Source organism: Squalius cephalus (genome assembly GCF_949319135.1).
Source record: "Squalius cephalus genome assembly, chromosome: 9".
NCBI lineage: Eukaryota > Metazoa > Chordata > Actinopteri > Cypriniformes > Leuciscidae > Squalius > Squalius cephalus.
In genome coordinates this window covers 27,490,130-27,562,218 of record NC_137130.1, presented here as the reverse complement: position 1 = coordinate 27,562,218, position 72,089 = coordinate 27,490,130, and the positions used below count along the sequence as shown (strand labels likewise).

Here is a 72,089-nt window from a genome sequence, read left to right as displayed (position 1 = left end):
GTAATTATGACTGTCAAGGAAGGAGGCAGATGATGACTCTTTCTTTGATTTAATAACGAAAACAATAATGAACAGAGGTTCAAGTACACAAGTGCTTCTCAGCGAGCTAACGTTATATATGTTTTTTTCCTTAAAAGGGCTTCCTTTAAAGTCACATACACAATACTCTGACATCTCCCCCTTTTAAGAACTTTCTTTTTTTCTTTTTAACAGAAGAACTGGTATCCCAAATTACAATGAACATAGTATATTATCTCTACATTAATTAGCACAAGGCTGTGTTTTAAAGATTCAATTTATGCTCTCCTGAACAACCAACTATTCCCTAAATTAGAATTGAACTGTATGCATGACTTACAAACATAGTATTAATGCTTCTCACATTTATCAACATTTTACTTCTCTTCACTTTTCCTATTCTTAACTTCAACCACTAAAATTGACATTAGAACAGTTTGTTAACCTCAATTCTTACACTACTTGTAAGACATACAGTATTACAAATTCAGCTTCTGAACTGGTTTACTCACTCTACCATACCTTGTTACTCTACATCCTTCACTAGTCTGTGTGAGCAGTGAGTCATTTGTTCGAACTGTGTCATCATCACACTTTGTTTCTGAGTGCCCTGTTGTTTCGGCATCATCACTGCTCTCTGAGGGATGTTGAAGCTGCAAGTGGCAGTGGCACCAATTACGCCTTTTCATTCCCCCTTCTGAGCTACTGATCATGTAAGAGAGCTCCGTTGAACTCTGTCCCATGACTGTCGTTGGAGTCTTCCACTGTTTTTCCCCATCCAGCTTGACAAGGACTGGATATCCTGCCTTTAGCAGAGGCAAGTTTCTCACTCCATGCCGTCTATTAAAATAGAATGCATGTTGTTGCTTAGCAGCATCATCTCGTCTCTGTATCAGTCTCTGATCCGGCCACTTCGGAATGAGGTTGCGGACCAGTGTTGGTAATGTGTTCCTGAGTCTCCGTCCCATCAAAAGTTCTGCCAGGCTCACTCCAGTTGACGCATTTGGGGTTGTTCGGTAGCTCAGCAACGCTAGTACCGGGTCCTTTTGCCGTAGGATGGCTTTTGCTGACTGGACTGCATGTTCTGCATGACCATTACTCGAGGGATGATGTGGACTTGAAGTCACATGCTCAAAATCATACTCACAGCTAAATGACTGGAATGTTTCACTCACAAATTGTGGGCCGTTGTCCGACACGACAACTTCTGAGATTCCGAATCAAGCAAATGTAGCTTTGAGTTTGGTGACTACTTGTTCAGCTGTGGTGCTCGATAAGTGTAGGATTTCTAAGAATCTGGAATAATAGTCTGAGAGTACGATGTAGTTTTTCCCTTTGTACTCACATAAATCTACCCCCAAGCACTGCCATGGTCTTTCTGGTAACGGAGTTGGATTCAGGGGTTCTTTTCTCTGTGTTCTTTTGTGATCGCAGCAGAATGAGCACTTTTCAATTTTCGGTTTTAATTCAGAAGACAGTCCTGGCCACCATACGGATGTCTGTGCTCTTTCCCTACTTTTGGTCAAGCCCATATGTCCTTCATGTATTCGTTCGATAATTTCTCCTCGAAGAGACTCTGGTATGATGATACGGTTTCCTCTAGTAAGCAAGCCGTCAGTCTCAGACAATTCACTTTTGAATGCGTGAAAGTCTCTCACCGAGGGATGTACATCGCGAGCATGTTCAGGCCATCCGATTCCAATTAAGTGCTTCACTCTCTGCAATTTTCCATCTTGTTGCGTCGCATCACGAATTGCACTTATTTTGCCTTTTGAAGCAGGAAGGCTTTCAACGATCGCATTTGTACGGCAACATCCAGTGTGAGGTCTTTAATTAGTTGTAATCTTTTTGACAAATCCTTGTCTCTAATTCCTACAACTAATCTATCTCTGATGTTCTCATTTCTGTTAGCACCAAAGTCACAGTTTTCTGACAACTCGTACAGTGCACGAATAAATGTCTCAGCTTTTTCCCCTGATCTCTGAGATCGCTGGTGAAACTGCGCCCTCTCGTGAATGATGTTGGTCTGTGGTACAAAGTAGTCATCGTATTTCTTCAAAACTGTCTCGAAATCGTCTTCTTTTTCTCTTTCATTGAAAACGAAGGATTTGAAAATATTTTCCGCCTCATTTCCCATCGCGTAAATTAATGTACTCACTTGGACGGTCCCGTCCTCTTCTGTGAACTTGGCAGCCGTTCTGTATCTCACAAAACGCTGTCGCAATGACGGCCATTCTCCCGGCTTGTCGAATATAAAGTTGTCTGGCGACTTGAACACTGGCATTTTCGGGCATGTAGTTCTCTCTTACCTCTCCACTTCTGACACCATGTCAAGGAAGGAGGCAGACGATGACTCTTTCTTTGATTTAATAACGAAAACAATAATGAACAGAGGTTCAAGTACACAAGTGCTTCTTCTCAGCGAGCTAATGTTATATATGTTTTTTTTTCCTTAAAAGGGCTTCCTTTAAAGTCACATACACAATACTCTTAAAGTCGCATACACAATACTCTGACAGTGACAACTTATAAAGAATTACTAATTAATTACTAATCACAACATTATCGTGTCTGAGACGTTAGCAATTATCTTTTTTTGGTCATAAAATTCATCACTACTTACTCAAGTGTTACCTAGTCACTCTTCAAGGACTACTTGTGATCTGGACCATTATTTTAAAGTGAAAAACATGTTTTTCACTTTAAAATAATGGTCCAGATCACTAGTAGTTCCTGCATAGTGACTAGGTAACACTTGAGTAAGTAGTGATGTATTTTATGACTATTTTCATAGTAAAAATGATGACTGATTACGTCTCAGACACACAATAATGTTCTTTATAATTTGTCAGTAATAGTTATTAATGAAGCTAATCTCATCAAGTAATTATTGATTACCTAATAAGGAATAATCTCGTAAATTGTATATTACTTACTGATTAGTTAAGCTTGTTTCTTTATTAGTTAATAGTAGTAGCTGAGGTGTTAACGTAGAACTACTCATTAGTCCTTCATTACTTCCTGCATAGTTACTTATTAATGACGGACCGTTATTATAAAGTGTTACCGAAATAAAAATAAAACTGCCAGAACGTGCATTTATTCCTTCCCACTTAAATGTTATAAATGTCAAAAATATGGTCTGCTATTTTGTGGAAGGGACTTTTAATTAAATTGGACAAAATTAGAGTATTGGAGGAATTAAAAGCAGGTTTTATAATTGAATCATGGATTTCTTGTTTATTCATTCAATATGGATCAGTGTTGGATCCTGCTATTAAAAGATAGTATAACAAGACAGCCAGATTTTCTTTAATATAATGCCTAATGCCCTGTGATGGACTGGCCATCCATTCAGGGTGTCTGTCCCCCACCTGTGGCCTGAAGCACTGGGACAGGCTCCAGCATCCTTGAAGGATGGATGGATGGATAGATAATGATTAACGTCTATTATCTTTTCTAAGCTAGGACAAGGGATAGGTAAATCCTTATATGCAGATGACGGGGCACGGTGGAAAAGATGTAATATTTTTTGGAAAGAAGCATGCAGAAAGCAAAGTCATTTTTTTCTCAAAAAAGAAGAGAAATCCACAAATAAGACTAAATCTGTTACGGTGACAAGGTGTACTGATGGGCGCTTTCGAAACATTGCTTTGTGATCATGCTTTGTGCAATGATCTCTGTGAACAATGTAACAGTGTCTTTATGGTTTTTACCTGAACTTGGATCAATTTTATAAATTTGAAGACATTTAAACAAAACATTTGTATAATAAAAAGGAAGTGTTGCAGTTAAGTCTGTTATTTGACTGTTTGCTCTCCATAAAAAAATTAAAACACACATACATGTATTATAAAGACACTTTTAATGGTATTAATGGTATATGAGCTGTTAATTGCACTTTCAATAAAACATTTGCAATTTGATTGTAAAAAGAGTTCCCTTTCCAAGCACGTGAAATAGAGGAGGGGTGCTGGATGCCATTGCCTCAGAAACGTAACTTTCTATTTCAGCTACAAGAAGCCATGTACAGCTCGCCGTTGAGATACACTCATCAGGCTTAACCTTCCCCTGGCCACAGACTTGAGACTAGCGATTTACTATTCAAGTGGAATTTTCTCACTCAAACCACTGCCTGTTTGAGAAAATGAATTTATGCAGGATTTATTTCAATACACAATTTTTTAAATAAATGAAAGCAATATAATTAATAAATTACAATGTTTTATTAAATTGTGATCACATTAAATACAAATTACAAATTCATTTAAAAAATATTTTATGACACCCCCACCACTCGCTAAAAATGTGGGTTTATGTGTTTATGACGTAAGAACATTTTTCAAGAAAGACTTCATGCAGCAACGATCTGAACACCCTTATCCATCGAATTCCAGTGTGCAAATATCTGAAAAATAGGTATTAACAGATAACGTTACAGCTGGTGGGTCTGGCTGCAGCAGGCCTGAACGGGAAGATCGGTTCGAGTTTGTTACCAATAAAAGAAGCACACCTGTGGATTTGGGCACAAAGGAAACTGGACCATCACAACCCTATTTACCCGAATACCCAAAAATATTGTTCGGAAAGCAAAACCGGTCATTTTTGTCAGATCACTACAAGGCATAAACATTCATTGATTACAGCAAAGAGGCAGATGCGATATTCTGCTTCCCATGTAGATTGTTTCAGTGCAGTTCTAGTGGTGCATACAGAGATTTACATTTACATTTATGCATTTGGCAGACGTTTTTATCTAAAGAGACTTACATTGCATTTCAAGGTACACATTTACAGTCTTACCCATGAACCGAACCCATGAACTTGGCATTGCAGCTGCCAGCAATCTATTTTCTGAGCTGTCCTGCTTTAGAGATCCTGCTTTAATTGCAAATGGAGTACGTGACTGGAAGAATATATTAGCAAAAGTTACAGAAACATGCAGACAGAGTAGCCTACCGCATCGTCAGAATACTGAGCAGTGGCACTGCTTTGAGCAAACCATAACTACTGGTTCCATCGCTGTACAGTTAAGTGAATCTCACAAGACCACAGTGCAGAGCATTGTTGAAATATTGCTCTATATGGGAAAACAAAGAATTGCAATGAGAGGACACGACGAAAGAGAAACTTCTGCAAATCGTGGCAACTTTTTGGAGCTTGCGACTGGTATGCCAGGCATGACGAGGCTTTCTGTACTCGATTAAATGTTAAATGTCAAAGTTATAATGGAGCGGCTGTCATGTCTGAGCACAGACTGATCTCATGAAATAGTGTTTATCAACGCCGTTGATTTACGTTACATTACTGTATATAAATATATATGACCTACCCCAACCGCGTCCCTAAACCTACCCATCACTCGGGTTAATACCATTTATGAGTGTTCCCCTACCATCCTAGGAAAAAAAATATTGCTCCCCAGATGTAGATATACATTTTCCTCCGTTTCGCTCGGACATTTAACGGCGTACACATACACGCGGAATCGCTCGGACGTTTAACGGCGTACACATACACGCGCGTGGACATACACGCGGAAAGCTCAAAATGCGTATAAATAACACGCCACTTGACTTGAAAGTGGCGTGTATGTTTACGCAAAGTCATGATGTCATGTTGCAGAGCACGTAAATGGAGTTCAGTAGAAACTGCGTCAAGACCATCCATCTGCGGTGTACATTCACTGTATGGCCCACAAGTTGAATTTGGTTTTGGTCGATGCCTGCAAAGTAAATCGTACAGCAACTACGTTTTTTCACATCCTCAAGAGTCTGTATGTGTTTTCACACAACCAGGCACACACCATGCATACCAGACGCATCAAAAGGAGATCGGAATTAAAGCTGAACTGACAGCACTGGGCATGTCGATGGAAAAACATAGCAGCTGTAAAGGCTTCAATAAGAGCCCTGCTCTCCACTCTTTCCGAGCTCTCTGTTCCACTTTATCGCAGGTTTGTTGAGGCATTCGGTCTCTTAAAACATCTCAAGAAGGCCACGTTCTGTATGTGTCTTGTGGTGTTTTACCATGTTTTTAGTATGATCTATGTTGCACAGAAGGCACTACAAAAGAAAGACACAACACTATCTTAGGCCTCAGGTGTCATGGAATCTACAATGAAGGACCTTGAAAGCATGAGGACAAATGAAAAGTGGGAAGAATTATGGATCGAGATAGAAGCTTTCTGTAATTCACTTGGTATTCCAGTCATTGAAGATGAACGCGATCGACTGTGAAAAGCGAACTGTGAAAAGAATTGCTACGTTGGATTCCTGTGTTGTCACAAGTTCCCTTGGACAGAGAGAATACCAAGCAAATATCACACAAAGCATGAAAGAGAAATGGGCCCAACAACTCTACTTTCCTGTTTTGGATACTCTGTTGGGTGAGTGTCAGTCCCGGTTTTCCACCCAGACCATGGAAATAGCAAAGAGTGTGGATTCAGTGCTAAAATGTGACCCAGAAGGCACACAGTGTCTTTTAAATAAATATGCGACCACCCCCTCCATCAACCCAAAATTGGCCTGTACTGAGATTAATTTACTGAAACTGAACTCATGTAACACATCTCCCGACTTTGTGAAGGAGACACTCTCGACTGGATTTTATCCAAACTTTGAAAAACATTTCAAGTTGGCACTGACATTACCGGTGGGGACCGCAACATGCGAGAGATCGTTTTCAACATCCTTGAATCTGCTGCATATTGAGAGTGACATAACCACAAAACTAAACAACGAGGACATCATCAACGCATATGATGCCAGGTCTAAATGCAGGATTTAACTGCATTAGGTAAGGCAATGTTTATATATTATTTGTATTGGCTGCCAGGCCATATTTTTTTACTAAAATGAACAGTGGTTTGTGAACATATAGAAGCGTTAATAACAAATAAGTCAACTGAGCATTTATACTGGGAAGTGTAGGTTGTTGTTAGGAGACGAGTTGGTTGAAACTACATGGTTATAGGCGTTAGGAAATCTATTTAAATGCATCAAGGGGAAGCCCTATCTTAGCCTTACCCTGGAGTTGGTTCACCCTCCGCCTATGACCTTAAGTGCACCTGTGATGAGCTCATGTCGACTAAGCGTGTGCAGTCCTCTCACCCAACCCTTCAGAACACAAGCCTGGCTTCTCATGCTCCCCCCTCTGTGGTGGAGCTGTGAGTCGAGCACAGAGACTACAGCTAAGGGTTCTCATGTTGACAAGTCCCACATGGCCCTCACTCTCTAAATGTGCAACCCCCCGCCTCAGAGCAGCAATCTGCCGTGTACAAACTACAAATCTCTCATCTGAAGATACAAGCAGCCCCCTGCCCCTGAGCAGCAGTCTGCAGTGTACAGAAGACACCATTCTCTCATTCACACGATATAAGCAACCAATGTGGGACCAACATTTATAGTATTTATTTCTATGTTCTGGGCTTCTTTTTCTACATTCCATTCAAAATAAATTTGATTTCAGTTCCCTTTGTGGTTATGTTCCTCTCAAAATTCCGTTCGTTTCTGAAAAGTAAATGTTGTGGAGATTTTAATTCTCATAGCACATTATGGTATAATTGCAAAGATGGCAATGGAATGGTGATCAAAGAATAAATGGACATAAACATCTTTAAAGTCACCATTAAATTAAAACAATTCTTATTTGTATTATAAATTATGCTATTTAAAATAAACAGCCACAGAGACAGCTCTTTCATAGTCTCCTTCTCATAGCTTCATCTCCCCCAAGGTTTCTTCCCATGGTGATCTCTGTTGTTGTTTTGTAAGGATAGTGTGCAACAAAAGAAAGCTCTTGCTAAAATCTCCAATGGATCATAAAGTCACTTGTTTAACATTGGGAGATAAGGACTGGATGAGAGGAATACATCCACACTAATATCTCTGTCAATGTATTCAAGAAAAGTATATCAGGAGAAAAAGTGATTGATGCTAAGTAATTGAAGTAGATTGAATAGCCAAGTGATGTTGCATTTCGATTAGAAAAATACGGATCAGGGTTGGATCATGCTATTAAAATATAAAAACAATCTTCTTTTAGAAATTGATCTTAATACCTTAAAGCCCTTCTCCATACCTAGAGATTTGCATGGGGTACTTTCCATAAGATCATCTCTCAATGTAAATCAAACTATTAGGCTAACTGAAATAAAACCATGCCAATCTCTAGGTGAAGGGTATGTGATGATGTGGGGCTATTTTAATTCAAAAGGCTAAGGGAAATTTATCAGGATGCATAGTATCCTGGATCCATGAAATACTCTAACTGCCCTTTAAAAATAAAAATCTGCCTGCCTCTATGGAGATTTAGCAGGGGTGTCCTGACTTATGCACCCTGTATTTTAAGGAAGAACATTTATTTATTTACGATACATTATTCATTAACAAAGAAAATTGGTGTCCTTAAAGGTTGGAGTTTTCCTCACTTTTTTAATTAAGGCATTAAGATCAAGATAGATAAATAGATAGATGCCTCAGAGCAGCAGTCTGCAGTGTACAGAAGACATAGCTCGCGCAGGCTGGCTGGAGAATGCATCACAAGTGTTACTGAGGTTGCTTCATGAATACCAAAACTTTACTGTCCTTCAAATGAGCAAACTCTGAATTCATGAAATGTTTAACGCGGCTCTCTCCCCTCTAAATGAGTGGAGTTTGCGTGATGAATGATTTGGATGACTGACTGATCAAGGTTCATTCAGAGTGTGTTTTAAACGATCACAGGCACATCCTTCTGCTTAAACTCGGTCCTGGAGGGCCACTGTCCTGCACAGTTTAGCTCCAACCCTGATCAAACACACCAGAGCAAGCTAATCAGTGTCTTCAGGATCACTAGAAACTCACAGCTAGGTGTGTTTGACCAGGGTTGGAGCTAAACTGTGCAGGACAGTGGCCCTCCAGGGCCGAGTTTGAGAAACCCTGGCTTAAACCAAAGCCCAAGAATAGAATAGTCAGATAACATGTCAAAGAAATGAAACCACACATCACTGTTGACTTTGCTTACATGATGGAATATCATACATCTCGCAAGTTATTTTGGCAAAAACAACATGTAACCAAATGCAAGGTTATTTTAGATAGAAATACGTTACTCATAGCCGGATTATATTGGGTCTATAGTTAACCAAGACAGTGAAATGACGGCTATTGCTTGCTGGGAACCCACTTTTTATGTGTGTTTAGGAGTGGTGAAGTAGTTGGTAAGCATGACCACCACACTATGGCTATTTGGGCATTATATTGATGAGTCTTGTGATGTGTAAGGCACAGACATTGCTGCGGCTTTCCTGGTATTCAGTCGTCGTGTTCAACTAGGTCCGGTAGCTCAGCATTATGATATAAGGAATAGTGTCAGTGTTGCTGCCTCTTTGCTTTCATTCTCCCATGGTGTTCAGCTAGGTCCGGTAGCTCAGCGCCGTTGTGATGTAAGCAATGAGTAGTTGCTAAGACTAGCTGCACGAGTTGACATGCTTCTATTTCTTCCTTGAGTGTACGCCTATACACTTCATGCACGCATGATTTACTAATTCAGCCGAGTGAGTGACACAGTGTTCATTTCCACTAAGCCGAAGCAGTTTACGGTTGCTGACAGTGTAAGGTAATCTATTGTCCTATGTAATTGTATAGCCTACTATATAAATTTGTGATTGTTGTTTGAGTGTAATTGTTCTTAAAGTCCTAATTGTGAAATTTAATTATTCAAAGGAGTACACTTTACAAGGCAGTATGGGGGGAGCTGCCAGATCCAGATGTACTCAAAGTTGACGAGGTGTATGCCAGACATTGCTCCACTCATCACCACCATGAAGTTAAATACGGACGTCCCACCGGTTGACTCCGCTGCAGAGGGAGGATATTCTCGTACAACACATCAACAGACACTATAACTGGTGGTGGCTATAACTATCAGGGAGAAGGGAGATTATTTTTATTTTTACATGGCAGTTTGACGAGGGTTCTCTACCCCTTTTTGGCATTTAGAGTTCCCTTTGATTGATATGCAACACATTTTCTTTGAACATATACTGATAGCATTGATTCTTTATAAATAATATTATGAATAATGATGCAGTTAAGTATTATAATATATTACCTTAAACGTGCTTCTATGTGTGGCCTCCTCTTAATGCTATCATGCTTTGAGCCAGGTGTGTAAAACAATGCAGAACTCTAAACTTTTCTTAGTTGTAACGTGTAACTGTTCATCTCATCACCAGTTGTGGAGGAGGGGGTTTAAAGAGTTCACGTGTATACATGTTACAAACTGCTCCGAGGCAAGAAGGTTGAGGATCCAAATGCAGTTTATTAGAGTAATCCAAAAACCAGGCAAGGGTTAGTGATGTGACATTTGAAGCGAGGCGTCGGAGCTTGTGTCGAGAAAAAATGGGTGTGCCAGATGAAGCAGCGATTCGAGGCTTGTGTTGTTAACGTGAAACAACACTGGTTCAGAATGAATTAATTTGTCTGCTATATCTTTGCACAGTAGCTAGGTGTCACTAGTGAGCAATGCTGAATGAAGCTTCGAGTAATGAACCTTTGGCTGAAGCAATGGGCTGCGAGGTCTCAGTGGTTCAGGAAGCCTCATTTTGCCATCACTAGCAAGGGTCATACACAGGCAGGCAGGCCATACATACATACAAACAAACAAACAAACAAACCCAGAGGGTAAGACAGGAACGGGAAACCCAGGACACAGGCAGATATCAAGAACCAGGAACAAAGACAACCGTGGAAACGCTCAGAAATGCAGTGTAACAACATACAAAACTTCGCAGTGAGTGATGGGGTGAACCAGGTTTATATGGGGTGAGCTAAACAAGATAGTGAGACACAGGTGAATGTGATAATGAGTGCTGATGAGTACAGGCAGAGAATTATGGGAGATGTAGTAGCAGAGATGTAGTTTGTGAGTGAAACGTGATAGTCTGATGTGGAGTGCCCTCAGGTGGCTCTCAAGGGCACTCCAGCTGATGACCGTTATAATACAGTTATTTTTTTTATTTAAGTAATTACTTTTTTAATAATGTAAAAGCCATGTCAACAAAAGGCTGTTTAATGAATGGCAAGCAAATGTCTAACACAAAACTATATAACATCCATTAGGAACTATACAAGAAACTATTACAATTAGAAATACATTGATTAGAAACTATTAACAAGCACAGAATAAGCGAAAAGTGAAGTCCAGAGTTATTCATCATCGTTGAGTTGCCCATGCCTTTACCAGTCATCTGTTCTGTAGTTGGCCAGGAAGCAAGCCACATTGAATAGCTCCACCTGAAATGAACTATAAAGGGGATGGGAAGAATCTGTCACAATAACGGAGGCTTTCCTTTTTACTGTTACAGTGTAAAGATCAGACAGAGGTACTTCTTTCTCACCAAAAATTTTATCAGCCATGTTTATAATCCTTAAGAATCTGTTTTTGCATTTAACAGAAAGAGAGTTAAACCAGGATACAATGTTAAAAGTGAACACAGGTTCACTGAGTGATTTATACACAACTATCAGAATATTCCGGTTACACTTTATTTCGATAGTCCACTTTAGACATTCTACTCACTATAAGTAACTTTGCAACTACATGTTAACTAACTCTCATTAGAATATTAGTATATATTAGGAATATTATTAGGGTTCGGGTTAGGAGAATAAGTTGACTTGTAGTTGCCAAGTTACTTATAGTCAGTAGAATGTATGTTGGGGAGCAACAAAATAAAGTCTTAGCAAATATTAAGCAGACAGTCTGCTAATACTATAATGACAGTTGACATGTAGCTGCAAAGTTACTTATGGTGCTTTTCCATTACCAGTACCAGCTCAACTCGACTCGACTCGACTCGCCTCGGCTCGGCTCGGCTCGCTTTTCGCTCCGTTTTCCATTGCAGATAGTACCTCCACAATAGCATAGATATCATATAAAGGCTAGATGTCTTAAGGCGGAGTCACTTCCGGCATCACCGGCGGCCATCTTAGGACAGGGCTCTGTGAATTAAGGTGAGTGAGCAGCACGCACACAAATCCTCTTATCTCGCTGAAATCTGGACGGATTTACAAACGGTTTGGTTTCTTACAAACGTTATTAACGTGGCTATAATTCTGAATGCTTAAACATTTTGAACATAATTATTCATATGTATGCAGTATAATAGCTACATCTCTGACGTTTATAACAAACCAAACCATTTGAAAATCGGTAGAAAATTGAGCAAGTTATGGTTATTTAAAAGTACATGCACCATGTTATGAGTGAGCGAGCACCCTGTCGTAAGATGGCCGCCGTGTGCGGATGTCGAGCTCCATTGGCCAGCAGCGCGGACGAGACATCTAGCCTTTATGATATCTATGCACAATAGTACCTGGTCATCATAGCGACGCCGCAGGAAACTGCCATTACTTAATCTTCTACGCGAGGCACCCGCTACCCACACACACAGGACAATGGAGGAAATCGAGTGTATGCTGTTTTTGGATGTTTTTGTTTTTGCTGTTTTTTATTCAGGATACTCCGTCTGGCACGTGCAATGATGACGCAGTGAATAGTGACGATTCTCTCTGACCAATCAGCAGTCTGCCGTGTTTTCACTTCACATTTTAGTATCGCCTCAGCTCGCTTATGACGCTTTTTCATTACCAGTACCAGCTCAACTCGACTCGACTCGGCTCGGCTCGGCACATTTTAGTATCGCCTAAGCTCGCTTAGAACCTCGCCGTAGATGGTACGAAAAAAAGTACCTGGAAGCAGGTACAGGTACAACTTTTACTGGAAAACCAAACAAGTCGAGGCGAGCTGGAACTGTGTAGTGGAAAAGCGCCATTATAGTTAGTAGAATGTCTAAAGTGGACTATTGAAATAAAGTGTTACCGAATATCCTTTTCAATATTAAAACAACTCAATTTCCTCAGAAAGCCAAGTCGTAAGAAAGCCTTTTTAGAAACACATTTTGAATGCTTATTAAATGTAAACAGGGTGTCAATCTATGTACACAGGTATTTAAAAGATCCCACCTGCTCAACTTCCTCTCCATTAAGTAACAAAGGCTTAAAAAGTGTGCATGCATTATTAGCCCCACAACACATCTCTTTAGTTTTGTTAATATTAAGCTGCAAATATTTATCCTTCGTCCAGGCTATTAGAAAATTAACAAAATTAGAAAAAATGTCCAGTGATATCCTTTACACATCCCACCAGTGCCATGTCATCAAATCATCAGTATCACAAGTCATCTCTATTGTATAAATAGAGAAGAGAATTGGGGATAAAATACATCCCTGTGAAAGACCATTGGTAACAAAACTTCTGGAACACTGGAATAGAAGCGTCTTATTTTCAGTCAGTTAAATGCAGGTTATCCACAGCAACTGTCACTCAAATCCACCCTCAAACACACAGCAAGACACACACACAAAACAGAACTAAACCACCACCTGGCGGCAGACAAATCCAATTGAAGGAGCAGGAGACACAGGGTTGTAAAGATGAACAAATACTGTAACAAATGTAGGCTATTGCTCATTGTTAGTTCATGTTAGTTAATACATTAACCAATGTTAACAAATGAAACCTTATTGTAAAGTGTTACCACATAAGAATTTAAGAAGGCTGATCACCCCTTGCTCCTCTACATGATAAACTCGTCCTGAGCACTCTGGTCAATTCTGTGATTTGAATGTTTCCCCAATCACATTGCGAGTTTGCCTTTGCATGAGAATTCTATCTACCTGCTTCATAACTTGATGTAGCCTACAGAATTTGTTTGTAGCCTGCTATGGAAGCCCATTCCCGCCACATAATATGACATCAGGCCTACTTAAGTCATTATTATGAGATAAAAAGGCGACTTGGTATGTCAAAATTTAAAACAAAATTATTTTGCTTCAATAGAAAACACAGTAGGAGTATTAACAATACCAAGTAATGGAAACAGTTGATCATGTTGTTTTTCTGTCCTTGGTATGTACAGGAAAGGAATCAACTAAAAGAGAATAGGCTACAGAACACTTATACCACAGTGACTGCCACCCGGATCAGAAAAGAGGCCCCAAGTTGGAGTATATTGAGTACTGGGCCAATGGCTGAAGCTTCGGCTCAGGATGTCGGCGTAGTGGAAGGAACGCCGCATGTGAAGCAGAAAAGTGATCTAGCTATTTCACCTGCATGGAGTCGTGTGGTGAAGGAGGGTCGCCGGTAAAAATATGTGAGTGAGAATGTAAATGCACAGCCCAATTCCCGTCTAAATCAATCAAGAGGGAAGAAGCTAAGGGCATTGTTGGAACTTGTGCTGAGGGGAATATAGTTGTGAAGACTAAGCTGGTGAGTGTTTTTGCCACAAAATTTTCACCTGACTTAGACTCTAGACATTGGCAAACTATTTGAAGAATAAACTCCATCGTGATGTTACTTGCCAAAAGGTGGATACTGATGCACATCCAGGGCACGAAGCTCCCGTTCCACCACATCCCAAAGATGCTCTATTGGGTTGAGATCTGGTGACTGTGGGGGCCATTTTAGTACAGTGAACTCATTGTCATGTTCAAGAAACCAATTTGAAATGATTCAAGCTTTGTGACATGGTGCATTATCCTGCTGGAAGTAGCCATCAGAGGATGGGTACATGGTGGTCATAAAGGGATGGACATGGTCAAAAACAATGCTCAGTGTAGAGCAATGTTGTTTTCGTCAACGATGACGATAACGAAATGATTTCGTTGACGCACCTTTTTTTATGACGATAACGCGACGATGACTAGCTAAAAATGGCTCTAAGTTGACTAAAACATGACGAGACGTTTTCGAGTTTTCGTTGACGAGACGAGACGGAACGAAAATTATTATAAGTCTGACATTCACAATGCATGTCATTTCTGCCTATTTTGCGTGAAATCTGTCTGTTTTGGCGCCGGACTGGACAAAAGCGAAACGAACTGCGTGAGCGACAGAAAGTGCGCGAGAGAGACCGAGTGTGTCTGCGCGCGAGAGAGACCGAAAGTGCGCGAGAGAGACCGAGTGTGTCTGCGCGCGAGAGAGACCGAAAGTGCGCGAGAGAGACCGAGTGTGTCCGAGCATTAGTTTAGTAGGCTAATTGGTACAAGTAATAATTATTATATAACTTAGATTATAACATAAATTATAACATAAATTATTATTTAACTAATTATATAATAAAGCCACAATTGCCAAAGTAAGAACGTTTTTATTCCTGGCTTTTTTGGAGTAAAACAGTGATTCCACTGTTACCACTTTATCTGTGTGTAATGTTGTAGTAGCTCAAAGTTTTTTGCTGTTTAAACCATTCCTTTATTACTGTGATTACTGGTGAAAATAGCCAATGTGCTGAAATTTTAGAAGAGCATCAATTCATGGAAAAAATATAACTTGAAATATGGGGATAAAAGGTTTCTGCCCAATGCGACAATGAAGTACAGCTTGGCAGCACTGCATCTCCATCAATGAGAAAGTCTAGTTTATTATGCAAAAGTTTTAAGGTTAACTGTTGTTTTATGAATTTCAACACTTGCTACAACCTGTCAAACCTAAGCCCATTTCCAATACTTTTAAACCTAAATTAATTTGTTAAAGACTACTTCTTTTTTTTTTTTTTTTTACTAAAATTGACTAAAACTTGACTAAAACCTTTTTGCGTTTTCGTCGACTAAAACTTGACTAAAACCTTTTTGTGTTTTTGTCGACTAAAACTTGACTAAAACTATCAAGTTTATAAGTGACTAAAATGTGACTAAAACTAAAAAGCATTTTCGTCCAAAAGACTAAGACTAAGACTAAAACTAAAAGGGCTGCCAAAAACAACACTGGTGTAGAGGCAAACAATGTAGGCCTTGGCATTTAAACGATGCCCAATTGGCACTAAGGGGCCTAAAGTGTGCCAAGAAAACATCCCCCACACCATTACACCACCACCACCAGCCTGCACAGTGGTAACAAGGCATGATGGATCCATGTTCTCATTCTGTTTACGCCAAATTCTGACTCTACCATCTGAATGTCTCAACAGAAATCGAGACTCATCAGACCAGGCAACATTTTTCCAGTCTTCAACTGTCCAATTTTGGTGAGCTCGTGCAAATTGTAGCCTCTTTTTCCTATTTGTAGTGGAGATGAGTGGTACCCGGTGGGGTCTTCTGCTGTTGTAGCCCATCCGCCTCAAGGTTGTGCGTGTTGTGGCTTCACAAATGCTTTGCTGCATACCTCGGTTGTAACGAGTGGATATTTCAGTCAAAGTTGCTCTTCTATAGGGTTGGGTACCGAAACCCGGTTCCAATAGGGAACCGGTTCCGACGTAAACGGTAGTAACCAGACCGAATAAGAACGAAACTTTCGGTGCCTGATTTCGGTGCCTGACGTTTTTTACCGCCCCCTATAAAACATCTCGCGGCACGAATGATCCAATAATAAAACATCTCCAGTTAACCAGCAGAGCATTCATTTAGTTCGTTTGTTAAATAAGAGATCTAGCGCTGAAATGTGTTTTTTAAATCAAGTGATCAAAGTGCTCGTTGCCGCTGCGATCAGTGGCGCGGATACAGTGTTTTCTCTTGTCTTCACTCGGACGCGCGCTTCAATACGTTGCGGAGATCGATCTATTTATGAGGCATGGTCTATATGATTATGTGCGCGGAGAGTTTGTGTGTGCGTGCTCGCGTCTCAGATGAGTATGTGCGCGGAGAGTGTGTGTGTGTGTGTGTGTGTGTGTGTTCGCGTCTCAGATGAGTATGTGCGCGGAGAGTTTGTGTGTGTGTGTGTGTGTGTGTGTGTGTGTGTGTGTGTGTGTGTGTGTGCTCGCGTCTCAGATGAGTATGTGCGCGGAGAGTTCCGCGCGTCTCGTGTGTGTAGAGTTTGCGTGTGTGTGCGTGAGCGACTTTAGAAGTTGTGCATTTCATATGTTTGAGCATTCAGCAGTAGGCTATACACTACGTGTGACTACCTAGTATATGTGTATGCAAGGGTTTCATATGTGCATGAATGAAGTTTGATTTAAGCCCTAGACGGCGCCTCATATCTATTCGTTCTAGTGAAATCTCAAAATATAATGGACACAAAGTGTCCCTGCTTTATATACAACCACTGATGACGAGCATAATCGTTTTAAAAAAAATAAATAAAAAAAAACTACGAATGAGGATTAGAACCCAAAACCTCTGACACGCTTGACTAAGTATGAAGTATATCAATATTAAGTATATTTATATGAGGCTATACTGTGTGTGTTAAATATTTCTGCTCAGTGTCAGATATTTTTCTGTTTTGTAAAAGTCATAATATAAGACAAAATTTTGATCTTAACTCAAGTGTTTTGTGCTACATCAGTAGCCTTTTAAAGGGCACAATTTTTCATTTAATCAGAAATCAGAAAATCTTTTTCAGAAAATCACACACACACGCACACACGCACACACACACACACACACACAGAGGAATTTTTTTTTTTTTGATAAAGTGTGTGCGGTTTAGTTTTCTTAAGTACCGTTTCAAGAACCGTTTAAGCACCGGAACCGTTTGAAAAATACCGAGTAGGTACTGGTATCGGATAAAACCCAACCAATACCCAACCCTACTCTTCTATCAGCTTGAATCAGTCGGCCCATTCTCCTCTGACCTCTAGCATCAGCAAGGCATTTTCGCCCACAGGACTGCCGCATACTGGATGTTTTTCCCTTTTCACACCATTCTTTGTAAACCCTAGAAATGGTTGCGCTTGAAAATCCCAGTAACTGAGCAGATTCTGAAATACTCAGACCGGCCCGTCTGGCACCAACAACCATGCCACGCTCAAAATTGCTTAAATCACCTTTCTTTCCCATTCTGACATTCAGTTTGGAGTTCAGGAGATTGTCTTGACCAGGACCACACCCCTAAATGCATTGAAGCAACTGCCATGTGATTGGTTGATTAGATAATTGCATTAATGAGAAATTGAACAGGTGTTCCTAATAATCCTTTAGGTGAGTGTATACATACATACGTGTGTGTGTAGATGTATGTAAAATGTGAATGTATAGGCTATTACATCTTAAGAAAGATTGATATTCATTGATTTTTAGATGCAACCCCAACCTTTTATTATTTTTGTGAACATTTAATCACAAACACTTGTTTGCAGCAAACAGAAAAAAGTGTGAAATAAGGAAAACTGGGGGAGGGCCACCTCCTCAAGATTACACTGTGGCGGAGGAGTTGGCGCTGAATAACAATAAGGGACGGCCGATTATGGATGGGATTGCAAGTGCTGTACAGTCTGACCCTGGTGCTGGCTCCTCTAAGCAAGTGACACTGGGTATGTGTGTGCAATGCATTACTAATGTTTTAAAAAAAGTTAAATATGCCAGACTCTGTTCTGCAGTAGATGGAAATACAGTGTCCCTGTTGAAGCCAGCACACATGCACACAGTCTCCTGCACAGAGGTCAGTATGCAGCAGACAGAACACAATGAACATAACCTGCTTTATTACAGTTATGCTTTAAATTGGCCTTTTATTTATTAGGGTGAACCAAATTATGAAGACACTCTGTCTGTGTGTTCTGAGACAGTTGCTGAGGTGAATGCACTGGGCTTTTTATTATGGCACACATTTGAATATCATAATTAAGTGACTGGCCCTTACACATCTCTTTTATTGTAGGATTTTTCACAACCTGCCCCAGAAACTGAAGCCTCTACCTCAATGGGCTACAGAAGGAATGTGAACAAGGTAATGCTTTAAACCCTTGACATAAATTACAGTCAGTCCTATGTTTGTAGAAAGTCATGCCACTTTTTGTGATTTGATCAACCTCCAGAAAACGTGTAATGATTGTTTGTGGTGGAATTGTTTCAGGTGGAAACAGACTCAGTCAGGGCCCTTTACAAAAGGAGTCTAGAACTAGACTGTTCACTGAAGGAGCTGGACTGTGAGCTGAGGAGGCTCCAAATTAAAAATAAATAAATTGGAGATCAAACAGCTGGAAAAAACAGATCTCAGTATGTGAACTTTTTTTAACCAAGTAACCCTTTAGTATGAACACTATGAATGTTTATTAATGTAATTTTTCCTGCTCTCTTACTTCCTCCCTATCCACATGACCAATAAAACAGTTTGAGACCTATCTGCAGTGTCAGTGTGCTTTTATTAAGTAAAATATTGTGTTGTGATTGCATCTCTGACAGCTGCGCCAGCTGGGTGGTCAAGTGTAATGGGGTCAATTTCATCAGGGAGAAGCTGGTTTTGTGGTGGTACTCGCTCCTTTCTGATAGTGGCTATATTATGCAGAATGGCACATGCAGCCACTATCTGTGATGCCCGCTCTGGTGACACTCTTAAACGCCTAAGGCAGTTGAAACGTGCCTTTAGGATGCCAAAGGTCATCTCGATCTTGACCCTGGTTTTACTGAGGGCCACATCGAAGTGGTTTTGTGGCCCTGTCTGAGGGTCAGGATAGGGGGTTAGCAAAAACCTCTGGCATGCATAACCTCGATCTCCTACCAACAGGCCATCAAAAAGCCCTGTCATAGAACAGAAAAGGGGAGAATTGTGTAAGTTTTGCTATTAAAATTAAAACTTTAAAGTGTACTGTACCAAATTTAACTTGCCTTCCTCAAAGCGCTGACACAAAATAGACTCACGGAAAATTCGTGAGTCATGCTCTGAGCCAGGCCATTTGGCATCCAAACTTGTGATCATGCATTCATGATCACAAGTCATCTGCAGATGAAATGTACAGTAAATAATTGTCCTATCTGTTAGTTACTATTTATTTAAAGATTGATCTCAATGCAAATAAAAATCATTTCACATAGGCTATATAATAGCCCTACCTGAACATTAAGGCTGTGAAAGGACATTCTGTTCACATAATCTGCCTCATGTTCTCCGAGAGCTGTGGAGATTGCAACATGTGTGCAGTCTATTGCTCCTATGACTCTAGGGAATCCTATCATAGGAATTAAAAATATATATTTAAAATCATTCTTAACAGATAGCTACTGCAGACTACTGTATAATAGATTTCTAAGTGTGAAATATGCTTTTTTGAAGACGAAAAAAAATGAGTGTGAAATGTTAAATTTGTTCATGTGATGTCACCCTTTCAAGATATCTTACCGGCAATTTTATAAAAGCCCTCTTTTATGGACATGGTCGATAAATGTCCAGGGAACACAATGAAGCTGTTTATGTACCCCTGCAGAGCGAGGACCACCTTTCGAATGGTTAGACAGACCGTGTTTTTCCCTAGATTCTCTGCATCCCCGACCGCATACAAGTATGTACCACTTGCAAAAAAACGCAACGCAATACATACCATTTGCGGTACAGTAAGGGCATGGCTTCGACGAGTCACATTTGTTATGTGCGGCTCAAGAAGTTCACAAAGATAAGACATTCCTTCCGTGGAAAATCTGTATCTTTCATACAAGTAAGTATCAGGAAAGTCAAATGGATTTTGTCTGTCCCTAAAAACTCTTTCTCTACGAAGTGCTCGTCTAACAATTTGCGCGGAGATGTCCACAGGATTTGGGAGAAAAGGTGAAGCCATTGCAACAGAGAACAGACGCTAGGAATTAGTTACGTCACCTATATGTTTCTTTGCTCACAGCTGATTGGTCAAACTTCAGTCTGAGATCTTGAATCCAGAACATAACCTGCCCCGGAGCAGGTTAGCCGTGCAACGTAAGATACCATGGCAACGAACACCGATTAAAGCCGAGCTACTTTCATAGTACCTAAAACCCAGGGTTGGCGGAAACTAAACTGGAACATAGCTGGCTAGCCACCTAAACCGGCTTCATGGTATAGGCCCCTGGAGTACAGATCCATCTCACAACTGTTTGGTGTTGGGTTATCAACATGATGCACTATCACCCAAGAGGTTGTGACTGCCATAAATGTGGTAATGAAGCCTCTATACATAAAGCATCCCTCTGCAGCAGAGTTCAGGCAGATAATACAGGGTTTTCGTAACAAATGGAGATTCCCTCAGGTAGCAGGTGCGATAGATGGAACCCATATCAAGATCAGAGCTCCACCTGACAACTCATCTTGTTATTACAATCGGAATGGAGACTATTCCATCATTCTGCAAGGTGTGGTGGACCATTGAATGAGATTTTGGGACATTAATGTTGGACGACCAGGTAAGATACACGATGCCCGTGTTTTCTCCCTCTCATCATTGTATGAGCGTGGCAGTGCAGGCACTCTTTTACCTCATCGGACTGAAACGTTTGAGGGGGTCGACGTGCCTGTTTTTCTTTTGGGTGATTCGGCTTACCCTCTACTAACTTGGCTCATGAAAGCTTACCTAGAGGGAGGAGCAGTAAAACCACAGCAGCTCAACTTCAACCACAGATTGATCCAAGCCTGTATGACTGTTGAGCGTGCCTTTGGGTGCCTCAAAGGACGTTGCCTTCTTAAAGAAAATGAGACCCACATAACTTTTGTAAGCCACATTGTGTCTGCTTGCTGTGTGCTGCATAATTTCTGTGAGATACAGAAGGAGGAATTTCTGGAGGGAGAAACCGTTGCAGTGGAAGAAGGATCTGTACATGATGAGCAGGGACACGCACGGCAGCAACACGACATTAGAAATGCATTGTGTAGCTACTTCGCTACAATATGAATGGCCAATACCTGCAAATACTCTGCATTTAGTATTACATGCTAGTATAGAAACCAACACATACTGAACCAGTTTTGTCTGTTTTAAAATGGATGGAATGGGAACACTTTTTACTTTGAAATACTGTTTTATTTCCTGTTTAATTAGAAACAAATGTGAAGTTGACACAACTGAACAAACATTCATTTTCTCCATTTCGAAAATAAAATGTTTTTTTTTTTTTTTTTAACAGTGTTGTGTCTGGTAGATTGTTTCAAATTCACAAATGAAAAATAGTAAAGCGTGTTGCACAAAAATACAACCCTCCTTTTACTAATAGCAAAAATATGTTGTACTCTTTCTTTGAATGATGAGAAAACCTTGAAAATTAGGTAACATATTGCTTGTGATTTGAACCCCGAACTCACACGCGAAAGACCATACACGAGCACAGTAAGCTAAAGGCACGCCGCCATTATTTCGGAGCATAAGTGATGGTCATAAGGTCTCAGGGAGGTTTGTGCTTCCCACTAGTCCTTCAGCTGCCTGCTAACACTTGTACATGTACATGTGTAACGAGGTTCGTTGTTATGGGAAGAAGGAGGTGTGAACCGGCGAACATTCAAATATTTTAATAAATAAATAAACCAATACAAAAACAAAAGTATAAGCCAGCAGCCCCTAGCGGGCGACTGCTGGCCACACAAAACAGGAACAAAACATCACATAAAACTCAGGCCTGTTCCTCTCTCGCTCTTCACTGTCGTCGCTCCTCGTCTATGCTTCCGCTCCCGCCCTCGGCCTCGTCCTGCTCGCCACATACCCCCATCGCAGGCCGGGGGGTACCCACGAGACTGCGCTCTACTCCCCCCCTCCCCCTCCTCCGGGGAGACCGGACACGGCGGCTGCGGTACCTGGGGGTATGGACAGATGAGGCGAGAGAAAAGGAGACGGAAGCATGAGGCCCGAACAGAGATGAGAGAGGGGAGAGAGGAAAAAATAAATAAATCTTGGTCCGGTTTCCACAACACGCTGCCATCTGGTCCTCCACCAGCTCGGTGATCTTCTCCGGCGGTGGCGCTGGATAGCCCTCGGTGGACGACTCGACACTCTTCCACCGCCTGGTGGACGGTGACGACTCCTCCGTGTTCGGGCAGTTGGCAGGAGTCCCCTGTTCCCTGCTCCTCCCTGTCATGGCGGATGCCAGCAGGCTCCGGCCCACGGCGAACGGCAACAGAAGGATGCTGAACGAATTGCATAGAGCTGAACAGACTCAGGTGGCTCAAGAGGCTTCCAGTTTTGAGAGAATTAAGTATTCTCTCAAAACTGGAAGCCTCTTGAGCCACCTTAGTCTGTTCAGCTCTATGCAATTCGTTCAGCATCCTTCTGTTGTCCATCATATATGCCTCGATTCCATCATCAGCTTGGCAAGACTTTCTCTTTCTTTTTCGAGCCTTGGCTCCAGGAATGGGCAGTCTACCTCCTCTGATGTCTTCTTCATTGACACTGCTTGGATCAACAGACAGTCCTGCATCAGCAACGGTGTTTGTGACATCTGCATCACAGGATACGCTGCTTGAATCTCCCACTGTTTACTGAAATACACAATTTCTCTGTGTTACTCATGTCATTTTAATGCAGAAAAAAATATTACAATGCATGTTGCTATATACACAATGCAGTGTGTGTGTGAGTATAACGAAGAGAATATAACATGAAAACAAGCAACAGGTTTATTTAGCTGCTTTTGGTTAATGTGAAGTATCCTAACTGGCTGTCATATTGGCAAGGCAAAGTATACTACAATCTATGCCTAAAGTTACACCATAACTTCTGAAACAAGTGGTTGGTATTAGCAAGTGCAAAAACTAAATAAACTCACCGTCAAACTCCGTGTCAGATTCGGTAGCCCGGTCAACTGTGCTAGCATCAGTAGCATCATTGGAATCTGACGATGGCAATGTTGAACTATCATGGGACTCAACAACATCGACCGGATCAACATCAGGTTTTGTCCCAAGTATTTTGTCGAGGTCATCATACCAGGGGAACTTACTTACTTACTTACTTTACTTTACTTACTTTATACTTTATTGTCAGACTAAAGTCTGAAATTTTTCTTACATGACAGTAAGTGCATTAAGTGCATCCCGCACTTGTCAATCTCCCATTCCATCCTTCCCTCACTCGTGAACAAGACCCCAAGATACTTGAACTCCTCCACTTGAGGCAGGAACTCTCCACCAACCTGAAGCGGGCAAACCACCCTTTTCCGACTGAGAACCATGGCCTCGGATTTGGAGGTGCTGATTCTCATCCCAGCCGCTTCACACTCAGCTGCAAACCATCCCAGTGCATGCTGAAGGTCCTGGTCTGGGGCCAGCACGACAACATCATCCGCAAAGAGCAGAAATGAAATCGTGTGGTCCCCAAACCTGACACCCTCCGGCCCCTGGCTGCGCCTAGAAATTCTGTCCATAAAAATTATGAACATAACCGGCGACAAAGGGCAGTCCTGCCGGAGTCCAACATGCACCGGGAACAAGTCTGACTTACTGCCAGATCGGTGCAGCTTCTGCAGTAATGCGGTCGCGTGGTAAAGAAGGAGCTGAGCCACAAGGCGAAGCTCTCGATTTACCGGTCAATCTACGTTCCTACTCTCACCTATGTTCATGAGCTGTGTGGGTCATGACCGAAAGGACAAGATCCCGGATACAGGCGGCCGTAATTAGATTTCTCCGCAGGGTGGCTGGGCGATCCCTTAGAGATAGGTTGAGAAGCTCGGTCACTCGGGAGGAGCTCAGAGTAGAGCCGCTGCTCCTCCACATTGAGAGGGGCCAGCTGAGGTGGCTCGGGCATCTTTTCTGGATGCCTCCTGGACGCCTTCCTGGGAAGGTGTTCCGGGTATGTCCCACTGGGAGGAGACCCCGGGGAAGACCTAGGAGGGACTATGTCTCCCGGCTGGCCTGGGAACGCCTCGGTGTCCCCCCGGAAGAGCTGGAGGAAGTTTCTAGGGAGAGGGAAGTCTGGGCATCCCTGCTTAGACTGCTGCCCCCACGACCCGGCCCCGGATAAGCGGAAGAAGATGGATGGATGGATGGATGGATGGATCCCGCACTTGTATGTACTGCTGGCGAAGTTACTGCTTGCTAAACAAAGCAAATATTTGCTATTCTTGTGGGTTTTTGACAGTTGGGACCTAATATGGTCATCAGACCAAATTTCTATTAGGCTCTGCACCTCCTCACAACTCCAAGTCTGTCTGCGAGCTGCCATGCTTACAGTGCAAACTCGAAGAAGGTGAACAAAATTCACAATACTTCTTTAATTTAGAGAGACACCATCTTAAAGGGCCCCTATTATGGATTTTTGAAAATGACCTTTCATGTAGTGTGTAACATAGCTCAGATAAACACCAAGTGAATGAAAACATCCTGCAAAGTTTTAAATCTGAAAGTGCACCATATATAAAGTTATTGTCTTTCAAAAGTAAGTGTCGACTCTGAGTCAGTTAAATTAATCGTTTTTCAAACGAGTCATAATTAAGCCGTTTCGTTGTGACATCAAGACGAAACATTAGAATATTTCCCACCCACTTATTGCGCGCGCAGACACCAGGGAAAACTTGAACCTCAAACCAGCAGCTGATTCCTGTGGACACTAGATAGCATCATGTTAAGAAGACGGCGCTGTGCTCTATAATGTGAAGGTAAAGCCAGGTTTTTTTTCACTGCCCAAGGACCAGCATGTGAAGAATCAGTGGTTAAAGTTAAAGGAATAGTTCACTTTAAAATGAAAATTCTGTCATCATATACTCACCCTCATGTTGTTTCAAACCTGTATGAATTTCTTTCTTCTGCTGAACAGAAAGGAAGATATTTAGAAGAATGTCAGTAACCAGGCAGTTTCTAGGTCCCATTGACTTCCATAGTAGGAAAAAAATATACTATGGAAGCCAATGGGACCCAGAAACTGTCTGGTTACTGACATTCTTCTAAATATCTTCCTTTGTGTTCAGCAGAAGAAAGAAATTCATACAGGTTTGAAACGTCCTGCTCGAGTCGTCCTTGTGATGGAGGTTCGGGTTGAATACCTAGTTCTTCCAATGTTTCATCATCGGACTCGCACTCACATTGATATGGTCAAATCGACGTCATTGTTCGTTGTGTTTAGTTTACGGTGTAGGAAGCCTCAGGACAGCTGACGTTGTTATGGCAATGGGCAGTTTTGTTTTCAACAGCTGTACACAGTAGGTCAATCACAACAGACTGAGCTGTCTGGCCAATCACAGCAGAGTAGCTCGCGGAAAGGCGAGAAATTCACAATACGGTTGATTCATTTGACGAGTCGTTTGAGAGTCATTGAAAATGTGATGATGTGAAAATGAGGAAATTAAACAGTTTTTTTTACCTTTGATGCATGTAAACATGTTGTATGAGACTCCACAACAACATTAGGAAACGTTAAAATAGCATAATAGGGGCCCTTTAATAACAACATTAGTAAATTAAATGTGAATGGGGTTGTAACAAAGGACCATAAACTAATTTCTAATTACTGTTGTGAATTTTTTAAGAAAATATATACATCCAATTATTCTCCAACAGTATCTGATGCTTTTCTGAGTTCTATAGAGAGCCTAAGTCCCTCCCCTCCGCTTCAGGCTCATGGGACCTTATTTCGGAAAAAATATGTATGGTAGTCAATGGCGAGAGACAACTTATCTTTTTATTCCGTCTGAACTGTGCCCTGAATTACACATATGATATTTGTCAATTTAAAAGATAATTATGAAAGTCAAGAAAGTCGCAGTTTGTCATAAAACAGAAGAGTAACATTTAGTTTTATGTGAAAATCACTCAATGAACTACATCTCTCGTCTCGCACTATGTACGTCACCATCCGTTGCTCGTATGTGTGCAGTCTGGTACAAAACACTCAGGCATGACGGCGTAACGTTACGATTATAACGTAAGACTATAGAAAAAATGACAGACGTTAGCTTCAGTAAAGTTAGCTTCATTCATTGAGAGAAAAGGTATGACGTCACATGTGCGCCTTTTGGGTTTGTAGTCTTTGTAATTACGTATTTTCACAGTCTTATACCTCAACAGTTTTACAGCAAACTGCGATTTTCTTGACTTTAAAATGTATCTTTTAAATTGACAAACATCATATGTGTAATTCAGGGCACAATTCAAACGAGATCAAAATATTTGTTGTCTCTCGCCATTGACTACCATACAATATTTTTCCAAAATAAAATGAAAAATGAAAATTAACTTTGTGATATGCCTATTTCTGTTGAGGAAGTGATAAAAGGCAATTAATCACTTGAAAAATAATAATTTGCCAGGTACGGACGGTTTGACCACCCAATTTTATGCAGTTTATTAAAGATTTGGCCCCTTTTTTGCTCAAGATGTTTATTGAAAATATCAGTAATCAATGCCTTCCAGGTCCGTGTACTTTTTGATCATTTCATTTCCTGTTTGGAATGGAATAATGAAAAATGAAAACCAGCTTGTTTATTCGCTTTTTAGTTTAGTTTAAAAAACGAAAAATTAGATTTTGGCTCGATTTTTAATTTTTCGTTTGTGGTTTACAAATCGGTTTATGTGTTCGATATTTCATTTGCACACGTGGGCGGCGCTGAAACGCCGCTTTCATCTGATTGGTCAAAACGCTCCGCCTTCAGTAAGCCACAAGCTTTTCTTTCTGTTAGGCAGAATAAGAGTCAGTACGAGTGCGGCACTAACAAATGCACTTTAATAAAATAATGTCTGAAACCACCACTCACTGTTAACTACGCACAATATTTAAAGCAGAAATATGTTGCTGGTCACATAATTCGTGCTGCCGCCACTTGAAAGCGACCCCAATAATGTGAGCCACAGTATAGCCTATGACAGATTATTTTAGCATGATGTATTTCCCATTGATAAATACAGTGCAAATAGTTCCGTCTCTTTGTATAAAAGGGAAGTGGAAATAAAAATCAATAATAGGCTGAACTGTACCATGATAATATGTCCGTAAAATTAGATGTCCGTAGATGACCTACCCATAACTGTTACATTAGAGTTAGGGGATCACACAGTTTGTACAGTATAAAAATCATTATATCTAAAGTTCCCATTAAACATGAAAACCCAACAACCCATGTTTTCAACCACAATACAACGTCTGTCCAATGTTGGAGATTAACGTCAATCTGGCGTTGGATTCTGACATCAACCTGATTTTCATTTTCAACGTTGGGTTTGGTCTTCTAAATGCGAATTTTGTCATTGTTTTGGTGCACACTAGCTTATAAATAACAGTAAGGCTAACATATTCATACTAAAAGCCAAAAAACTTTAAATAGGGCACTATTTGAGGGAACAACCATGTGGGTGTTCGAAACCATTGTGGACGTTATTGAGTGCATTTATTCAATCTCACATTCAATCCCACTACTGGAACTGTGTTCTAGAAATAAATTTGATATTGATATGAGGGTAGGCAGGCATAGATTCAGAGGCATAAGGTACTGTAAGTATTACACACAACAATGCAACAATAATAAAACAATGCATTGACATTTACTTTTGATACTTAAGTACTTTTAAAAACAAGTAGCCTACTTCTGTACTTTCACTCAAGTAAGGACTTTGTACTTTGTCCAGCCTCTGAAAACATGTTCATAATCTGTGATTGCACAATTCCAATACGAATAGCACCGGGAGGCGACTGGAATAACTTTGTTTAAAAACTTTGTTTAAATAACAGTTTAAAAAAGGTGGTCTGCTATTTTTCACAAAGGAAGCTCAGTCAGTCAGTCAGTCAGTCAGATAGATAGTGGGAAGTCCAGCGCAGCGCGATAGTGCACTTTCTGAGAGATATATTTTTTCTCGTGACTCGTGAGATTGTCGTTTACATTATTAATTTGTTGGAAACGCACATTTATTTTCGACTTGTTGGAGTCGGGCTTTAACTACAGCACAAACTGTTTGCATTGCCCTAAGATTATTTGCGAGTGGCTCTTTCCTTTACACTATTGGAGATGCGGAGAACCTGATGGAAAGTGCTGTCTGTCGTGTCATTCGGAGTTTACCTGGCGCTTTTAGGTTTAAAAAAACAGTTTTAGGTTTTTTGTGGCATTTCCAAGCCACTTAAGACCCAATGTTGTAAAGCAGTTTTTTTTAAAGCAGTTTTTTTTTAGGCTATCATAATTTTTTATGAGGATCATACATTCATGACCATGCCGATTACAGTATATGTCACTCAGGCTTAAAGGGATACTCCACTTTAAAATGAAAATTCTGTCATCATACTCACCCTCATGTTGTTTCAATTATTTATGGATTTCTTTCTTCTGCTGAACAGAAAGGAAGATATTTAGAAGAATGTCAGTAACCAGACAGTTTCTGGTCTCATTGACTTCCATAGTAGGAAAAATATATACTCGAGCACCTGCCCCTTTGCCCCTTGGTGCCCAAAGTGCCCTTTTGTCAAGGCAAAATTTCCTCTCCTTTTTTTGTAATTAAAGGCCCTTTTGCCTGCCCAATCTAACTATTAGTAAAATTAATGAATAATAATGTAGCCGTAAATAAAATGACCCACCTTTCACCTGACAAACTAATCCGGGACGATTCCTCACGCTGCACGCGCATTTTTAAATTTTGCGCAGATACGCGCACTACCAGATGATATCTTCAACTCTGCGGCTGCTGGTAAGTGGTGTTTCATTCTCAGCAAAGTGATTTTGATGTTTGTTTACTTATTATTATTATTTTACAAGAACGACGTGAAGAGAGCATGCATAGATGTTGTTTATATTGCTGTGTGTAGGCTGTAGAAGTAACGTTAGCTTGCTGTTTGAGGAAGAAAAGTTTCACGGGCGTCGAGGGGTCTGGTCTTTTTGTTATTTGACTTAAAACTATTATTTATACTTTAAACTATTATTATTATTATTATTACAGTATTTATTTAAAAAACGTAGAGTGCTTTAAAAATTATTATCACAACACTGGTAAGGCTTGCCAGTTTCTTATGTTTTGTGTGCAGCAGCCTCTGTGAACATCTCCCCAAGCAGCCTGGGCAGAATCTGAAGCTTTACAGCAGGTAAGTGAGCTAGTGAGCCAGTTCCAAACACTGTCAGCAATCTTTACATCTTGTCATGGTCACATAAAAATAGTTTAATCAGCTAATATATCTCCTATATGTTTGTTTTAATGTCTACAGTCTCAGATCAACTCCAGCAGTATCAGCAACAGCAGCAAAGGCAGCAAACTCACTTAAGGACTTTAGTAAGAAGAAATTACCAGAACAGGTATCACATTAATGTTAAAAATCTTGTAAAGTATTAATTGCTGTATTTTTTTCTGTTTGCTTTGTTTTTATTTTCATTGTATAAATGTAACTCTTGTATTTTTGTAAATCAGTTTTTGCCATGAAAATAGCCACAGATGCTGACATGGCATTAAATAAAACTATACTGTACGAAACATGGGCCACGTTGATTTTGTCCTACACAGTTTACTATTACAGCTGTTCTTTATTATTCTGTATAACAGAGAAGAAAAAGCCATCAGGTTGGGACAACTTAATATACTTCAGTTTCTAATCCCAGAGTTATTAATACACATAAATAATTTGTTTAACTTTTAAACTTAAAATTTGTCTTTTCTGTTCTGTTTCTTTTTCAAAACTGCATCAATGTATTTGCTGCCATATCATTACAGAATCATCCGTATTGATATATTACTGTGTTGATATTTTGAGCACAGCCCTATTTAAAGCCTTGTTCCATGTGCCCCCTTTTATACTTTGAGCACCTGCCCCTCCAGAGGTCTCTGCACGGCCCTGTTCACTGTCCAGTGCAATGGAAACAAATGGACATTACAAAGTCTTATACTTTCTTTCCTTTTGAAAGTTTGAAAATGTCCACTTACTGCACACATTTCAGCCACCACTTTCTTGGGAACAGATACAAGTGTTGGTGTATTATGTAAAAGTGCTCAAAAGAGGAAAACACAATGTCATTACAATGAACTACACTGGGGAAAAATGTGATCAATAACTCATGGCAAAATATTTTTACATTAACATAAGTTTATCAGTTTTCACTTTCACAAGTCAAAGCAATTCATCATTACTCAAGATTTAACAGTTGAAATGACTATACGGCCTTAATTTAATGCAGCAAAAATTATTTTACAGTGTAGGCTACTATGATCTTTTTTTTTCTCAGCCTTTTTCTTGGTTGCTTTTATAAACAGACAACCATTTATTTAACAGTGCCTTTTATAAAAGAGACTATAATATAACAAAAAATCACCATTATGTAGAATATTTTTGTACTTCACTTTTATTTGGGAACAATGAAAAATGAACAATGAACACTGTTCTAGTGTGGTGACTGACCTTACAATGAACAAAGTAATTATGCAATTATTAAAATACAAAAATATAGGCTAATAAGTGATAAAAACATCTAACATGGCCACTTCTAACGGATTTAAATTGTCTGCTACTTTTTGCCAGCCCTCTCTCCTGGCTTTTGCAGACTTTGAGGTGTTCCCTGGCGTTTTGATTAAACATTAAAATTCCGAATAAACTTCGACTATTAGTTCTTGCTCTGCTAAGAAAAACCGAGCGCGCTCTTTGGCCACGCTGAGCAGCCAATAGCAGCGTTGCTGATCAATGTTTCTACTATCGATACATATCCCCTTTTAACCCTATGCTTTTAACCAGCGCATGAACGCGCAGTTATCTCAGATAACTCAATCCAGCGATACTAATCATAAACAACAAGTGTGTTCGAAGAACCCAATTAACCGGATCATGATTAGCACGATGATATCATCTTGGATGTGTCATTTGATCTCGGATGTAATAAGCAACGTACGAAGAACGAGCCCCTTGTGTGGAGAAAATATTGTTTATTCTGGGCAGTATGCCAAGCCATGGCAAAAAGCAGGATAATATTTTTAAGCCAGCTAATTTTACAGTAGGCTTATATCCAGAATGTCCTTCTCGTATAACGCCAACGACCGCACATAACTAGCATTACAAACTACAATAGCCTAAACAGAACTGGAACCTTTGTAAAATATGCGCTCGTCTTCACAAAAACTTTAAGCAAGGTTTTTAAACATCTTGTGTGGAGAAAATATTGTTTATTCTGGGCAGTATGCCAAGCCATGGCAAAAAGCAGGATAACTTGTAGGCTATAGCCTACTTGAAAGGAAAACACATTTGCCGAGTAAAAACAGAGTTTGTGTTGTTGAATCATATTTTTTTTCTAGTAGCCTATAGGCTACATCTTAAAATATAGAGCTCATGACAAATAAAAGTTCCAGATGGACAAACATTAAATGCAAAAACCAGTGTGAATAACAATATCTTAAAATAAACTAAAGAGTGGATACACAGATATGGCCTATTTATGAATGAAATTCATGCATTTATTTGTCATTTAAACTGAAGCAAACATAGAAAGAGTAGAAAACGAGTATTATCCTGTCGCCCCCTCTAGTGGACAGCATTAAGTAGTACGACCTTCATTGCTCAGATAACGCAAATCAATGGATTTTTTGGGAAAGTAAGTCTGACCAGTTAGAAAAGATATAAGCGAGTCAGACCAGTCTGAAGGTCTGAGCTGAGCTTGGTGAAGCATTAAAGTTCTAGGAGGAGTCAATTTCTCATAATAATAATAATAATAATAATAATAATAATAATAATAATAATAATAATAATGTTTAAATAGCCTATAAGCCAGCATAATAAAGAAAACTCAGAGAAACTTCGACCAATTCAGTATGTTATAAAATTGTATTAGTTTTATAATAAAACTAATAACATTTTAAAGGTATGCCGCGCTCTTCAACCGACATGATTTTAATTAATCCCAAACCTGGAAAATTTGTCAGTATTAATGTACGTTCACTGATTCTAGCTTCTCTCTTTCCTGTCTCTTTCTTTTCATGTGAACTGAGTAGGCTACACATGCTTACATTCATAAATATACATTTTGTTTCTATTACATTTTCAAAATTATTTATAGCCTACATATGTCACATGCCCAGACGAGAGTGGTAGCCTAAATGTTACGTACATTATCATGGTACAGTTCAGCCTATTATTGATTTTTATTTCCACTTCCCTTTTATCCAAAGAGACGGAACTATTTGCACTGTATTTATCAATGGGAAATACATCATGCTAAAATAATATGTCATATACTGTGGCTCAAATTAATGGGGTACCGTTGCTTGCATGTATCAGCAGCACGAATTACGTGACCAGCAACATATTTCTGCTTTAAATATTGTGCGTAGTTAACAGTGAGTGGTGGTTTCAGACATTATTTTATTAAAGTGCATTTGTTAGTGCCGCACTCGTACTGACTCTTATTCTGCCTGACAGAAAGAAAAGCTTGTGGCTTACTGAAGGCGGAGCGTTTTGACCAATCAGATGAAAGCGGCGTTTCAGCGCCGCCCATGTAAAATTTCGAACCCATAAACCGATTTGTAAACCACAAACGAAAAATGAAAAATCAAGCCAAAATCTAATTTTTCGTTTTTTAAACTAAACTAAAAAACTAATAAACGAGCTGGTTTTCATTTCTCGTTATTCCATTCCAAACAGGAAATGAAATTATCAAAAAGTACACGGACCCGTCCACCCACCTTGACTCAAGGGTTAATCACTTTAATCCCCAAACCAAAAAAGATTTACCATGTCTTGATAATTGGCGTCCAATTAGTTTACTGAACAATGATTATAAAATATTTGCCCTGATATTCGCTAAAAGACTGAAAGCTGTATTAGACTCAATTATCGAAGAAACACAATCTGGCTTCATGAGGAATAGGCATATCACAAACATAAGATTAGTTTTAAATATTTGGGATTATCCAGAATTTAATGTAGACAATGGGTTCATTCTTTTTCTTGATTTTTGTAAGGCTTTTGACTCCGTAGAGCATCAGTTTATTTTTGAGTCACTTAGAAAATGTGGTTTTGGAATTTTTTTCACTAGCGCAATTAAAACCCTTTATAAGAACAATAATAGTTCAATTAAATAGCTGGGTGGCACTTCTAGTATGGTTTCATTTGTCCAGAGGGATTAGGTAGGGTTGCCCTGTCTCTCCTTATTTATTTTTGATAATAAGTCAACTCCTTGCTAATCATATAAAGCCAGTACGATTAAAGGTATGACTATTATTGATAGAGAACTTGTTATAACACAATTAGCAGATGACACCACCCTCTTTATCCAAAATGATAACCAAATACCCATTGCAATTAAAGTAATAGAAGAGTTTTCTAAAGCACCTGGTGTTTATCTGAATGTAAAGAAATGTGAACTTGTGGCGGTCAAAGAATGTTCAGTGGCATCTTATTGTAACATTCCAGTGAAAACAGAAGTCAAATATCTAGGAATTACAATAAATAAGAATCAAAAGAATAGAAGTTCATTGAACTTTAATCCCGTTATCCAACGTTTAATCAATGGCTTCTAAGAGACTTGTCATTAAGAGGGAGAGTTCTGATTTCCAAAGCAGAAGGTATATCCCGGTTAACTTATACAGCTATGGCTCTTCAGGTTGATGATAAAATATCGAGGGAGATTGAAAAAATGCTTTTTGACTTTGTTTGGAAAAATAGGATACATTATATAAGAAAATCAGTATTAATGAATTCGTATGAAAATGGTGGTCTTAATTTCCTGAACTTTGCTATACATTAAAATCAAGTGGATTAGACAACTTGTTAGGTATCCAATCTCTATTTGGAATATTATTACCCTCCATATTTTATCTAGTCTGGGTGGCATACATTTCTTGATATTAACAAAATACCTGTGAAACTTTCTGCATTTCATCGTCAAGCTTTGCTAGCATGGAGTTTAATTTACAAACACAACTTTTCACCGCACAAATACTTTATCTGGAATAATAAGGACAAAAAAATATTTTCTTTGAAAATTGGTTCCAAAATAATATTGTTTCGGTAGACCAATTATTTAACTCAGATGGCTTTCTTTTTACTTATAAGGAATTCATGTCCAAATATAATATTTCTATACCACCAAGGGAATTTGCAACTGTTTTGGAGCAATTTCTTCTAAAATATGAATGTTATTTAAACAATAAAAAAGATTAGATTACCAGCAGCAATTACCACCCCTCTCACCAAATCACTCCCTTGTTGGTAAAATATGCTTCTCCTGTCATTATAATTATAACAGATCAATAAGAGCCCTTTTCCAGAAGGATGTTGTTTCGAGACCAAATGTTATTGCATATTGGCTTCAACCCAATCACTATCTCTTAACAAACAAGGTTAAAGAAGTATCTTTTAAACCGCTTCATAGAATATACCCTGCTAAACATTATTTAACCAAGTTTAAAAAAGATATTGATGAAAGTTGTAGCTTTTGCAAAAAGAAGCCAGAGCAATTCTTTCCATGTTTTATTGCATTTAAAAATGAAGTGAAGCATTATATTGAGTAAATATTGGCTTCAAAGAAACAAAAAGCTATTTGAATTTTACAAGCACTCTTTAAAATATTCCTATAATACTGTCTATACCTCCCCCTAGTATTTGAAATGTATTGTATTGTATTTCTATTGTTTGTTTTGATATTTCTTCAATGAAAAAATAAAATAAAAATGATATATAATATAATATTAATATTATATATTATATATAGCCTATATGAAGAGTTCAGATGCAAAAGCCTCTAAGTGCCATCTGAAATTTTCTTCTAGAATGATAATTTTTATCAAGATCATATATTTAAGTTCAGTAATTTCACTTAAATGACAATTAATAGGTAATTTCCATTGCCATTTAAGTGAATTTACTGAACTTAAATATACGAGCTTGATAAAAATGATCGACATTCTAGAAGAAAATGACATTCTAGAACAAAATTCAGATGGCACTTAAAAGCCTTTTGCATCTGAACTCTTCATATATATATATATATATATATATATATATATATATATATATATATATATATATATATATATATATAAAAAAAAGTGGACAAGTGCAAGCCAAATGTTTGTATCTGCCCACTTTGCATGCTGTCTTAAGGAATTATATGTATAATGTCATGTGTCGGTTGAGTGATTCAAAAAATAGTATCATAATGGTCTTAAAAAATATTACATTAAGTGATACAAGATATTTTTCCTGTTTTTGGAAGCATTGGAATGCTTTGGAAATTTTGTCTGTTGTTTGTAAAACATGTATTTTTCCCCCTCTTGATATGGACCCATGGGTCTGAAATAAAGAATATATAATATGCAAAGAATTTACAATCAACATATTAAACACAAAACAAGGATCTGTTAAAATGATAAAGACCGTTTAAAATACGTAAGAATATAGTGGACTTAAGAATAGAACAGATCTCATCATATACACCTAGGCTGAATCAGAAATCACCCTCTAAACCCTTAATCACTATTCCCTATAGTCCACTAATACAGTTCACTTGAAGGAGTTGATGAAAACGAGTGGGTGAATTCGGACACTGGAAGGGCTGCCGCTTTTGCATAGTTTGTGCTTGCCGTTTAATAAATAATCATTTGAAACTTGGTAAACTGGCAGCTCCAGTAGTAATGAAAATATTCATCTTGAGCCCTGACATGGAAACTAGCATATAAAACGTAATTAAACAATTAACAACAAATTAAAAAGGAATGTATACCTGTATGATGTTTCGATGGACCAGCGCGGTTCGTAAAGTGGATGGATGAATGATTCAGCTGCGGGCGCCATCTTGTGGCGAGACGCGGGAATCCATTCAGCGCGCGACTCCTTTTTTACAGTCGATTGTACTTGTACACGTTAATGCGGTGCATTGTGGGATTGAATGAGTGCACTCAATAACGTCCACTGGTTTCGGACACCACTACAATGGCTGTCCCTTCAAATAGTGCCCTATTTAAGGGTATAGGGGGCGATTTCGGACACAGACAGACTGAACACTCCGAGGTGGCGGTATGCACATAAAAAGCTGGTATGCGACCCGCCAATAAATCCACAGAAGAAGAAGAAGAAGCAGCGACCCTGCAGTTCGCGCCTCACTACACTAGGTGGCAGTACTCTGGCTCTTTGTGTTCCGCTTCTCTGTTCTTGATTCTCCAGTAGAAGAAAAAGCGCCCACCGCCTTTCTTTTTTCAAAATGGCCGAATACTTGGCGTCGATTTTCGGTACAGAAAAAGACAAGTAAGTATATATTCTTCCTAAAATATTGCGTGCATTTGATTATGATTCGTAATCGTATGCATTGTTACCAACCGGTGATTATGGGTAGAATATAAGGATATTTGCCGTTCCTATATCATGCCTCGTGTGGTTATCAACTGACCTGTTTGTCAACCTCGCTTCTAGTAAAACAATAATAATAATAAATTTTTGTTTCACACAACAGAGCTTTCATGTGCTGAACAATCATTATATATAAAAATGCTTATTTTGTGTCTGTATAGTTTGTTTCACCTCGGCGTGGCTGCAGTGCGTCTCTCTTTCATTGTGTTGCTTGTTGATCGATCTTATTCATAGCAAAATCAAAACCTCTATATTTCCCCATGGTTTTTGTAAGCTGCATTTGGCTTCTCGTTGTTTTGTATTTTAATACCTTGGAAAAGAAATAGTAACATGAACAGAAATCCAAACTTACTATCATGTTTGTGTGAACAAATCAGACCAAGTGTATGTATTTTGAACCTCTCTCGTTTTCAACAGGGTTAACTGCTCTTTCTACTTCAAAATTGGAGCATGTCGCCATGGAGACCGATGCTCTAGACTCCATAACAAACCCACGTTCAGCCAGGTACGTGCCAGTTTTATCTTACTTATTTTTTTACAACAGAGACCCTTTAATATAGTTCTGCAATGCACGATTCTTCTGCTAGATTTGCTTTGTAATTCTCATTTGGGTTGTGTTTCAGACCATTGCTCTGTTGAACATTTACCGGAACCCACAAAACACAGCTCAGTCTGCTGATGGCATAAGTAAGTCTTGAATAATATACATCTTGCATGATATTCTGGAGTGGCACAGAAATGAAGAGCCTCCAAGAGTTACTGAAGCCATTACTGTTTCTGGTTGTCGGTGTCTTCTTTTTTTATCAGATGCTGTTAGCGATGTGGAGATGCAGGAACATTATGATGAGTTCTTCGAGGTAGGTGGTCTTTCTCTGAAAGTCATGTTGAAATAGAGTGGTGTGTGACGTCAGAAACCAGAAGTCCAGTTCGCCACTGGTTCCTTTGAGATTTTACTTTGGGGTTTTATAATGGGCTTTTTCAATTTATGAGTATACAGCCTGTGGTTAACATAATGTGATGTTAGTTCGACGTTTTGTTCTACAACTGACACTGCACACACTCACACCTCAAACATTCTTATCTAGTTACTTATCAATTAATTACCCTTTAAAATATATTAAAATAGAAAACCATTATTTTAAATTATAATCTTACCAACTTCAAACTTTTGTAACTTTTGTACAGTGTCTGATCACAACCATTCTTTCTGAATAATGGACACAGTTGTTGCATCAGTTGTGTTTGTGCGCTATAAATCATTCTTTGTAAATTTTGTGTACAGGAGGTCTTCACTGAAATGGAGGAGAAATATGGAGAGGTTGAGGAGATGAATGTGTGTGATAATTTAGGAGATCACCTGGTGGGAAATGTCTACGTGAAGGTGAGAGAATTTACAGTACTGTCATGTCTATGTAATATAAATGTAATGTCAACCACTAAAATACACATGCACTCATTTCAGATCATTTAAAACGATAAAAATATCTATTTCTAAAACAAAAGGATGGTAAAACCCCAGTATACTCATTCCTGTGACCGCACATTGTTTATTATCTCTTTCCCCGCCATTGACGGAAATTTCCGGCTTTCCGTTTTTTCACTGTTAAACGGTACGAGGCGCCATTACGCATCTTCTAAAAGATTACTGAATCTCCTGATCAGAGCACATGTGAAGAAGATGCAGAAACAAGCAATCTCATATGTAATCATATGCCTATGTAAAATAAAGTGATCACCAACATTAAACAGCATATAAATCAAAAACTGCCTAACGTTACTGAATGAAATGTCGACCCAGGACAAGCTATAGGACTGTGCAAGCATTAGGGGTGTTGATGGACTCGATCTACTCCATCTGTGTTTTGGTCATCGTTCTGAATCCGATCTGAATGTAGTCTTTAACAAAATTGAGATTTTTCTCTGCTTTGTGCTCAATGTTGCTTAAAAAAAAAAAAAAAAATGCTGGCGGGGAAAGCATTGATGGTGCTTTCGCACTAGGTAGTTCTAGGAACTAGCCACCGGGGTGGTTCCCGAAAACAAATTGTTCCCCTAAGAACGGCAGAGCCTGAGCACACAGCGCTCCCATTCTTCGTCTTCATTCGTTAAAGATCTGTTTAACAATCCCATCTGATACATTATTAGATAGAACTGTTATACAAAGAAAGTAGACCATAAATTAAAAAGTATTGCAGTGTGGTTGTTGCCCAATGTCGCTAGCTAAGCAGAAATGTTTCACTTGATCCCTTCAAAGTTGTGTTGGATTTTCTCCTTAGTGTAAAGATTGATATGTCCATCTATCACTGTTTTCCATGTTCGTACAGTTAGTTCCTGGAGTAAATATGTAGGCTATAATCTGTGTACACATCTTTTTTTTAAACGGCAGGTGCTGGTGTTTTGCGTGCGTTCGACCAATCAGCATACACTTGCGTCACTGGTACTTCCTATTGTGCTGGGTTAGACCCTGCTCTAATTTAGTTCCCCCAAAAGGCGTTCCTAGAACTAAAATCGTTCCCAGTTCCTGCGGCGCGAACATGCCAAATAAAAAGTACTTCCGCCATTAATTCAAGGAACTATGAAATGTTCCTCCTATTAGGGGCGGTTCTCAATAGAACCCTGACCAACTTTGGGGTCTCTAGGACCGACTAAAGCGCCACCACCAGCTCAAATTCACTTTTCAAATGGTAATAACTTAACTTTTGAACCCTTTGTTCTAGAAAAATTAAACTTGGTACGTCTGATTCCTCTAATCATGCTGATCACATTCAGGCTGCTGACACTTTAAGACCTGGTTTTTCCCTTAAAAACAGTTTTTTTTATTTTTTTTATTATCATATTGCTGTTGCAACAATTGTATAAAGTCATTTCTTTGAGGCTGTTACAATGTTTTATCATGGTTAAACGCATCTTAGGCTTTTTGCTTTAAAACACTCCTTACTGCCAAGATGCAACCAAAAACCTTTGTGTGTGTAGTTCCGCCGTGAGGAAGATGCAGAGAAAGCAGTGATTAACTTGAATAACCGCTGGTTTAATGGACAGCCCATCCATGCTGAGCTCTCGCCTGTCACCGATTTCAGAGAGGCCTGTTGTCGACAGTATGAAATGGGGTAAGTGACTAAACCAGCAGAAAGGGCTGCACACATTCCATAATACAGGAAAGCAAAGCAAGAAAATGGTATTGAAGTGTCCATTGTAACGCATTTCATCACAATGCCCTGTATGTTAACATAAAAATATCTCGCATACTTCACCTTTTAAAACTTTACCTTTAAACTGCTTCACTGTGACTGACTGCAGTATATGTGTCTTCCTGCAGAGAGTGCACTCGAGGTGGCTTCTGCAATTTCATGCACCTGAAGCCAATCTCAAGGGAACTCAGAAGAGAACTGTATGGCCGCAGAAGGAAGAGGTATGTCTTTTTTTTAAATTAAAACGCATAAAGATTGTCACAGAACACCTGAGTAGATCTACTTGATCTTAACACTGGTGTCATCAGGCCTCTATAAGGTCTTGCTTCATTATTATCTGACATAAGATAAAAAGCCCTGATATAAAAGCATATTAAAGCATACTGACTTAGTTCAAATGTTTAACCCTGCGAAAACTGCAGGTTTTTTTCTTTCTGTGAAACAAGTGACAAATAGCAAATTTGAAATATAGTATTGTTCACGTTTGGGGTTAATTTTGGGTTTGGGGTAAAAATCTCTTGTTCACCAAGGCTGCGTTTATTTGATCAAAATACAGGAAAAACAGGAAAATTGTTAAATATTATTACAATTTAAAAGAACTTTTCTATTTTAATATATTTTCAAATGTAATTTATTCTTGTGATGGGAAAGTTGAATTTTCAGCATCATTGCTACAGTTTTTCAGTCACATGATCCTTCAAAAAATAATTCTAATATGCTGATGAAGAAACTTAATAATAATAATAATAGTAATTTGAAAACAGCTGTGCTACTTTATTTTTGTGGAAACTGAGATACATTTTCTCAGGATTCTTTGATGAATGGAAAGTTCAAGGAACGACATTTATTCGAAAAAGAAGTCTTTTGAAATAACCCCAATTCCAGAAAAGTTGGGACATTTTGTAAAATGTAATACAATCAAGAATCTGTGATTTTGTTAATTCTCTAACTAAAATACAAAGAAAAAAAAATTTAAAAAGCCAAATTAATTGTATTTTGTAAATATAAACATTTTTTAATTTTGATGGCTGCAGCACCAAAAAAATTAGGACAGGCAAAACAAGAAGAGAATATCCAAGTGAAACTGGTTTAAAAAAAAAAAAATGGTTATCTTGGTAATAGTTTGAGGGTATTGTGATTGAGTGTGAAAAGATAAGTCAGCAAAGATGGGTCATGGCTCATCACTTTGTGCCAAATTACATGAGAGAATTGCCAAACAATTCAAAAATCACATTTCTCAATGCAAGATGGCAAAGTATTTAGGTCTTTCACCATCTAGCATTCATAATATTGTTAAAAGATTCAGGGAATTCAGAGAAATCTCAGTTTGTGTAGGGCCGGACAGGAAACCACCGATGAATGTGTGTGACCTTTGAACCCTCAGACAGCATTGCATCATGCTACTGAGTGAAATATAGCCACACGTGCTCAGGAGTAAAACCGTTGTCACTTAAGACAGTCTGCCGCTGCATCAGGGAATGCAGCTTGAATCTGTGTTAACCAAAGAGAAAGCTATACATCAGTTCTATGCAAAGATGCCGAGCTCATCTTAGATTAACCAAAACATAGTGGAAATGTGTGCTGCGGTCAAATGAGTCCACGTTTCAGCGTACTTTTGGGAAAAACGGACATCGAGTTGGACGAAAGGAACCATCCAGACTTTAATCAGTGACGGGTGTTAAAGCGAACATCTTTGGTATGGATCAGTGCAAATGGCATGTGTGACTTGCAAATGTCATATCTTTCTTGGGAAGCAAGACAATGTCTCGTTCAGCATGTGCTACAACAGAATAGAAACGGTTTTGTAGACAATACACCATAGGGTGGATGTGCTTGACTGGTCTTCCTGCAGTCCAGATCTGTCTCCTACTGAAAATGTATGGCCCATCATGATAGGGAGAATCTTGAGCAACTGTCTTGTATCAGGCGAGAGTAAGCAAATAAAAACACTTGTAAAACTGCAACAATTAGTATCCTCAATAGCCGCTTTCCGACCGGAGGAACCTTTTCACAGTTCCTAGAACTATTGGCTAAAGTACCCGTATGTTCCTGCGGTGCGAACACGCCGACTAGGAACGACTTTAGTTCTAGGAACTCCATTTGGAGGAACTAATTTAGCTCCTACTTCAGAGTAGGGTCTAAACCAGCACTTTAGGAACTACCCGTGACGTTAGTGTACGCTGATGACCGAACGCACGCAAAACACCAGCACCCGCCATTTTTAAAACAGCTATATGTAAACACACAGATTATAGCCTATATATTTCCTCCAGAAACTAGATACAAACATGGAAAACAGTGATAGATGGGTCTCTAAACCTTTATGCTGAAGAGAAAATCCAACGCAACTTTGAGGGGACCAAGTCAAACATGATTATGTTTATCTGCCCAGCTAGCAACACTGGACATCAACCACACGGCATAGGCTATAACTTTTTTTTTCATATACTGTGTACTTTCTATAACAGTTCTATCTGATAAGATATTAAACAGTACTGTTAGACAGATCGCTAACTAATGAACACAGAGAATGCGAGCATTGTTTGCTCTGGCGTTCTCAGCGCCGCCAAAATAAAGGTCCGTCGCTCCGTCAAAATAAAAGTCGCCGTGCTTGCGTCACTCCCTTACACCTCCTACCAGTTCCTATGGCCACTTGGCTAGTGCGAACGCAAACAGCAAACCGAGTTTGGGGAGAGTAGTTTTTAGAACTGTTTAGAAGTGGACAGTTCCTATAACTAAGTTCCTATAACTACTTGGTCGGAAAGCGGCTAATGTCCCAACTTTTCTCGAATTGGGATTATATTATAAATGTATTTACTTGTCACTTTTGATTCATTTAATGGTTACTTGCTGAATTAAGTATTAATAAAAAAAAAATCGTATGGACCTCAAAGTTCTGTACTACGGGGACCGGGAGGGGACATGTTCGGTTCACTTCGTTTTGTCGTGGCCACAACATATAAACTCGTGGGAACGTGATATTAAATTGTGCAACGTCATATAGATTGTATGTTGAAGGAACGACATCCGTTTCTCGTGGCTACCAGTTATAGCATCTGGGAACCGAATCTTCACACGCGATATACCGGCTCCTCCATTTACCCGGTCATAATTTACTTTATTTGTTAATTTAAGTTTCTCATTATTTGTTTTTTGTTTATTGCCCTAAACGGGACTTTATTCGTGACTTAAGTATTTCATTCAAGCCAGCAAATTTCCAACGAAAAAGTCCATTCAACTTAAGAATGCGCTTCAGGTGTCTTTCACTTACGTACCCATGTCTTCATGCCAGAGACCGCACTATATCTTTATATGACATTCCTAATTCAAAGTAAAATGTTATTTCATCAGTCATCTCCATCTCCGACTGCTGTATATGGTTACAGTATTGACCGGTGTGGTACCCTCAACATAACTCGTGGCCACGAGAAAAATATATCGTTCCCTCAACAAAATGATCTCACGGCCACGATTTATCATCACGTTCCCACGACTTAATGACGTTCCCATGAATTAATATCTCGTGGCAACAACATATTATCACGTTCCCACGAGTTTATATGTTGTGGCCACGACAAAACTAAGTGAACCGAACATGTCACCTCCCGGTCACTGTACTGTACAGTATATGTGGTAGTGTATAAATGAACAGGTTTTTGGTCTCGTTAGTTAATTTATTTTCTCTCCTACACAGGCATCGCTCCCGCTCACGTTCCCGTGAACGCCGTTCTCGTTCTAGGGAACGCAATAGAGGCGGAGGAGGTGGAGGCGGAGGTGGAGGTGGAGGTGGAGGCGGAGGTGGAGGTGGAGGAAGAGACAGAGAGAGACGGCGGTCAAGAGATCGAGAACGCTCTGGACGATTTTAAAATTTCCTTCTTTCTTGAAACCAACATTCAGTCCCCAGACCCTGCCCTGCTCCTCTCCTGATGAAATGTGATAAATGTTGAATTTATTTCCTTCCCTGATTTCTTTGACCTCCCATCTTTTTATTCAAGATTTGTTTGCTTTTCAATAAAAATACCTTAGTCATTTTACTTGTTTTCAGTAGATATATTCTATTATATGTGATTATATACTGTTTTTTTTACTGTGTTTCCACTTGTACTTTTGAAAGCAGTGGTTAGTGATTGTTTCTTGATTTCTTAACCCAGTGGTTTAATACTTTTTAATTTAGCAGAATTGATAAAGCTGTTAAAAGATAAGATAAGATTAATGCATGTTGCTAAAGCTGTTTAATGGCAGGAAAGGGTGATATCCACATAAACCGCATTTGGATTAACTAACACATCATTAACTAACACATCAATGATATGGTAACTTAGTCCTACTATGTTTGTTTTTTTTTCTTCTTCTTCTATTTGGGCAAAACGGTATTAACCCCAAATTATATATTTTAAAAGCAATCATCTATGAAAAAAAAAATAGGCTTTAAGATGCAATCTACTGTGTGTTATAGTAATAGATGAGAAGCTCTTGCCCGGGACGGAAATTCTTGGCCAATAACATGCTCAGGAAAAAGGGGGTTGCCTATATTGAACTCTGGGACAAAAATTGTAAAATTAGCGAGTACATCATGAATCTATTTTCCAAACCGTGTTTTTGTGTTATCCTGAATCACCATCATCAAATAAGTGTTTGCATTGTGTTGACTATTTTAGACTGTTTCGGGTTGTACTGTTGCGGAGTAGCCCAGTACCTGCGTGACTCAGACATAAACCGAGAGAAGTAGCTCCGGCTACATTGTTCCTCCGCAAGACGCATGCAGTTCTGTTTATTAACCGCTAGAGCGCCAAAAGCATTGACGATTTTTCAATCTAGAGGTCCAGTGCGGTTTTACGGATGGGCGGGACATACCAGCTGCAACTAGGCTTTTTAGGTGTTAAATGTCTTTGGCGTTATGCACTATGACTATGGAATACATGATTTTGATTAGTCAATAACGAAATTCAGCGATCAAAAATCATGACAGCAAAACTATTTGATGGTTTCTATGCAACTTTGAACTTTATTCTATCACTTTGTGTCCCAGTTTTTATAATTTAGAATATTTTAAATAATCTTACGATTAATCTTAAATGCTGATGTAAAGACTCAGGAATGTTTTGTTTGTATTACTACGATAGTAGAAAAAATGGCCTCGGAGCTCAGTATTAATTTTATGATAAGCATTAAACTGATAAATGGCTAAAAGCTAGAGATCCTCTATAAAAGCAAGAAAATTAAAACCTCGCTCGCAAAAGCAACAAACCGGTCAAAGAGCTGGGTGAGGGACAACATAAAATAGAGGAAGGTATGTTAGCTAACTTGTCCATAGAAACAGCTTAATAGAATGATGCAGATTAATATGTACATTTATAATGTTATTGTTGACGATTGTTTTAATGGGCTATTTTTCTTTTTGGAAAATTTAACAGGCTATTTTTAAGTAAACCTACAAGACCTACATTAACAAATATATTTTAATCTCGGAATATGTACAGCCAGTCGCTCATTATTGCAAGGCAAGTAATGATACGCGTATTTCTGCCTTGAAAACGATTATTTTTTAGTTTCTTACTTAGTATAGTAAGAGTGGCTTACAATACTCCGATGTTAGTTTACTATGTTAGAAATAAATTGGTCAAGTGCACCTGAGTAACACAATCCACTAGCTTGAGCTCATAGCATAGCAGGACTGTCCAGTGTCCTTATGTTTTCTGTGCACGAGGGCACGACTAAATGTCGACATTTCCATTGGTTAGGAGTAAAGAACAAACAGCAAATCAGCGCTCGACCCCAACAAGGTATGCTGTCACCTGATTGGACGCCAGTTTGACTCTTTAACGCATGTGAGCTGCTGGCAAGCCGACTTCTTTTCACATACGGATAGGTCATCTGTGTAATCGGACCTCACCGGCTCGCAAATTCGTCTCTAGCTGATAGTCAGGTGAGTAAAAATGACTGTTCGTATTTTAGTCGTTAAGCCCTATAAAGATAACCATTTATTGATAACGACCAAGACACGGTAAACGCGTCAATCTGCGACATTACTACATCATGGTGTTGTTTGTATCTGAGGAACGTATCCTAATCGCTTGCTTTTCACAGAAGAGTTTTCCACCTAAATTATAAAAAAATAAAAAATTAAATTCTCACATTCCGCCTGTCGTAAGTGATGAGACTGCGGCGCGCGCATGATGAAATCGAGCCCCTGCGTCAGCATCACGATCAGCGCGAGCACAATGCGATTGCGTCAGCATACTTTACCATGTTCGTTCATTAATGTGATGTTCTTACGTGTTTTACAACTCATACCTGCGGTGGAGATCTCCAATTTATAATTCGAGTATTTTTTTTAAAATTCATTATTCACTATCATTTAAGCAGGATGACTGGCGATTCTTTTTAAAGCCCACCAAAACTCTCTTTGCTTATTTTTTATTTTTTTTATTATTATTATTAAATGTATGTTATTATAAAATGATAAAAGCGGCTGTTGAAGAGTTTATACATTTAAATTTATAAAATAAAAATTGTTCAGAGATTATAGGATCTCAAATCACAGAGATTTCTTGAGACGGCCTTTAACCAGCTCTTTTCTTATCAAATGTGTGGTTTAATCATACGTTTCCTCAGGTTGAGAACATTTTTTGAAGATGGTTGAGAACTTTTTTCTTAGGTATTGTTTCAGTGTTGTGACATGACTAAACATATTATAGTCTAGAAAGCCACACCTCTTCCTTGAAGGTTGTCTGTGGAAAGCAGAAGTTTCTTGTTTCATTGTGTCGTGTTTACAGTAGCTTCTTTTCAGAGTATGGATGACTCTTCTATGACTATGTAACTCATTTCGCTGTCAATTGAGATCAGAGATAACAACATGCCGTTAGTAGTAAAAGCTACAGTCAAAACATCCCTGATGTCAGTGCTTGGATTTTTGCCCCCCTCTTTTGGAAATGCTTATCCACGAAGCAAACTTTTGGCTGAAAGGCTTTGTTGGTGTCATGTATCACTGTAATGTTCATTGCATAAGAGTCCCTTCCTGGCAAATTTACAAGCACGAGAGGTATGCATATGAACAAGTACAGCTGCTCTGTTCTGAAGAGAAACCTAAACATCTCCAGCTCCTATTAGATTATTTTCCACAGGGATAAAATTGTCTACATCACCTGGATTCCATTGCATCTCCTTCTCATAAGTTGTTGTTCTTTATTATTATTATTATTTTATTTTTTTTGTATTTTTTTTTTTTTTGTATGAGGGATCTACTTTTGCTTATTCATGCTTTTGACCAGGAGGAAGTTGAGGCAATAAATAAGGGTGCTTGTTTTATCTTCATGTTTGACGATCGAGACCATAGAGATAGGTCTAATCTAATAGATATTGTTATCAAGAAGTGAGTGTTTTTGTACACATTCTAAATGATATTGTTTTGTATTCTTCCTCTCACTGTCTTTAAGCACGCAAGTGTTATCACAAATTGAGATATGTCAATGAAGTAAAGCACTATATATATTATCTTTTAGGAGGGTGTTTGAGACTTTCATGGAACTTGTACAGTGGTTTGGCTTCTTAAATGGCATGTTGTGATCTGTCACTGTCAGTGTTGCATAAGCACTTGGATGACATGAACACTGTATTTAAACATAATAGAGTGAAAACCAGAATGAACTTCTAGAGTGATACGCCCACATTTATGATGGAATAGTTGCGTAATGTTTCCTAATAATGTTTCTAACAGTTCTTTGGTGATTGGATACTGTAAAACATTAAGTACAAAGGAAAGCCTGGTGACTGACACTTAAAATGTTTCCTCTCAGGTAAGCCATGCCATCAGTACCATCTAGTTCAGAGTCCGTTGGGACTGGTTCCATCTGCCCACATGCTGCCAAGGTCCTCACAAATGCTGCAAATGGAGAATCTGGCATCAACATGGATGCCAAGCTGAAAGTCGATGCCGTCTTGAATGGAAATGCTGGACAAAAGTTAAATGTGAACGGCACAGCCCATGTGAATGAAACAAACAGTCACCATGTGAAGAGTATTAATGGAGAGCACATGGAGAATGTATCAGAGGTCACCATGGAGAGGAAATGGATTCGACCAGATTTGCCCAGCAGATGCACCTGGAAACTTGGTGACCCAAACACCGAGTCGCCCCACAACCACTTCAAACGGTAAGAATGCAGCACCTTCAAGCTGTTACATGCTTTCCTAAGAATTCATATTTGTCAGTCAGTACATAGATTTTAAAGGGATAGTTTACTCAAAAGTAAAAATTCTGTCATCATTTACTCACCCTCAAGTTGTTCTGTATAAACCTTTATTTCTTTGTTCTGCTGAACACAAAGGAAGATATTTTGAAGAATGTCAGTAACCATACAGTTGTGGGGCACCACTGACTTCCATAGTATTTATTTCATACTACTATGAAGTCAACGGGGACCAGTAAATGTTTGGTCACAAACATTCTTCAAAATATCTTCCTTTGTGTTCAGCAGAACAAGAACATTTATACTGGTTTGGAACAACATGAGGGTGAGTAAATGATGACAATTTTCATTTTGGGTTGAACTAATCCTTTAAGAGTGGGTTTAGTGGTTAGAGCATAGGGTTGTTTTAACATGAAGCAGGAAACTATGCAGGCACTTGATATGTTTACCTACACAGCCTTCTACCGCTGCTAATTTATATTTGTTGCTATTGTATCCATATGTGTGAACATTGAGGTTCTAAAATATTTAAAAAAAAACTTTGAAATAATAAACTATACTGCACAACATATAAATAAAACCTGTTGCCAACAAAGGAGAAGCTTTAAAGTAAAGCCAGAAAACTTTTGAAAATGAAGAAGTGAATATTATTAATATAATTAGTATAATAAAAATCTGCTTTCTTTCTACACATGAATAGTCATGTGTCATGTCCTAGTCATGACCATTCTAGTTACTCCTGTTTAACAACAGTGATTTTTCAGGAAGAATGACTCATCTAGAAATGTAACCGTGAATGACCACACTTTTACCACCCACACAAATCAATGTCACAGTCTGCAGAGTAACAGTGATTCAGTCAGTTCCGTTGTGGTTATTTTATGATTGACTTTTTGTGTGTTTGTGGTTGTGCATGTGTAACCGCTTTCTCACAGGACCGAGACACCCAGTGTCCTCCCCAACATCTTAAGCAAGATTGGAGATACCCCAATGGTCCGCATGAACAAGATTCCCAATGCTTTTGGCCTCAAGTGTGAGCTTTGTGAGTATCTGTAAAATATGTGTGCAAGATCACAAGATCATTTAAGGACAGCCTGTAAAGTGCATGTATCGGCACGTGTGTCTGCGTTGGAAGTAAGGGGTCGAGTTCTGGAATGAGGAATGCAGGTGTTGGGTTTCGCTCTTCTCAGCTGACTGAGGACGTGAAGAAGCAAACGTTCCTAGACTGACCGTACTGAGTCACAGTTCATTCAAGCATTTTGAGTGCATGAACCTATTTATTTACTTAAATCACATGCACTTAGTTAAAGGAGAAGTTCACTTCAGAATAAAAATTTCCTCATAATTTACTCACCCCCACGTCATCCAAGATGTTCATGTCTTTCTTCAGTCAAAAAGAAATTAAAGTTTGAGGAAAAAATTCCAGGATTTTTCTCCATATAGTGGACTTCACTGGGGTACAACGGTTTGAAGGTCCAAATTGCAGTTTCAGTGCAGCTTCAAAGGGCTCTACACGATCCCAGTCGAGGAATAAGGGTCTTATCTAGCGAAACGATCGGCCATTTTAAAAATAAAAATAAAAGAATCTATACTTTTTAACCACAAATGCTCATCTTGCACTAGCACTGAATATGCATGCTTCTCTACTACATGGTAGGCGAGAAACCGTATGTAAATGGTATGTCTGAATTCACAATTTATGAAATGGTTGGCAAACAGTGACCTATTACTACTGCTGAGATTCTGAAATACGCATCCAACAGACACTTTACTATCCCATGAGGCCATGGGAGAGAAGTTGTGAATGGCAGCAAAGCAATGCAACTGACACTGTAGGTCACATAACAGTGACAACATGACAGATGTAATGCATCCATCCGTACTTCACGCATTCATACTGTATAGAATGTATTTTTTTAATGGTCACAAAGAACTTATTTAGAAGAAGTACTTACAGTGATTTTGGATGCAGCCATAGAGTTGGAAGAATGAATCTGTTTTATGGACCACCTCCCTGATACACTTTCATGAGTGAAGATCCTAGGAAATCCAGTGTTAACTTGTCTTTACATAAACTTTGAACTCTTAGTTCAAATTAACCCAAACCTTAATTGCGGTTATTGGTTCCAGTAACATGGCCTCGAGTTAATTCAGTCAACCCAGATTTTGAAACTCCGAGTTTATGCTCATCCACAATGAACAAGGGAAAAAATACTTAACAGAGCGCAGAATCCAGGAGTCACCAATGAAATTATAATTTATTTGTTTTAAGAACGGCTGATGGAATTAAAGACCAGTCTTTGTTTTGTTTTTGTAATACTTTATAAATTCTATAGATCTTATGTAGCCCCGCCCCTTTTCAGCACTGCACTCATTGTGTTCTGTCTTCTGGTTTGTATTTCTACAGCATGAAGTTAAGATCTTACAGATTTATGAATGAACAGCTCATTTTAAAATCTCCCTGGTCTAAAGACATTTGTTTAGATATCCGCCTCAAACATTACAATGCTCATGATAACTTTCGTTAACTCTACAATAAGTAAATCCATTTCACCAGCTAATTACTCTTCGACAGCGATGCCATTGAAATATACAGAGCTACCGCAAAAACCAAAGTTCAAATACAAAATTCTAAAGATGTCTGGATCTGCTGGAAAGTACAATCATCTTCCTCAGATAAAATCAGAGGCCTTCAAAACACCACTTAGTTATTCCTGCAGAGAGGAATGCATTGTGTGTTGCAGCAGATACATACCTCACTTGGCCAGGTTGTTGCATTGTATATTTTTTTTTACGTTTGAAAAAAAACTTTCTGTCAGAATGTACTCAAGGACCTAAATTGAAACTCAGTGCATTCATTGACAAAACCTGGCTCACAAAATGGCGGCTGTCATTATTTTCTTTTGTGAAAGGTGAGCGAGTTTAGTCGCTTGGGTCAAAAGTGTCGCAGGGCTGTAGTTAAGCCCCTCTTTGGTTTAACGAACATTGTTTGAAAGTGTTATTGTGTGGAAGTCAAAGCCTTTTGATCCTAAATGTTTTAATGAGCTTTATAATGGGGATTCAATATGTCTAGCAATTTCATGTGAACAAGATTACCCTTTGGCCAGTTGAGCCGACAGGCTTTGGCAATACAGACATAGAATTAGCTGACTAATTGCATCTGAGTTGGTGCATATTTCACATATTTGCATGTGTGACTATGTGTGGTTGGGATAGAGGGGAGGTTCAGGTTGGACAGTAAATGCTTTCCATCGAATTAAGTGCACCGTGTATTTGCTGTATAAATATTTCACACAGGTAGGCCTATAACCAAAAGTTATTTGTGTGGCTCGCAACTTTTTTGACTGCAAGACCCCCCACTGACTGTTCACAACAATATTGGAAGGCTCCACCAATATTTCTTTCACAATTTCTACCTGATAGAATATCTTACAGTTCGGCATAACTACAAAAATGTGTAATCATTATAAATGTAGTCAAGATTTAATTTTTATGACTAGGTCTAGAATTCACACTTTAAAAAAAAAAAAAAAAATAGATTCAAACCCCATTGGAAATTTATTGAGGGCCCCTAGTGGGTTAAGAACCACTGATTTACCTGTAAAGCTAAAGCACATTTTTGGACTGAAATGTTAATTAATCAAAGTGCTGTAAAAAAATAAAATTTGCTTCTGCCCCGTACACTCCTATTATAAAGAAACTATACAGTGATGTTTGTATGTATAATCTAAGGGACAAGCTAATGACTTGGAATTGACAACATGCCTAAATGGAAAAGGTGGTTGACGAAGTTGTGAATGTGTTTTTATTTTTTTGGTCTTTCAATCATTGTCTAGTGGCTAAATGCGAGTTCTTCAATGCCGGTGGAAGCGTGAAGGACAGAATCAGTCTGCGAATGGTAGAGGATGCTGAGCAAGATGGCGTCCTTAAACCTGGAGACACTATCATTGAACCCACATCTGGAAACACAGGTGTGTGTGTGTGTTTGTGCACACCATTTGGCAGTGGCACAATAATACTTATTCTCAACATGTCTTTTAATATTTTTATTGAAAGAAAGTACTAGGAATGGAATGCTGAAGGACCAGTTAAACATGTCATGTGCCAACTAGTATGGGACAAAAGTTAAAGAATAACTGTACAAAAGTGTCTGTCTTCTAAGTGTTATACACATTCCTAACACTTCCTAATCAACGCACTAGTGAATATTATTGATCTTAAATAGTGATAGAGGCTGATTGATAAGAAAAAATCAAATGTTTTTCTATGCTCACTTTTTCTTATATCCCTCCTTGTTCTAATTTGTACTTTTCTGGACAATGTTTGAAACGTGGTATTGCTAGCACTTGAAGCTAACTGAATTTTGGATAAGTGTCTGCTAAATGAATAAATGTTTTGTTTTTCAGGTATTGGACTTGCCCTGGCAGCAGCAGTAAAAGGTTATCGCTGCATCATTGTCATGCCTGAAAAGATGAGCATGGAAAAGGTAAAATTATGAAAATAACTACGGTGTGGGTGTGAATCCACTTGATTTCTGAAGACTTCAGTCAATATTTGTAGTGCGTGTGAATGTGTGTTTGAATAGTCATGTGTTTCGTGTCCTTGCATGCTCCCAGGTGGACGTGCTCCGTGCTCTGGGTGCAGAGATTGTTCGTACCCCTACCTCTGCCCGTTTTGACTCTCCTGAGTCTCATGTGGGTGTGGCTTGGCGTTTGAAGAATGAGATTCCTAATGCTCACATTCTGGACCAGTACCGTAATCCCAGCAACCCCCTGGCCCACTATGACACCACTGCAGAGGAGATTCTGGAGCAGTGTGACGGTAACTGCTGAATTTGTGTAGAAGCAACTTTGTGGCTTTTTCTAAATTAATCATTAACCTCTCGCTTCAGTCAACTGGATTATTTTAATGAAAAAGCTCATAATTTACCATTGGTTCTCAACCAGGAAGCCCAAATAAGTCTTACAATTATTTAAATTTAGTAGGGCTGGGTTGTGACACAAATACACAAATTTCTCCATTTGATCTTGATTCTCAAGCTTTCAATTCAATGTCGGTTAATTTGACTATAAATCAGATACAGTACATGGCCAATTTTCTCAAGGAAAACTAATGTTGTAAACTATACAGGAAGTCAGTTGGTACTACACTATAATATTGAAGGTCAAAAAATTAAATGATTTGTACACAAACACTTAAATTACACCCTAGGAATGTTCATAATGAAAAAGTGATACTAACTTCATAATTACATAATTATGTTTCTACTCCGCATAGACTAAAAGAGAAATTCTTGGGATTTAAGAATTTGATATTGGTTCTTCAAAATGAGAATTGATTGATTAAAATTGAAAAATCAATATATTTTTTTTACCCAGCCCTAAAATGTAGTTATATTACATATTATTGATTTACATACACAGCTGACATCAGATAATGTGGCCTAGATAATAGGGCCTTCAAATATTGACAAAAGAAAGTAAAAAAGGTCAAGAATCACTGCATATGACTAATGTTGAAGCCATTTGTGTTTGCCCTCTGTAGGTAAAATAGACATGCTGGTGGCTGGAGCTGGCACTGGTGGCACCATCACTGGTATCGCCCGCAAGCTGAAGGAGAAATGCCCCAACATCAAGGTGAGACTCAGATCGGTTCATGAATTCTGATACAGCTGTCAATGAACATGTTTTCTTCTATTTATTTATCTGATTTTACCTGATTTATGTATTTTTGGCATTATATTTTATTACTATTTCTTAAAGTATTCTTTTTTCTTTAAATTATTTTTTCAGATCATAGTTATTACTCAAAAGAATTCTGAATAATCAATACTTTGTTTGGAGAGACACTTGTTTCCACTTACATTTATTTTTACACTGCCTATAATGTGTTTGTCTTTGCTCCTCAGATAGTTGGAGTGGATCCTGAGGGCTCCATCCTTGCTGAGCCGGAGGAGCTGAATAAGACTGATAAGACTCAGTATGAGGTGGAGGGCATCGGATATGACTTCATCCCCACTGTTCTGGACAGATCTGTAAGTGTGTATTTGCAGAGTAGGTTCTGATGTAGTTGAAATGACACTTGATGTTTATTGATGGCAAATGACCTCGCCGTGACCCACCTTAAATGTTATCTCCTAAAACTGTCATTCCTTTCCAGTGGTTGCTATATGACCTATTGTCATATTTGTATAGAGATAAGCTACTTAGAAAGGATGCACAGTCATTTAAATCTTTTTCAGATATTCAAATCTAGAAGTACTTGGATACATATTGTTATAAGCCATAGTAGAGGCAATATTAAATAAGGATGTGTTCACTCTTGTAGTTCGGTTCTTTTGGTCCGGACCAAAAAAGAAAATGATGCATTTAGTCCTGGTTCGCTTGGCATTCACACTATTATTTTTAACATCGAACCTAGCGATACAAAAAAAATCCAGCTTTAATGACATATATTTTGCACTAAATTAAATATATTTATTAAATATTACGGTAAAAAAAAAAAAAAATACCACGGTATTAAATGTATATCGTTAGAGATTTTGTTATATTGTGTATATCGCGGTATGTAAATATGTAGCACTATTGACACTTCAATAGATGAAAAATGCATGAATGAGAATATAAAGAGCGGGATATGCTTGATTTTTAAAAGAGTTATAAGTGTAATGTATCCTGAAAAGGAACTCGTTCTGACAGGCACACTGCCAAAGTGCGCGCAGAGAAAGCAGAGTACATGCGATGTTAAAAAGCAAAATAAGCAGTGAAAAGACATCCAGCGTAAGCGTGTGCACAGAAAGCTGTATCTCTAAACATGTGATCGCGAATTCAGTCCTCTTTCATGTCTTATTGCGCTTAAATGGTCAAACGCACGCAATTGTAAAAATGCCCATCGTGTGAAGTATTCATGTAAACACAGCCAGTAATGTCTCAAGTGAAAGTAAACAGTTGGGTTTGGTCTTAAAGTGACAGCAGCCTAATATACCTACATCCTGCTCTGTAATTAATGTGAATCAAACAAAATAGATTTTTTTTCTTTTTTTGCCTTAAGAATACATTTTTATTTAATTAATACGGTAAAGACTATGCATTATTTTATTTTTACATTTGATTATTAAAACTACATGTTCAGTAAACCTAGTGTACCTGAGAAATCTTATTTGTTTAATTCATATTTTTGTTAAATTGTATTTGTCCTATTGTTTGTAATTTTGTAAAACACTTTTTTTTTTTTTTTTTTTTTATAATAGAAATGAGATAAAATAACTATATTGTGATATATATCATTATCGTGAAATAAGAATTTGGTCATATCGCCCACCCCTATTTTCATGTCTCACTTAATTCATGCTAGACAAAATCCTTTAAGGTTTTTATTTTTTTTTTAAACAAATTTTCTGTGTCTCAGGTGGTGGATAGTTGGTACAAGTCCACTGATGAAGAGTCCTTTGCCATGTCTCGTATGCTCATCAGAGAGGAGGGTCTTCTGTGCGGTATGTAACTCATAATACATCTCTCACATTTAATGTGTGTGAAATTAAGTGTGTATCTAAAGTCTGTTCTCTATCACTCTTTGTAGGTGGTAGTTCAGGCACAGCCATGTCTGCAGCAGTGCATGTAGCCAAAGAGCTGAAGGAAGGCCAGCGCTGTGTGGTGATCCTTCCCGACTCCATCCGCAACTACATGTAGGTTTCGGTGTTCCCAGCATTCTAGTGTGCTTAGCTGTGATGTGAATGTGTGTTTTGTGTTGCCTGGTAGATTAAGCAACAGCAATTCTATTGTGATGTTTTAGACTTAACCCTAGACAGCCGGTATGTTCAGAATTGTATGCCACCGTTCTACCAGAGTTGAGAATCTGCTTTAAAGCTGTAGCTTCCCAAAATACAAGCTATTTACGGTTTTATTTAGTCTTGTCTACTGAACTATGGTAATCTTAAGATAGTGGTTAAATTAGTCAGTTAGCTGCACAAACAGTATCAATGTAGCTAGGGGTGGGAGATATTGACAAAAATGAATATCTCGATATTTTTTTCCAATATCTCGATATCGATATTCAGACGATATTTTTGCCATCCTTCAAAGAAATGTATGCAAACTGGCAAAGAAGGTCCAGTTGGTCTTTTGACTTGCTGCATTTGACCTATTATTGTAGGCTATAGAAAAAACAATAAAGGAGCTAACTAAACAGAATCTGAGGTAGCCCCTACTTTTTCCACTTACAAAATAAAACAATAATAAAAAAAAATGGAACTAGGCACCTCTTGCAACAGTGATTATTAAATCAAACAATATTGTTGATGATGATAATTCAAAGTAAAAAAAAAAAATTCAGAACACTATAATTCCATCCATTTTTTCCCCAAAACGCCTTTTTTTCCTCAAAACGCTATAAATCCATCCATTTTCTTCCAAAAATTGATGGTTTGTCTTTTTAAAAAAGTCTTTTGTCTTTTATTTTTCGTGTTTGCATTTATGAGGAAAAAACAATATCACGTGACAGTTCTCCATTATGGACGCGCGCTCTGAAAGCGGCACTAAAAGACTTTCAAACTTTCACAGAGAACTCAAAACAGAAAGCACAAAGCCTTTCTTTAAAACGAATTTCGTTTTGTATTATTTGTATCTTAATTTTAATACATTTTTCATTCATCAATTTCCTGAATTTAATACATAAAAAGTAATATAGGCTAGCAATCACAACATAAGGTGCTTGAACTGTAGATATCATCATGAACCGAACCGAACCGTAGCCTACTCGCCTCACAGGCCTAAAAAATGTGAAATATATTTACAGAAAGCTGGTTCTAAACAAAACCATCCAAAACAAAATAAAATAAAACTATGTAGCCTAATAAATGTGCATTTCTCCGGTGCGTTCACTAGCCTACTGCGAAGATCGCGAGTCAATAGTAGATCGTCAACTTCATCTTTGCAGCCGACACAGAAATTAATAAACAATTAAAATGTCTTATTGCAATATTTTACATATTCATAATCATTACTTTTGCTGGTTCTTTGAGGCAGCTTTTTAGGTTTATGGCGTTTTGGAAAAGAGCTCTTCACATACAAACACCGTTTCACCAAGGCACAGCGGCCCTTCAGCACATAAGAACAAAAAGAGAAAAGCACGGACTTACTAATTACGAAACTTTGATGTGGTTGAACAGGTGAAACAGTCACAAATTCCTCTGCAACTCAAACCTTCTCAATACGAGTTATGAAGGAAGAGAACAGCATTACAGTTTTCAGCGCGTCCTCCTCTGATTGCTGTGTTGTGACTGAAAAAGTGCGTGCGGGAGCACATGCGCAAAACGTAGGTTTGTAAAATGTCCTTTTGTAAAATGACATATGATAAAATAAAAATAATTAATATATAATTTTCCAAAACGGTTTTGCGCATGTGCTTCTGCGCGCACTATTTCGAATTTACGTATGAATGTGCGTTTTTGACGACACGGGACCATCGGAGGTTGCTTCCGGGAATAGTACTGCCCTACAGTATTAAAAATCACTACATATAATTGTTTAGAAGGTTATAGTGTGCGTTATTTGTTTTCTCTTTAACTTCTATCAGCTCTTTTCATGTTTGGGGGGTCGGATTGTACAAATTATGAAATATTCGATATCCCAATTTTGCATATCGTCCAGACAACAATTTGGATATTATCGTCTAAACGATATATCGCCCACCTCTAAATGTAGCTGATTATTTTAGAGGAAATATCTTTTACCAATGTATAACTATTCAAAACAAAACCAACAAGGATTTTAGGATGATGTTTAACAAGATTAAACAGATAAATACACTACATACAACTAATAAAACTAGAGAACACACACCTTTATATAATAGTCTAAAACATTGTGATGAACAGCAGCTGTTAATCAGCATTTTTATATATGCACACACGAGCGCGCACACACACACATTTTATTTACATAAAGCATCTAAAATAACCAATTTTACTAAAACATACTTTTTGAGAAACAAATAGTGATTTCAGGAAAAATAACTACTTTTAGTTAAATACTCCCCAATACTGCATGCTTGTTCCTCAAATGCAGTATGTGTACAATACATAGTATGCATATTTCCCACTGTGTTGGATACTGTTTCCTAGGGTTGCACTATTGATCTAAATAAACCAAAATCACGATACAGCTTAGTGTGATTATCAAATCGCATGGAATTAAAAATGTATGCTGGGTGTTTCAGCTGTGTTCAGTTGCATGTGAGCAGCTTGTGATCCAGTGTCTCAGAGCAACTGTTTACAGTAAATGCTGTTCTACATGAACTCAGCTCTGCATCTGATATGAGTCTGTCACTTATAACATGCATTTGGAAACGTAATGCGCATGATGAACGCCCACAGAACTGAAAAACCGCTTGGTAATGTAATCATAGTTCAGCGTGGGTCATGTGACGACAATGTACCATGCTTTTGAAACTGTGGTCTGAACTGTTTATCGTTGCATACTATATTTCAGATTTATATAAAAAAAAAAAAAAATGCAGTAGGCTATGTTAGTACACTCTTAGGCTTGGCCTAAATGCTTTGTTCTCCCCCTTAGGTCTAAATTTCTTAGTGACAAGTGGATGTGTGAAAAGGGCTTCCTGAGTGAGGAGGATCTTGTTGTCAAGAAGCAATGGTGAGTGTATACACACGTACACATGTTGTCTTTGGAAGCATCCTTGTTATTTACACTCTGATATCCTCTGCAAATATAGTCTCTCTCTGCATCTGTTATTACACTAGGCTGCATTACTGATACAGTAAAGCTTCTATATGTGGAGGCATGTTCACTCTCCCAGATTACTCTGTATGTGTGTCATCTTACAGTGAACTTTTACTGTCTTTCTCCCTGCCCTCATCTCTCGGTAGGTGGTGGAATCTGACTCTGCAGGAGCTCCGACTCTCCGCCCCCCTGACTGTGCTGCCTTTAGTGTCCATCAAGAAGACCATTCAGATCCTGAAAGAGAAGGCCTTTGACCAAGCACCCGTGGTGGATGACGCCGGGTAGGTCATTCATTCAGAAACCTGTTATTATGTTAACCAGTTAAACTATTATGTATTATGTTAATAAAGATATCTGAAACAATGAGGAGGTGGAATCCATCAAAAACCTTGTTTAAAAAAGGTGCTGTGTTCTTATTACATATCATTCCAAAAAAAAAATTGTATAATTGTTTTCCACTATATTTTTAAGTATTTTTCCCCTTATACATTTGAATACATGTCTGTGTTAATATTTTTTAACAGATTTCTTAATATATATTGAGGTCAAATATTTTACAAATATCAAACTTTTCTTAGGGTATTCCATCCGACAGCTGAAAAACTTTTGAACTAACCTTGCCATGTTATAAAAAGGTCAAAATATCTTATATTGAAGTTAATTTAAGTTACTGATATTGATACACAATCTGAAAAACGATATTTAAAAAAACTACTTCTGTTTAATTTTAATAAAATAAAATGATAATGGTATTAATAAAATAGTTGGATTTTATTAAGTTTTCATGCAACTTTTAATTTCTTTTGAAAATATTTTCTTTTATAATGTTTTACAGACAGTTAAATGCCTTTTTTGCCCCACCAGAAATGTTGTTTGTGTATTCATGTAATTAATTATATATTATTCAGATGTTCCGATTCGATTTCGATTCGCAAGCTGTCAATTCGATTCAATTTCAATTCTCGATTCGACTCAGTGAATATAGATTTAATTACAAATCCTATATTTATTAAAAAAAAAAAAAGACAGTGAACATAAGTTTACAAGTGGTTAATTAATAAAAAGAAATTAAGAACTCTTAAACTCTTTTTATTTTCGGTACACTTGGGTACATTAAAACAGAACCCGACTCTATATTTCAAATGCAGACAATGAATAGACAGGATTTTGATGCAAGATGAATAATTGAAGTCAGAACAGTGGCATGCCTTGATCAAACAGGATCAGGTTATTTTATGTTTAAGATAAAACAAACATAAAATCTCACAGCATTAGCTGCAACATGGAGGCTGCAAGCCTATGAACAGTGTAGGAAAAGTAATACTGGCTTTTGGGTGATGGATAAATAAACATGGAAAAAAAAAATCGATTCGTGGCCTTTGAGAATCGATTTTGAATCAACCATATTTTAAAAAATGATTGATCGAAAAATCATTTTTTTTTGCCTAGCCCTAATATTTATAGTACTTTATTATTTTGTGTACAAATATTTTTTCTAAAATTTATTACAAATTAATTCAGATATTGAAAACTTTCATAATAGAAAAAGTCAATGTTATTATGAATAGTTATTTTGAATAGCTTCATACTTTCTGATATCCTGGACATTTGTGTACCCAAGCACTGCTCATTTGACATCTCCCTTATTTATACCATCGTCTCATTAGAGGCTCCAAGTGTTTCGGACAACTGAGACACCCGAAATGTACAGTGCTGATGTCTTCCAGGACTGAGATTGAGACTTAATAGATCTGGACTAAAAAAAGAGTGTCATGTTATTGACCCAAAAATAGCAAAATGATCAAACAGATGGAGGAAGAAATAAGTGGAGGAAGGTGTGGCTCAATCTGGTGTCTGGTTTTCTCCCTGTAGGCAGATTCTGGGCATGGTCACATTGGGGAACATGCTCTCGTCGGTTCTGGCTGGGAAGGTTAGACCATCTGATCCCATAAGCAAAGTTCTCTACAAACAGTTTAAACAGGTGGGCACACACACGCAAACACACACACCCCTTTCTGTCATTCTGTACATGCAGCAGAAGGTTCAAGAAAAAGTAGGCTATTCACACAATTTGTTCAAATAAACCTTGAGATATCGGAAATCCTTATAAGTGCATGTGGTGGTTTTTTTTTTTTTTTTTTTTTTTTTTTTTTTTTCATCTGGCTCTAAATGAGGGTAACTTGGATCTAATTATACGATTGTCTATAGCGAAGACTTCTGCGGTTTTGATTTCTGAGGCTTGGCAGAAGAAGGAAATAATAGCTGAATAAATAATGTGTTAATTGTACGTCAATTAAATATCAGTACACCGAGTGTTACTTAATAACCAGTAATGACAGGTAATGTGATCTCTCAATAGTCAACTTGTCTGTCTTCCTGTAGGTGCGCCTAACTGATAACCTGGGCAAACTCTCACGAATCCTGGAGACGGACCATTTTGCCCTTGTTGTGCATGAACAGATTCAGTGTAAGTCAAGTTCTTTAACTCTTTGTTCCACTTTTTCCCTAACAAATCTCCATTTTCTTATTTTTAGTCACGAACATTACATGTGTGTGTCTGTGTGTGAGGTCCTGGAAAACCCTATGGGGAAATTTCCCCACAAAGATGGCAATATCTGAAATCCTTGTCCTTGTGGGGACATTTTCCATGAGGAAAACAGCTTATGAATCATAAATCACCTTTTGAAAATGTAAAAATGCAGACATTTTTTCTATGATGTTTAGGATTAGGGGATAGAATATGCAGTTTGCACCATATAAAAATAATTGTCTATGGAAAGTCCCCCTAAAACATGAAAAACCATGAAAATTTAACCACACTAATAATAATAAATGTTTCTTGAGCATAATATCAGCATTTTAGAATGATTTCTGAAGGATCATGTGACACTGAAGACTGGAGTAATGATGCTGAAAATACAGCTTTGCATCACAGGAGTAAATTGCATTTTAAAAATCTATTAAAATAGAAAACAGTTATTTTAAAATAATAATATTTCTCAATGTTAATATTTGTACTGTATTTTTGATCAAATAAATGCAGCCTTGAATAAAAAAAGACTTGAGTAACACTTTGCAATAAGGTTTCATTAGTTAAAATTAGTTGACTAGTTAACATGAACTAATAATGAACTGCATTTCTACAGAATTTATTAATCTTAGTTAATGTGCATTTCAACATTTACTATTGATTTTAACAATGTATAAGTTGTATTTGTTAACATTAGTTAATGCACTGTGAACTAACAATAGTCGTTCATTCGTTAATGTATTAACTAAGATGACCAAACAATGTAAGCAAATGAAACCTTATTGTAGTGTTACCAAGACTTCTTTCAGATATATAAAAAATTCCAAACTTTTGAACGCTATTGTATATTTGGAGCTTCTTTAAAAGGAGTGTCTATTTACAGAGGCTATTTACAGTAACTCCGCCCACTAACGTCTTGTTGGGCCAGACAAAATTATGGAAAAAGCTGGATTGTCCTCAGTAGCAATAGTGTAGGGGTAAGAAGCGTGGCAGAAAGTTTTGACGCAAATCAAGTTCAAATCCTCCTTTTGCCGAACTCTCTCTACTCCCCTTTCCCATCACATATCAGGTCGGAAAGGCATTTATTTTCAATAAAAATGAAGAAAATAGTCAAAAAGTGGAAATAAAGTTTCTAACGTGTTTAATAATAAAGTGTATCGGTTAGGTTTAGGGAGGGTTTTATTATCCCAATAAGGCAGCATCCATTTAATAATTTAAATAAATATAATCATTTAAACTGCTATTATCGCATACCATTTAACGTACAACAACACTGAGGTGTAACTGTACAATGTAAAGTTTGGGTCCTAAATCAAAACCATTGGTGAATGTGAAACCTTTATAAAGAAGTGTCGTAGTCTAGCATCTACATCACATGACGAATTAACAGGTATTTTACAAAATGTACAAAGTCTTTTCATACAAAACACAGCACTATTCAGGAACAACAGTCTTATTCATGGAGCTTAATGCAATACAGCACCAATTCGTGATACAGGACACGTATTTTCCTGAACTTCGGATCACCGCGCCCCTCTATTTGCTCTTTGTGGCAAAGGGACATTACACCTGCTGTGGCATATACTCAGCCAAGTGCTAGAAGGACACCACGGTGAACTTTCCATTTTAACCAACATTACATAAGAATACAGGGCGGGACTGTTTTTGTAACTTTCATTACATCATTATTGTAATTAAAATAATAATATTATTATATGTACATTACATGTAGCATCACTGGCATACTTATATATAGGTTTTGTGGTAGTACTTTACAATCAGTGTTGGGGAAAAGTTATTTTTAAAAGTAATGCATTAAAATTTTGCGTTACTTTTTCTCATCTAGGCTGGGCCTTTTACACAAAATGAAATGAATAAGCCTCAGGCTGAAGGAAATGCAAATTCACATTTGTAAAGTAGTTCAATCATACTCATTCAATCATACTACATTCTGGATTGCAGAAGAAAAAAATTGGTTTATCTAAAGTCAAGTTTGCTTATTCGCATGGTTGAATTGGATCATTGAAGGTCATCGGCAAAGACATTGGTTAATAAAGTGAGATAAAATACATGAAGTATATTTGTGTAATTTAACATTTAATTATTGCAGGTTTGAGTTTGCATTTGCATATTGAGTTTGCATTTCACAGTTTTTATTCAATTTGAGGAATACTGAAATTGTTTTTGTGCAAATGAGATGAGTAAATGCACGCTCACATTTAGTCTAGAACAGGGATGGGCAACTTCGTTCCTGGAGGGCCACTGTCCTACAGAGTTTAGCTCCAACCCTGAAAAAATCACCTGCCTGTAACTTTCTAGTAATCCTGAGGACCTTGATTAGCTTGTTCAGGTGTGTTTGAATAAGGTTGAAGCTAAACCCTCCAGGACCGAAGTTGCCCATCCCTGGTCTAGAACTACAATAATCATGTTTACACACATTTCTTTCAACATGGGGACAGGAGAGCTGTCAGTCAATAAATGGGGAAGCAAAGTAACTTGCGTTACTTGTTTGAAAAATAAGTCTGATATTTTGTTGTAAATTTAAAAGTAATGCGTTACTTGAAAAAAAAATAATATAATGGCATAAATCTTGTTACTTGTAAATGCGTTACCCCCAACACCATTTACAATAAGGTTTAATTTGTTAAAATTAGAAATTAGTTAACTACATTAACATGAACAATACTTGTACAGCATTCATTACCTTAGTTAATGTTAATTTCAACATTTTACATTAAGATTGAAATTTGTATTTGTTAAAACAGTTAATGCACTGTAAGTGTAAACTAACTTGTACATTATCCCTTACTTAATTTTAGTTAATAAAAATGGCTCATGTTTATCCGGCCGGTTGTTATCTTAGAATAAACCACCGACAGGTTTATGAGGTCTTGCATCAGCCTGAAGGGTTTATTCTGAGATAACAGAATATTTCAGATATTCTCAGATACTCTGTTTTATCTATTTATTTATATTTTATTTCAGTTAGTATTTAATTTTAGTTTAGTTTAGTTTAATTTACTTTATTTTAAGTAAAGAAAATGTTTTTTTTTTTTTTTATGGTTTTAATTACCGATAATAACCCAGGACCCTGTGCAGATGAAGTACAGTAAATGCAGGCTGTGGTGTCATTGCAGTGGATGGTGTCCACAGTCTGAATTGCAGTTCCTGTCTTACAGACATGAGTAATGGATCCCCCAAGATGAGGCAGATGGTGTTTGGGGTCGTGACAGCCATTGACCTGCTGAACTACGTGGCCACACGTGAGAGGAGGGAACGCTCGCTGTCCGAGTGCTCTCTATCTGAAGAGCAGTGAACGATCAAGAGTGTGGGAACACAATGGTGAAGCATTGTTGTTGTTTTTTTCTCTCTCCGTCTCTTTCTCTCTCTGTCTCTTTCTTTTTTTCATTTTCTTTTTTTTATATTTATTTTTTATTTCTCGGCAAGTGACAAGCTCAGTTTTAAATAATTATGCTTTTTTTTTTTTTTTACAAGTAAGAGCCAGTCAATATAATTTTACATGTCATTCTAACAGATTTGTACTCCGTTTACTTGATTTTGCTTTTCTTTGGTCCCTTAATTTTTAGTTATTCTCAGTTTAGGTGCTTTAACCCGTCAACATAATGAAGTAATCTCACAGGTCATTTAACCACCCTTTGCAGATTTGTTTACTTTGCAAATCTGATTTCATAAAGGTTTATATATTTAAATGAATGTACTTCATTCTTTCAAAAACCGCATGCAGTTTAGTATTTTTGGGTTTAGTTGAATTGCTAGATTCAGGTGCTCTCTTGTCTGATCTACAGCTACGATGCCACCTAGTGACTGCAATAGTTTACAACAATCACGGAGACTTTGATCTTCATCAATCATGCTCTGCTTCTTGGCACAATGATCTATGTGGGGAGTTTTGCAGGCATGATTAATAATATTTGACAAAGCAAATAATAAGTGTGTTTGGTAAACCGAACTGCACCCAGACAGGGTTACTTGGTATTTTTCTTGTATTGAAACAAGATGCGATATAGAATGTAAATAAATAATGGTGGTTCGGACTTGCTTAAAACACACCACTTTGTGTTAAGCAAATTTGATAATTATTTTAATTTTTCTATGTACTTATTGTCTTGATGTCTTGTAAATCAAAACTGTAACTTCTGGAGACTGAATGAGATTGTTTGTATAGGAGTCGATGTGAAGTGAATGAATGTGCATTAGGTTGATCTCATGTTTATGGTTTTTGTGCATGCTGCTGGAGGTCTCCGGATCAGAATGTCTTTACTCTTCTGTTATGATGTTCTGTTACGATGTTCTGTTACTTGATTTAGCTTTTACTTGAATCTTATTGCTGTAATAAATACTGGTTACAAATAAAGGCTTTATTTCCGGAAGAAATGGTGGTTGTGTGAATTGTATTGCCACTATACTTGTCTTTCTCCCTTCGAAGAAAACATTTGTAATTCTGTATGGTGAGAATTAAAGGTTGTGATCAGTCTCAACCTTAGTAAAAAAAAAAAAAAATACATTGCATTAACCGTGCTTGTATTTTTATGGGCTAAAATTCAACATGGTCGTATATTTAAGCTTTGAATATTTAAATCCAAATTCTTTCACACATTTTTATTATTAAACATTCAATAATCTAATTCAGATTTCACTTCCAAAATAGTCTGTCTGTTTAAAACTACAACATATAATATTCGACAGGAAATTTTCGGTCCATTTTATTTTGCATTACAAATTCGCTTCCACAAATTCAGTGGTTCAAATTCGACAGAAAATTCAACGTTGCACATCCGGGAACTGCAGGAATAGCGGTGGAGGGCCGATGCATGATCTCCATCTGCTGTTAGTCGGCTCACGGTTGACAAAGGTCAGAGCAACGGGTAGAGAAAGTCATTCAATCACAAAAACAAATTTACAGAAATTGAGCAAGCGGTAATGTGATGATTATCGGGTCCAGTGTATGTGGAAATGCTGATAAAGACACAAAAAAATGTGTTTAAGCCTTCATGGTTACTTTCCCTGTGTACATGTAAGCAGCTTTCTCTAACACGAACGAGATTATAACATTATTCCCCGGAATAATGCTAGTGCCCTGAACATCTGAGGAAGATATACTGTATATTTCTATTGGTTGTTTAGTTCTTAACTTTACATCGGGCCTTGCTGCAGAACTAGGGTTTCCCTCATACATCATACTCCAGGATTCCCCAGCCATTGGGATATATAAAATGCATAACATATGTAGCGTATGGACAAACTCACGATGACTTGTCATTTTTAAAATTCAGATCTGCCTTTTAACCATTAACCTCTTAGGTGTGAATTACAGCATAGTGCCAGGAGTCTGGACTGAATTGATCTCTTTTGACATGTTTGTTACCTAGTAAAACTGAACAGAAACCACCTCCAAGCTCCTCGCTTGCACTTTCAAAGATCCGTTATCTGTTCTCCCTCTCTCTGTCTGTGAGGAAGAACTCCAGGTGGCCCCAGAAGATCTCCGGAATGCCATTCCACACACACAGACTCCTTTGTATCTAACACAGAATATAAATAATTCTGAAATGTATATCCCTGTATGCATGAATGTTATTCCTTTATATTGACATAGTTGTGATTTTATATTGACATAGTTGTGATTTTCTAGTGTGTAGCTTTGAAGTGTATTTTAAAGAATGTTCCCCAATAGAACCATTGTCCTGTAACACAACCTCCTGCTGATCGATAAGAGTTCTGGAAAAAGGAAAAGGAATATGCAGAGGACCTGCAACAACTCATTCAGTTTCTCTTTGAGGATTTTATATAAACCAATCCTATACCACTTGAGAAATATATATAGGCCTATATGTGTATCTAATTTTCTCATCTAATGACTTTCCTGCTATGTGGTTTTGCCTTGGTGTTCATGTAAAGTTTTAGATCAATGTTTTAGACCCGGTTACATACTATGGTTAGACCAATCATATGTGTTCCGTGTCTTAGTCTCCATAAAGTCCAATCTTCGTTCCCCATTTGTTAATGTACATCACATTTTGGGTTAACTTTATTCCTAGCTTGTTAGTTGAACTTTTAATGCTTGTTTTAAAGAATAAGAATGTATCTCTATTTGTAGCTATCAAGTTTAGCAATCTAGGTCTCAAATTAAACCTCTCTGTGTGCTTGGGCTGAATATATGTATTAGGTTATGATAAAATGTGTTATACTGTGGTTACCACCATTTTAGAGTAGAAATAACAAACTCCTAACACTGTCATAAAATATGCAAATGAAGCTGTGCGCTGAGACCATAGACTGTAAAAAAAGATGGACGACGCCCCTTCGCTCTCTTCCATTGATGAGAACTGAAGCCGCCAGAGTCCCGATATGGCGCTGACATATTGGAACTTGAGTCTGCGCAGTAGCGATTTCGGGACCAGACCTGCGCAGTAGTGAGCAGGAAGTAAAGCCGCGAAATCAACGCTCCGCCCTCACTCTCGCAGGGAAAGTGCATTTTGCACACTTTTTTAAAAATTGATTGCAGTACGACAAGAGGCTTATTAAAATAAAGTAAATACAATCTCCTCAGTCCTCCGAAGATCCCGAAAAAAATGTCCGTTGGTGCTTCAGTGACTACTTCGCTCGGAGAATCTGTCAATCATGACGTTACACCACCGCATTACGTAACTAACTAAAAACCAACTTATTTTTGAAACAGACACTTGAACTTACATCAGCGTGATAAAAACGACAGCAAATGAAAGAAACCACCTTTGGAAAAAGATATTAGAAAGGTAATTTAATTGTTTAGTTGGTCTCGCGTCCCGTTGAATAACACGGGGAGGCGGGGCTTATGACCTATACTAGGACCAGCCACCGGGGGGCGATCGAGACGTTTTGGCTTCACTTTTCAGGGCTTGTGCGGCACGCTTGGCTGAGACAAAGAAACTTTTTCCCGCTCGGAATGTCGCGTTCCAATTGACCCTTCGCAGGGAGCTTGATTGACAGGCGATTTAACCAATCATAATCCGCCATCCGCCATTTTGTCCGACAAAGCAGTCAGGAGAGAGAGCAGATTAACATGGGAGAATTTGAACTTGAAAAACGGAATGTACTGACGCCTTTCCGTGGTTAAAACAACATTCCTTCTTATGTTCATTCATGTTTATTTGATGCTATAAATTAACTAGAAGGAAGAGATGATCGGTTCACGAGCAGCTTTAACTGATGCTCTACAGCGATCTGTCAGACACATTTAAGAGCCACAAAACGGTATGTATCGTTTAAATTTCTTTAAAAAAATGACCAAATTTGAAAGGTGAGACTTTGTTTAATATGTCTAATATCAAAAGTAACCGAAAAGTAACCTGGTCCATCCTGTCTGTCAGCGTGTTGTCAGTCTCCTCTCTGCTCCGCGATGTATTTTTCACTGCATGAGAACATGGTGTGGCGTGAGAGCAGCGTAGCTTGTCGGGCATAGAGCTGGTAAGTCCCGCCCATCCGTAAAACCTCAAGTGGACCTCTAGGTTGAAAAATCGTCAATGCAAGTGAATGGGAGAAAATAATTATTTTCTGGTCCGTTTGAATTGTGCCATGAATGTGAACATATGTTGTCTGTGTATTTACTATTTTTTATATAATTTTTCGTGTAAAGAATGCTACAATTTAGCGGGTAGAAGTTTGATACGGGTAGACTTTGTGTGAGAGCACTTTTTTGTGGACTACAACTCTTTGCTGCTTTCGACGCGAATCTGAAGAAAGAACAGCCCATTTGGTTTGAATGTTGACATTTGGGTACAAAACACACAGGCATCTCGATCTGTCTCCATATATTATCGCAGCATTAGCACCGTGATTTGACAAGTGGAGGGAAATGTGTTATGGGGTGACGTCCATTAGGCGACATGTAGCCTAGTCTTTCTCGTTATGTCTTTTCCACAACTGCTAGCCGAAGAATCATACAATATACTGTCAAACTCGTAACATGAAAAATTATATAAAAAATTCACAGACAACATATGTTCACATTCATGGCACAATTCAAACGGGACCAGAAAATATTAATTTTCTCCCATTCACTTGCATTGACGATTTTTCAACCTAGAGGTCCAGGGGGATTAGCGGAAGGGGCGGGACTTACCAGCTCTATAGCGACAGTAACTAAGGGAGGCGGGTTTTTGCGAAGGGTCCTAACTCCACAAAAGGGGGTGTATTTTGAAATCCTAGAAAAAGAAGAGACACGCCGTGTTCTTTGCGCTTTTTCGTTGTTCTTTGCTTTTTCTGTGCTTTTTAGTCTCGTCTCTTCTTCTCTCCGTTTTGTTTTACTTTTACTTTGTTTTTGTAGTCGTACCTCCGACTTCTCGCTTTGTTTAGTCTCGTGTGTGTCATTCAGTTCCAACTACGAGTGAAACGAACTTTAAACTAAGTTTCTAGCAACTCTTACAAGTAGGCTAAACCGTTTGAACCTCCCGCGAACTGCACGATCTCCGGAAGAACCGCAAGGACATTGCCAGTTAAAGAGCATCTTGCAGGTAAAAAAAAAAATCTAAATGAATATATTACCGTGTATGAAAATACCATATGAAAAGATAATGCAGGATTTAAAATGTTTTAAAACGACATAAGGACACCAATTTAGTAGATAAAGTGAGCGTTTCTTTGACTGCTCATAAAAAACACTTTTTTTCAACATCGCGTCATTTTACGTCACAAGAGGGAGATATGTGCTGTGCTGTGCTCTGCCGCAGCTCAGTGCAGAGTAGGTTGGTATTCAGTAAGAGCGGTCTTGAGTCAGTGTGTTTTCAGTAGTTTTTGTATTTCAATTTATCATTGTCATGGTAAATTTTTGTGTTTGTGGAGCTTGCAAAAACTCCAGCCTGTCAGGACATCGAGTCCACCGGTTTCCTAACAAGAAAAAGGACGTGCTATCTTTCGTGCCTGGGTGCGGTTTGTGCCGGGACAAGAGACGGGATTTCTCTTCCGCATCGGCTTCGGAAAACGCGGTCGTGTGTAGCGTTCACTTCAGATCGGAGGATTATCGTCCCGGCGATATGATGGAGTTCAACATGGGATACCGAAGTAAGAACCGGGTGAGACTCAGAGCTGGTGCGGTTCCTTCAGTGCACGCATCTTCGGGTTCTCCCGCCAGATGTAGGCGCGAGCACAACATCAACTGGCAAACGCAATGTAAGCGGAACGAAACTGAGCTACTCGTATTGTGTTTGTGTGGACCGTTTATCAGTTTGGACCGTTTACCAGTTTGGACCAGTGCAGCGCGAGCCTGATCAAGCAACACTGTTACTGCGAGATCCAGTAAATAAAGCATTTGAATTCGCCACTGAAGTAATAACATCGCTGCGAGATCTAGTGAGAAATATTCACATTTCTTCGTTAACGGATCAAACAGCGCTGACGTGGAAACCAGGAATAAACATTACGTGCAATGAATAAACTATCCAGTGTCCGCAGATCTGCAACATTCACCATGGCTTTACTGTAGTAACACTAACTGCAACCATGGAAGTTTGGCATTTTCCACTATGTATCCACCTCCCTGCAACACTGACTTTCCTCAGCTGTAAACATTGCCTCGCATTTCCCACACAAGCACCTATGGAACAAAAATGTATCAGGAATAAATATCTCTCTGTCTCTCGATGAGAAACCGCTAAGTTATATCACGTAACGTTAGTCTGGACGGATATTAATGAGCATGACAAACGCCTGATCAAAGCTTAGTTTCTGTATTGTAAGTTCCAATATGTTCTGTCTAACATTAATCCTGGCCTGTCCCTGCTCTCTTGGCAGCCTAGCAGGCTCATAATTGTATGGCTGTGGTCCGTCATACGATACGAGAGTAACAATTTCCTCAGCGTCCGAAACGTCATTGCGATCCATTTTTCCCTGTTGTTTGAATCGACCGCTCTCCCTCGTGCTACGTCACGCCTGTTTCTTTGTCTGGTTCTCAAAGGTTCATTCTTTGTGATTTGTTTGCGATTCTGTAATCTTTCTTTCTTCCTTTCTGTACTTTCGTTATTGTCATAAAGCCTATGTATTCTTAGATGTAGTTGTACACTTATAGTTTCATTTATTAAAAACCCATTATACGCTTGATTGTCTCTGTCTGCTGCTCACAGAACAAAAGCCTCTTAAATGTGTACGATCTTAGCTACGAGCTTTACAAAGTGTGATCAGCTTACAAATTAATAATCTCTTAAACAAGAGAGTTATTCCTCGTGGCCAGAGGAATAACCCTCCTTGAGAGTTGATAAGAAATCGCATGATGCATTTGGCGGACAAACAAATTATTCGATGGGACATAAATTTTGTAGGCATTCACACATTTGATAGGCTATAGCCCATCTGTATATTCATAATTAATTGTAATTCGTTGTGGTTAATTGTTTATATATAGAGATACAACTTTGTATTCCCTTTTTGGGCGATTTAAAGTGTGTAAGTGATAACCAGTATTGTTAGTTATTGATTGTTCATAATTAATAGTTGATAATTAAGTAA

The 72,089-nt window shown here is 38.3% G+C and overlaps 3 protein-coding genes across 4 annotated transcripts; 2 read left to right on the top strand and 1 right to left on the bottom strand.

The window, feature by feature from the left end:
• Window positions 1–19,137: 19,137 nt before the first annotated feature.
• On the bottom strand, window positions 19,138–20,551 carry LOC307164534 (putative nuclease HARBI1; the record flags this gene model as incomplete). The annotated part of the gene is made up of 4 exons (XM_079881468.1): window positions 19,138–19,520; window positions 19,608–19,719; window positions 19,833–19,948; window positions 20,119–20,551. The coding sequence occupies 4 exons, from the start codon at window positions 20,549–20,551 to the stop codon at window positions 19,147–19,149; spliced, it is 1,035 nt and encodes a 344-aa protein (XP_079737594.1). The 3' UTR covers window positions 19,138–19,146.
• Window positions 20,552–36,479: 15,928 nt separating this feature from the next.
• Window positions 36,480–44,171, top strand: u2af1 (U2 small nuclear RNA auxiliary factor 1). 2 transcript variants are annotated; one of them, XM_079881207.1, is made up of 9 exons: window positions 36,730–36,850; window positions 37,370–37,457; window positions 37,576–37,639; window positions 37,760–37,809; window positions 38,235–38,333; window positions 39,923–40,056; window positions 40,266–40,358; window positions 43,832–43,917; window positions 43,948–44,171. In XM_079881207.1, the coding sequence occupies exons 1-9, from the start codon at window positions 36,807–36,809 to the stop codon at window positions 44,001–44,003; spliced, it is 714 nt and encodes a 237-aa protein (XP_079737333.1). In that variant the 5' UTR covers window positions 36,730–36,806; the 3' UTR covers window positions 44,004–44,171. The 2 variants fall into 2 exon arrangements, with proteins under 2 accessions (XP_079737332.1, XP_079737333.1); XM_079881206.1 differs by having other exon boundaries at window positions 36,480–36,850; window positions 43,832–44,171.
• A 1,820-nt stretch (window positions 44,172–45,991) lies between these two features.
• On the top strand, window positions 45,992–65,981 carry cbsb (cystathionine beta-synthase b). The gene is made up of 16 exons (XM_079880538.1): window positions 45,992–46,063; window positions 47,934–48,290; window positions 49,262–49,368; window positions 52,163–52,297; window positions 52,733–52,812; window positions 52,943–53,147; window positions 53,871–53,962; window positions 54,235–54,360; window positions 55,734–55,818; window positions 55,905–56,010; window positions 58,898–58,975; window positions 59,209–59,343; window positions 60,935–61,043; window positions 61,445–61,529; window positions 64,772–64,934; window positions 65,399–65,981. Exons 2-15 carry the CDS (start codon window positions 47,941–47,943, stop codon window positions 64,906–64,908), a joined length of 1,830 nt encoding a protein of 609 aa, XP_079736664.1. The 5' UTR covers window positions 45,992–46,063; window positions 47,934–47,940; the 3' UTR covers window positions 64,909–64,934; window positions 65,399–65,981.
• The last annotated feature ends 6,108 nt before the right edge of the window (window positions 65,982–72,089 follow it).

Coding starts and splice junctions, on each gene's coding strand:
- u2af1 (XM_079881206.1), top strand. CDS start 36,807: ATGGCCGAATACTTGGCGTCGATTTTCGGTACAGAAAAAGACAA. Junction 37,458..37,575: donor ACAAACCCACGTTCAGCCAG/GTACGTGCCAGT, acceptor GTTGTGTTTCAG/ACCATTGCTCTGTTGAACAT. Junction 40,057..40,265: donor TGTCGACAGTATGAAATGGG/GTAAGTGACTAA, acceptor GTCTTCCTGCAG/AGAGTGCACTCGAGGTGGCT.
- cbsb (XM_079880538.1), top strand. CDS start 47,941: ATGCCATCAGTACCATCTAGTTCAGAGTCCGTTGGGACTGGTTCCATC. Junction 56,011..58,897: donor GACTCCATCCGCAACTACAT/GTAGGTTTCGGT, acceptor TCTCCCCCTTAG/GTCTAAATTTCTTAGTGACA. Junction 59,344..60,934: donor CCCGTGGTGGATGACGCCGG/GTAGGTCATTCA, acceptor TTCTCCCTGTAG/GCAGATTCTGGGCATGGTCA.